This window comes from Amblyomma maculatum, unplaced genomic scaffold, assembly GCF_055883805.1.
Source record: "Amblyomma maculatum isolate TAMU_Amacu unplaced genomic scaffold, ASM5588380v1 scaffold_54, whole genome shotgun sequence".
Lineage (NCBI taxonomy): Eukaryota > Metazoa > Arthropoda > Arachnida > Ixodida > Ixodidae > Amblyomma > Amblyomma maculatum.
The window spans coordinates 202608-274696 of record NW_028146779.1 but is presented as its reverse complement, the minus strand read 5'-3'; the positions used below and the strand labels follow the sequence as shown (position 1 = coordinate 274696).

Genomic DNA, 72089 nt, shown 5'->3' with positions numbered 1-72089 from the left:
CCTATGGCTTCAAGACTGCCAGAACCGAGACCCCCGTAAGCTATAAGCAGATTAATTAAGAGGAAATGAGGGTGGTCGGTATAATACATGAAGGAAGAAGGCAACAGTCGGCGAGGCCAAGGAAAGCGTTGGGGACGGTAATTTATGTATTTTTTTAATGTTTACTTGGATAACCACAGAAATTAGCAATGTAATCTGTTTAGGGGAAAGATAATTAAACACAAAGTAGAAGAAAGAACAACGTGCTGATGGTGGGAGCCGAACCCACGACCTCCGATTATCGCGTCCGGTGCTCTTCCAACTGAGCTACATCGGCCGCTGTCCCCCCTGCTACTTGCTTGGGTATTTATGTTGTCTGTATACGAACCTTGAGAGTGTTCACCAGCGCCGCCCTCAACCATAGCGGCGGACGTGGAACGTCCTTTTTTACCGCCAGCGTCACGTAGAACGTGATCAAGAGCGAGGGCGAAAGCTGTGCTAGAACCCTCTTACGCTACCTATGGCTTCAAGACTGCCAGAACCGAGACCCCCGTAAGCTATAAGCAGATCAATTAAGAGGAAATTAGGGAGTTCGGTATAATACATGAAGAAAGAAGCCAATAGTCGGCGAGGCCAAGGAAAGCGTTGGGGATGGTACTTTATGTATTTTTTAAAGTTTACTTGGATAATCACAGAAATTAGCAATGTAATCTGTTTAGGGGAAAGAAAGTTAAACACAAAGTAGAAAAAAGAACAACGTGCCGATGGTGGGAACCGAACCCACGACCTCCGAATATCGCGTCCGGTGCTCTTCCAACTGAGCTACATCGGCCGCTGTCCCCCCTGCTACTTGCTAGGGTATTTGTGTTGTCTGTATACGAACCTTGAGAGTGTTCACCAGCGCCGCCCTCAACCATAGCGGCGGACGTGGAACGTCCTTTGTGACCGCCAGCGTCACGTAGAACGTTATCAAGAGCGAGGGCGAAAGCTGTGCTAGAACCCTCTTACGCTACCTGTGGCTTCAAGACTGCCAGAACCGAGCCCCCCGTAAGCTATAAGCAGATCAATTAAGAGGAAATGAGGGTGGTCGGTATAATACATGAAGGAAGAAGCCAACAGTCGGCGAGGCCAAGGAAAGCGTTGGGGATGGTACTTTATGTATTTTTTTAATGTTTACATGAATAATCACAAACATTAGCAATGTAATCTGTTTAGGGGGAAGATAATTAAACACAAAGTAGAAGAAAGAACAACGTGCCGATGGTGGGAACCGAACCCACGACCTCCGAATATCGCGTCCGGTGCTCTTCCAACTGAGCTACATCGGCCGCTGTCCCCCCTGCTACTTGCTAGGGTATTTGTGTTGTCTGTATACGAACCTTGAGAGTGTTCACCAGCGCCGCCCTCAACCATAGCGGCGGACGTGGAACGTCCTTTGTTACCGCCAGCGTCACGTAGAACGTTATCAAGAGCGAGGGCGAAAGCTGTGCTAGATCCCTCTTACGCTACCTATGGCTTCAAGACTGCCAGAACCGAGCCCCCCGTAAGCTATAAGCAGATCAATTAAGAGGAAATGAGGGTGGTCGGTATAATACATGAAGGAAGAAGCCAACAGTCGGCGAGGCCAAGGAAAGGGTTGGGGATGGTACTTTATGTATTTTTTAATGTTTACTTGGATAATCACAGACATTAGCAATGTAATCTGTTTAGGGGAAAGATAATTAAACACAAAGTAGAAGAAAGAACAACGTGCCGATGGTGGGAACCGAACCCGCGGACGTGGAACGTCCTTTGTTACCGCCAGCGTCACGTAGAACGTTATCAAGAGCGAGGGCGAAAGCTGTGCTAGAACCCTCTTACGCTACCTATGGCTTCAAGACTGCCAGAACCGAGCCCCCCGTAAGCTATAAGCAGATCAATTAAGAGGAAATGAGGGTGGTCGGTATAATACATGAAGGAAGAAGCCAACAGTCGGCGAGGCCAAGGAAAGGGTTGGGGATGGTACTTTATGTATTTTTTAATGTTTACTTGGATAATCACAGACATTAGCAATGTAATCTGTTTAGGGGAAAGATAATTAAACACAAAGTAGAAGAAAGAACAACGTGCCGATGGTGGGAACCGAACCCACGACCTCCGAATATCGCGTCCAGTGCTCTTCCAACTGAGCTACATCGGCCGCTGTCCCCCCTGCTACTTGCTTGGGTATTTATGTAGTCTGTATACGAACCTTGAGAGTGTTCACCAGCGCCGCCCTCAACCATAGCGGCGGACGTGGAACGTCCTTTGTTACCGCCAGCGTCACGTAGAACGTGATCAAGAGTGAGGGCGAAAGCTGTGCTAGAACCCTCTTACGCTACCTATGGCTTCAAGACTGCCAGAACCGAGACCCCCGTAAGCTATAAGCAGATCAATTAAGAGGAAATGAGGGTGGTCGGTATAATACATGAAGGAAGAAGCCAACAGTCGGCGCGGCCAAGGAAAGCATTGGGGATGGTACTTTATGTATTTTTTAATGTTTACTTGGATAATCACAGAAATTAGCAATGCAATCTGTTTAGGGGAAAGATAATTAAACACAAAGTAGAAGAAAGAACAACGTGCCGATGGTGGAAACCGAACCCACGACCTCCGAATATCGCGTCCGGTGCTCTTCCAACTGAGCTACATCGGCCGCTTTCCCCCCTTCTACTTGCTTGGGTATTTATGTTGTCTGTATACGAACCTTGAGAGTGTTCACCAGCGCCGCCCTCAACCATAGCGGCGGACGTAGAACGTCCTTTGTTACCGCCAGCTTCACGTAGAACGTTATCAAGAGCGAGGGCGAAAGCTGTGCTAGAACCCTCTTACGCTACCTATGGCTTCAAGACTGCCAGAACCGAGACCCCCGTAAGCTATAAGCAGATCAATTAAGAGGAAATGAGGGTGGTCGGTATAATACATGAAGGAAGAAGCCAACAGTCGGCGAGGCCAAGGAAAGCGTTGGGGATGGTACTTTATGTATTTTTTTAATGTTTACATGGATAATCACAGACATTAGCAATGTAATCTGTTTAGGGGGAAGATAATTAAACACAAAGTAGAAGAAAGAACAACGTGCCGATGGTGGGAACCCAACCCACGACCTCCGAATATCGCGTCCGGTGCTCTTCCAACTGAGCTACATCGGCCGCTGTCCCCCCTGCTACTTGCTAGGGTATTTGTGTTGTCTGTATAGGAACCTTGAGAGTGTTCACCAGCGCCGCCCTCAACCATAGCGGCGGACGTGGAACGTCCTTTGTTACCGCCAGCGTCACGTAGAACGTTATCAAGAGCGAGGGCGAAAGCTGTGCTAGAACCCTCTTACGCTACCTATGGCTTCAAGACTGCCAGAACCGAGCCCCCCGTAAGCTATAAGCAGATCAATTAAGAGGAAATGAGGGTGGTCGGTATAATACATGAAGGAAGAAGCCAACAGTCGGCGAGGCCAAGGAAAGGGTTGGGGATGGTACTTTATGTATTTTTTAATGTTTACTTGGATAATCACAGACATTAGCAATGTAATCTGTTTAGGGGAAAGATAATTAAACACAAAGTAGAAGAAAGAACAACGTGCCGATGGTGGGAACCGAACCCACGACCTCCGAATATCGCGTCCAGTGCTCTTCCAACTGAGCTACATCGGCCGCTGTCCCCCCTGCTACTTGCTTGGGTATTTATGTAGTCTGTATACGAACCTTGAGAGTGTTCACCAGCGCTGCCCTCAACCATAGCGGCGGACGTGGAACGTCCTTTGTTACCGCCAGCGTCACGTAGAACGTGATCAAGAGTGAGGGCGAAAGCTGTGCTAGAACCCTCTTACGCTACCTATGGCTTCAAGACTGCCAGAACCGAGACCCCCGTAAGCTATAAGCAGATCAATTAAGAGGAAATGAGGGTGGTCGGTATAATACATGAAGGAAGAAGCCAACAGTCGGCGCGGCCAAGGAAAGCATTGGGGATGGTACTTTATGTATTTTTTAATGTTTACTTGGATAATCACAGAAATTAGCAATGCAATCTGTTTAGGGGAAAGATAATTAAACACAAAGTAGAAGAAAGAACAACGTGCCGATGGTGGAAACCGAACCCACGACCTCCGAATATCGCGTCCGGTGCTCTTCCAACTGAGCTACATCGGCCGCTTTCCCCCCTTCTACTTGCTTGGGTATTTATGTTGTCTGTATACGAACCTTGAGAGTGTTCACCAGCGCCGCCCTCAACCATAGCGGCGGACGTAGAACGTCCTTTGTTACCGCCAGCTTCACGTAGAACGTTATCAAGAGCGAGGGCGAAAGCTGTGCTAGAACCCTCTTACGCTACCTATGGCTTCAAGACTGCCAGAACCGAGACCCCCGTAAGCTATAAGCAGATCAATTAAGAGGAAATGAGGGTGGTCGGTATAATACATGAAGGAAGAAGGCAACAGTCGGCGAGGCCAATTAAAGCGTTGGGGATGGTACTTTATGTATTTTTTTAATGTTTACTTGGATAACCACAGAAATTAGCAATGTAATCTGTTTAGGGGAAAGATAATTAAACACAAAGTAGAAGAAAGAACAACGTGCTGATGGTGGGAGCCGAACCCACGACCTCCGATTATCGCGTCCGGTGCTCTTCCAACTGAGCTACATCGGCCGCTGTCCCCCCTGCTACTTGCTTGGGTATTTATGTTGTCTGTATACGAACCTTGAGAGTGTTCACCAGCGCCGCCCTCAACCATAGCGGTGGACGTGGAACGTCCTTTTTTACCGCCAGCGTCACGTAGAACGTGATCAAGAGCGAGGGCGAAAGCTGTGCTAGAACCCTCTTACGCTACCTATGGCTTCAAGACTGCCAGAACCGAGACCCCCGTAAGCTATAAGCACATCATTTAAGAGGAAATTAGTGTGGTCGGTATAATACATGAAGGAAGAAGCCAATAGTCGGCGAGGCCAAGGAAAGCGTTGGGGATGGTACTTTATGTATTTTTTAAAGTTTACTTGGATAATCACAGAAATTAGCAATGTAATCTGTTTAGGGGAAAGAAAATTAAACACAAAGTAGAAAAAAGAACAACGTGCCGATGGTGGGAACCGAACCCACGACCTCCGAATATCGCGTCCGGTGCTCTTCCAACTGAGCTACATCGGCCGCTGTCCCCCCTGCTACTTGCTTGGGTGTTTATGTAGTCTGTATACGAACCTTGAGAGTGTTCACCAGCGCCGCCCTCAACCATAGCGGCGGACGTGGAACGTCCTTTGTTACCGCCAGCGTCACGTAGAACGTGATCAAGAGCGAGGGCGAAAGCTGTGCTAGAACCCTCTTACGCTACCTATGGCTTCAAGACTGCCAGAACCGAGACCCCCGTAAGCTATAAGCACATCAATTAAGAGGAAATTAGGGTGGTCGGTATAATACATGAAGGAAGAAGCCAATAGTCGGCGAGGCCAAGGAAAGCGTTGGGGATGGTATTTTATGTATTTTTTAAAGTTTACTTGGATAATCACAGAAATTAGCAATGTAATCTGTTTAGGGGAAAGATAATTAAACACAAAGTAGAAGAAAGAACAACGTGCCGATGGTGGAAACCGAACCCACGACCTCCGATTATCGCGTCCGGTGCTCTTCCAACTGAGCTACATCGGCCGCTGTCCCCCCTGCTACTTGCTTGGGTATTTATGTTGTCTGTATACGAACCTTGAGAGTGTTCACCAGCGCCGCCCTCAACCATAGCGGCGGACGTGGAACGTCCTTTTTTACCGCCAGCGTCACGTAGAACGTGATCAAGAGCGAGGGCGAAAGCTGTGCTAGAACCCTCTTACGCTACCTGTGGCTTCAAGACTGCCAGAACCGAGACCCCCGTAAGCTATAAGCAGATCAATTAAGAGGAAATGAGGGTGGTCGGTATAATACATGAAGGAAGAAGCCAATAGTCGGCGAGGCCAAGGAAAGCATTGGGGATGGTACTTTATGTATTTTTTAAAGTTTACTTGGATAATCACAGAAATTAGCAATGTAATCTGTTTAGGGGAAAGATAATTAAACACAAAGTAGAAGAAAGAACAACGTGCCGATGGTGGAAACCGAACCCACGACCTCCGATTATCGCGTCCGGTGCTCTTCCAACTGAGCTACATCGGCCGCTGTCCCCCCTGCTACTTGCTTGGGTATTTATGTTGTCTGTATACGAACCTTGAGAGTGTTCACCAGCGCCGCCCTCAACCATAGCGGCGGACGTGGAACGTCCTTTTTTACCGCCAGCGTCACGTAGAACGTGATCAAGAGCGAGGGCGAAAGCTGTGCTAGAACCCTCTTACGCTACCTATGGCTTCAAGACTGCCAGAACCGAGCCCCCCGTAAGCTATAAGCAGATCAATTAAGAGGAAATGAGGGTGGTCGGTATAATACATGAAGGAAGAAGCCAACAGTCGGCGAGGCCAAGGAAAGCATTGGGGATGGTACTTTATGTATTTTTTTAATGTTTACATGGATAATCACAGACATTAGCAATGTAATCTGTTTAGGGGGAAGATAATTAAACACAAAGTAGAAGAAAGAACAACGTGCCGATGGTGGGAACCGAACCCACGACCTCCGAATATCGCGTCCGGGGCTCTTCCAACTGAGCTACATCGGCCGCTGTCCCCCCTGCTACTTGCTAGGGTATTTGTGTTGTCTGTATACGAACCTTGAGAGTGTTCACCAGCGCCGCCCTCAACCATAGCGGCGGACGTGGAACGTCATTTGTTACCGCCAGCGTCACGTAGAACGTTATCAAGAGCGAGGGCGAAAGCTGTGCTAGAACCCTCTTACGCTACCTATGGCTTCAAGACTGCCAGAACCGAGCCCCCCGTAAGCTATAAGCAGATCAATTAAGAGGAAATGAGGGTGGTCGGTATAATACATGAAGGAAGAAGCCAACAGTCGGCGAGGCCAAGGAAAGGGTTGGGGATGGTACTTTATGTATTTTTTAATGTTTACTTGGATAATCACAGACATTAGCAATGTAATCTGTTTAGGGGAAAGATAATTAAACACAAAGTAGAAGAAAGAACAACGTGCCGATGGTGGGAACCGAACCCACGACCTCCGAATATCGCGTCCGGTGCTCTTCCAACTGAGCTACATCGGCCGCTGTCCCCCCTGCTACTTGCTTGGGTATTTATGTAGTCTGTATACGAACCTTGAGAGTGTTCACCAGCGCCGCCCTCAACCATAGCGGCGGACGTGGAACGTCCTTTGTTACCGCCAGCGTGACGTAGAACGTGATCAAGAGCGAGGGCGAAAGCTGTGCTAGAACCCTCTTACGCTACCTATGGCTTCAAGACTGCCAGAACCGAGACCCCCGAAAGCTATAAGCAGATCAATTAAGAGGGAATGAGGGTGGTCGGTATAATACATGAAGGAAGAAGCCTACAGTCGGCGGGGCCAAGGAAAGCGTTGGGGATGGTACTTTATGTATTTTTTTAATGTTTCCCTATTGAAAAATGCAGTGCCACTGGGAGACACTGGGCCAGTATCATACCTGATTATCGGACCAGTGTGGCACTGTATACTGGGATACTGGACACTGGCTGACACTGCGTACTGGTACACTGGTCACTGGCTAACACTGCACATTGGCCAACACTGGACACTGGCCAACACTGGACACTGGCCAACACTGGACACTGGCCAACACTGGACACTGGCCAACACTGTACTGTGCACTGGTTAACACTGCGCACTGGCACTCTGCGCGGGCGCACTGGGTGGCACTGTGCTCGCACAGCGGCACACTGGCAGCAGCTTGCCAGCATACTAGACCACACGCGATACTAGTGTGGAGGACAGGGTACACCCTGCAGAAAAGAAGCAGGTGATGCCCTGTCCGAATGAACTGCAACAAACAGCTTTGCACAATTTATGCAGCTTTATTTTCACACTTCCTTGTGACGGCCGACACGACCAACTTCTGCAAATATATCCCTAATGGCCTTTCGGCCCGCAGCCATCCTTTTGGCAGCTGGCACGTCGCTCGCATTTTCGCTGATGACCTTTTGTATTACATCTAAAAAACGGAAGATATATGTAAGCAATGGAAGAAAAATGGTGTTTAAGGTCAGGTTCAAAATTAGGCTGTTGATCTGCCACGACTAATTTTCAAGGATTTATTTCAGCAACAATCATAATAAAGCTTACTCATGACTGCCGTCACTTTCTCAGGTGTTGCTGGCATCTTCGAAGCACTGCCTGCGAACCGCCTGCACGGTTGGCCCGTGAGGCTCCTCTCCCTCAATTGTTCGGAGGTCCAGAAAAAACGCACCATCTCGCGTCCCACTTTTGCTTCATTTTTTGTGCTGGTTATGAAATGAAGTTTCCCCTCGTCGATGTAGAGGTCAGACCCTAAGTGAACCTGCAAACACAAAATTGGCACGCATATGTAACTTGTAAATACAGAGGATGGAAGAACGAGGCCCAGTCATCCACAAAAAAAAAAAGCAACACTAAGATGCTTTCAAAAGGTACTTTAGTAGTGTTTTATGGGGTTTAACGTCACAAAGCGACTCAAGGGCTGCAGAAATTTATACCACCTAGTGTTCTTTTACATGCATGGGTATCGCAGAGCACCTGGGCGCCTTGCTTTTTTTCCCCTCCAAAAAGTGTCCACTGCAGCCGGAATTCGATCCTGCATCTTTGGGCTCAGCAGTCGAGCACCCTAACCACCGAGTCACTGCAACGGGGCTACTTGAGCATTCAATGCCATTATTCTTCCAAAATACTTTCTTTAAGCGCTAACTGCGTGAATGGACAATTCGCAGTGGCATGCCGTGCGACAATATAGCGCGGGGGCCGCGAAAATAATGCCACTTGTTGCTGTCACTCAGGTTAGGGATTTTAGAAAATTTTGCGTGTCACCCAGAAGCAGCTCACGGCAGCCAATCGCAGAAGGCTTTGGGGTAATCAACTTCCATTCTGACTTTTTTTTGCAAGTGAAGTTTGTTTTCCTATAATCCGGAAAACTGCCGATGATCACTTCATCTAATCTATACATATACGAGCGCTATAGTCAGAAGATAAACATGCCGTGACATTATTGCTGCACAGCATCTCGGCACGCTGACTATAAATGACTTGTGGATGCAACAGCCAAAATGGAGGGACGTGCCACCAACACTTTTTTTTTCAAATGAAGGGCAGGTTTATTATGTAAGTGGGCTGATTACGCAAGAAATACAGTATAATTTTTCATTATCGCAAACGGCGTCTGCAGCCGGTTTTTGTATATCGAACTATTTCTCTATCCGCTTAGAGTTCAATATATCTGGGTTCGACTGTATCCATATTTGGAGGAGCTTCAAAAAAAAAAAAAACTTTGCAGCACGAATTAAATTTTGGAGCGGTTAAGCAAGAAGGGAACCTTGCTCTCAGCACAATAATTGGAGGTGTGAATATCAGACCGTATGAATGTGATCCAAAAGAAATTTATAAAGGGCCACCGATCACCGGTGCTTAGTATGTTTTCTCTAGGCATTTGGCACGTATCTGTTTTTGTAAATAAGCGTTTGGTATTGTAATGCATGCTATCACACTGAAATGAAAAAGCAAGTGAGCCACGAAACCGAGGAGATTAATTTTTCGAACTTCATGGATTGAATAAAAATGAAAAAGCTTCATTTTTTTGTGCATCTAGTGTGGTTTGACAATCTTGATCACAGGATCTTATCTTGTTTCGAATTGGCTCACAAAACAATGTTTTATTGTCTATGAAATCCACAGCTTGTGTCATGCAAGGGCAGCTCCAGAAAAGTCCAATTGGAAGACTGTGCCCAGAAGCGATCGCAGTGCGAAAAACAAAACAAAAAACAATGTTGATTTGAAAGTAAACACAGAAAAAAATACAAAACAAAAAGAAAAACAGCGACCAAATGGCAAGCAGATAAGCAAGTATTTCATAAGCAATAAAACCGACAAGCGAGCGTGTCTTCGACCTGTTACTGACTGTAGAGGCTGGCGATGACTCTGAGGATTTGACTGGATATATTTATTAAGGGAAGGAGGGTAATGACTCGGGATACTAGGCTATATACTTGACGCACAGAGTAGACCGCAGAAAAGGCTAACAGGCACAGAGTTCAAAGCCAATTGAGAGCACTAATTATGAAATTCATGACAAAATGTAGATTTCACTTTGAAGGCAAACAGCCACCTGTCATAAGGGCGATTCAGGCTTTCATGCATTTACATCACTGCGAGAGTTGAGCAGCTGAAATAAATCTGGTTCTTCCAAGTGAGAAGATTCATGCTTTCATTTAAGCAAAGTCAAATCTCTCTACTACAAACACCACATTAACAAATTTTTCGACCCAGTAGATTCCCAATGTTTACAATGTAAAAATATCTCAAAGCTGGGAATTTCAAGACAGCTCTAATTCCTTAGTGTTCGTACCCTCTCCCCCGTAATTTCACTAGGAAGGAGGAGGTATCTGTGCGCCGGATTCGGGCAGGAGCAGCTCTGACCCCTTCCCTGCATCATTGGTGGCATGACGAACGCTTACAAGTGACTGAAAAATGCCCTCATTGTGGCGCTTCACTGGAACTGTGCAATGTGAAGCATCTATTGTGGGCGTGCCTAACTACGGCATCCGTGAAACAGTGCTAACTATGGAAAGTAGGCCTGCGGTGGGACCATGAATGCGATTGCCGGAAGTGGACGCTGAACAATCAGTTTATCAGCAACCTATGTGATTATTTAAAGGAGACCTGTTTGCACTTTTTCTTCTAGCTTCCTCCTACTCCCCGCTCCCTTTTCACTATGCCTGATGGCAAACTCCTAAAAAAAAAAAAAAAGTGCGCATCCAATAAGGAGTTGCGCAAAGTGGAAGGTAGAGGTGTTTTTATTCAGCTGCATGCTGCATGTGGCAGAAGGAAATAACTGATTTCTTCAAATAAAGCAGCTTTGAGTTTAATTCAACATTTTCATTTGAGGTTCTGCTTGTCTGCCCACGCGTCTACTGTCAAGGTACTAACTACGTCAAGGTACTAGTGCCCTCAAAATAAAACTGAGCACACGAACAAAGAAGATTTCAGTTTTGTAGCGCGCATTACAAGCTGATGCGCATGTATATAGCTTGGGTACGTGTGGGACATCCAGGCGTTCACCTTGACACTCCTAGTATTCGCCTCATCAACAGCCTGGACGAAGAAGAGAACTATTTTCCACAATTCTGTGCTCAGTCTTATTTTGAGGGCACTAGTACATCATTTTTGACCACTCATCAGGTTTGTACACCATCAGGTTTGACCACTGGCTTAGTTATAATCAACAGTTTTTCATTATATGGCAATTCAAAATAATGAACAACTAGCAGCCCAGCATGATTCGTGATATCGAAGTTCGACTGTATGAAAATCCAGTGCCCATTAGAATTGAAGACATTCCAATTTTTTTTCTCATCATGATACATGGATGCATATTACAACTGTGTAAGCAGGATACTTCTAGATAGCTTCCTGCACGAATGCACTAATAGCCATGTAGCTGTCAAGATATATGAAGTCAGTGAAGTAAAACTTGTTGCTTGGCTATTCGGTTCATGATCGTACGGGAGAGATGTAAGTGCAAAGAAGATGAGCACAAGGGAGGAGGAGACAGGACAACGCGCTACTGGCAACTGACTCTTTTATTGCAATCTGCACACAATATATAGGGACATTGTCACACCATCTATCAATTCCGTACACATCAGAAGGCAATATAATTATCTAACAATAAATTCCACGTTCAACATAGGGTTACCTAAAACTAATAAAAACACCAGTCACTCTTTAAAAACAAAATGACGCGCTATAAAGGGCCAAAGTAACATAAAACAAATAATAAAACACATATTTAACATAGGGTGAACTAAAATCGATAAAAACACCGATAGCTTTAAGAACAAAATGACACGCGGTGTAAAGGGCCAAAGTAACATGTTGGAATGAATAAGAAGCGGGGGAACATAAAGGCATAAAAACCAACCCCGAAACACCGAAAAAATCATGTAACATCCTAAACCTTCTTGAATGTTTGAAGCACTAAGCACCTTGTGCCACCGCAAAACAGGCAAAGAGAACTTCTATTGTGATTAGGACCCAGTGATATGTTGAGAAGTGACGACCAGATAGAAAGCACGTGAAAACAAAATCCATAAGCACATGTAACCGCGTAAGCATTCACCAACGGTTTCGTCTTCTGAATACATATAGCAGCACAACTCATACTCTTGTTTTTTGTTCAGCCAAATTTTTCCAAAAACTTTCCTCACTCGGCATTGCTTACACAATTTTGGCCCTGTTTTTCTAATCCAAAAAGCTTCCCTCAGTTCACGGTCAACAGGTTCGCGGCTTCGGTCTAAAACCACCGTCCTTTCTAGAATGGGCTTGCACTGGCGGAGATCACAGTTTTTGCAGTGCTATTGAGCACTGGAATGGGGTCTAATCTGCCGCTGCAGCGCAAAAACTGTGATCTCCGCCAAACCAAACCAATTCTAGAAAGGACGGTGGTTTTGGACCGAAGCCGCGAACCTGTTGTCTGTGAACTAAAGGAAGCGTTTTGGATTAGAAAAAAGGGCCAAAATTGTGTAAGCGATGCCGAGTGATTGAAAAAATTTGGCTGAACAAAAAACAAGAGCATGAGTTGTGCTGCTATATACTGTGTGTATTCAGAAGACGAAACCGTTGGTGAATGCTTACGCTGTTACATGTGCTTGGTATGGTTTTATGTTTTCGCATGCTTTTTATCTGGTCGTCACTTCTCAACATATCACTGGGTCCCAATCACAATAGAAGTTTTCTATGCCTGTTTTGCGGTGGCACAAGGTGCTTGGTGCTTAAAACATTCAAGAACGTTTAGGATGTTGCACTATTTTTCGAGGTTTCGGGGTTAGTTTTATGCCTTTAAGTTCCGCTCTCTGCTTATTCATTCCAATATGTTACTTTAGCCCTTTACACCGCGTGTCATTTTGTTCTTAAAGTTATCGGTGTTTTTATCATTTTTAGTTCACCCTATGTTAAATATGTATTTTATTGTTTGTTTTATTTTGTTACTTTGGCCCTTTATAGCACGTCATTTTGTTTTTAAAAAGTGATCGGTGTTTTTATCGGTTTTAGGTAACCCTATGTTAAACATGGAATTTATTGTTAGATAACTACATTGCCTTCTGACATTTCCAGAGCTGATAGGTAGCGTGACGATGTCCCTATATATTGTGTGTGGAAGAATCAGTTGCCAGTAGTGTGTTTTCCTGTCTCCTCCTCCCTTGTGCTCATCTCCTTTGCGCTTACATCTCCCTCGTATGATATATGAAGTCTGTGCTAGCACTACACGGCATTAAAGTGCAGCTTTAGTTTTGCAGGCCATGTAACTGCAATAAGTAAGATAAATAAAACAGGTCACACCATTCAACATTAGCATGTTAAGAAATACTGCTCTTTAACTAATAAAAGTCACACCCTTTTAGCTTTGTTAGGGGCTTACGGCTTACGTTTCTCCCGACGACTTCAAACAGTTGAACACGGGAAACCTCTGCCCGACTTTCCTCATGGGCCATGTTGACTGAAAGGGAAAGTGAGAAACAGAGGTCCAAAATGAGATAACTTGTTTGGACTCCATTAGCAAGTGGTGCACAGAATATCTTTTGCGCTGACAAGAACATGCATGGCACCTGCTTCTAACAAGTAGCCAAGTATGTACTAAAGAAGACAAACAGGCGACAAGCGATATTTAAGTTCAAAAAGCATTATGAGGAGTAAGTAATGAGCAGTTATAATGCAACACTAGTAGCAGGTCTGGAAATATTACAGCCCTTGGTTAAGGACCATGGCAAATAATCCAGTAGATTAACTAATTTGCAAGCAAACAATGGTATTCCAAAAACTGATTTGCTGATTTGTAGCCTAAAGCAACACATTGGCTATGAAACACAGGAGTGAAACGCTCTGGCTTAGGACATTTAAAAAAGAAATAGTGACAATTCTAATGAAAAGTGTCTATTTTTCTTGCACAATTCACCTACCACTCTCGAGTAATTGTGATGTTTTCGTATAAATGTCGTCCTATGCAATTTGAGCCAAGGCTTTAACTGCCAGGCACTTCATATGAGATTGGAACCAGATAAATAATGTTGGTACTAAACTTGAGTTACTCTATTTTCTGTTTTCCTCTTGACTGACCGTGTATATTTATCAACCTTTAAAATATTATTGGCTGCAGACACCAAGTGTGATATGCAAGCTGCAGCATAGTCAGGAACATCTACATAAATTATATTCTGCAGATATATCACACATGGCGTTTTTATCATGTTCTGAAGAAAGCCCGCAAATTATGAAAGAAATGATATGTGAAGAGGAACTTCTGCACCCCTATTGTGCTGCTCTCAAACGTTCAATGGATGGAACAGTCAAATGGAGTATTACAGGCCACTGGAAAAAGAGAGCATTGTGCTAAGAGTCCTCTACTCATATTTCCTTGTATATGCTTTCATGCATTTCACTTCTCATTAATGTTTCTTCACTCAAACTTGCTGAAAAACTGCTGAGGAACTTGACTTGCTCTTCGCTGAGTCACCGTTATTTTCATTTTTACGCTCTTTCTGTGACAGCCACTGCATTGCCTTCCTCTCGTCTCCACTGCATGGGCCTGGGCCCAGACTTTTTGCTCTAATACGCAGAATGAAATGTGAACAAATGTTTTATCTCGTTGCCCATTTTATTTTCGCTGGTCCGCTTTGAATTTCATTGCAGTCCATGTTGAAATATGCGAAGTTAATCGTTACTCCTTCGTTCTATATGCCAAGCATACTTTTTTTCATTGAAAACAAAACAGGGAAGCCCAAGTGATCCAATGTCAAAACGTTCTGCTTTTTGCTCATAGTAGACGTGTACTCAGATTTACGTCACCTTTTATCACATGCTTGTCGCATCTTTCGCAGTAGATTAATGCGGTTACTTCTGTTTTGCATTTGGCACGATGGCAATGCACCATGCAAAGTATGATGTTCGCTTCAAAAGGAAAGCTATTCTGATACAGAAGAAATCGGAAATCCTACGGCAGCTCAATGGCATCTTTCAGTTTTGAAAATAACATAGATCTGTGATTATTAAATTAAAAAAGGCAGGAAATATGAAGACTTACCGCTGTTCTCTGTATTCCCTGCAGCAGGGGTTGAGACCTCTATGTCATTTGCACTTGCATCTATACATTAAGAAAACACAAAACTGTTAAGTGCTTGCATTAAAAAATTAAGACCATTGCAAATGGTTCTTGTCAGTTTTGTTGAGGCCATTCGATAATTTGAAAATCGTATAATTAACTTGTTCCCGGTCCCATCACGTTCGAATTAACTAGCTATAACTGTATTTCCAATTAAAACCTCTAAATGCCTGTATCAAACATCCAGAGACAGACTATGATACTGCGTATTTGGATAGCATTTTCTCACATCTCCAGTGACTGATTACGGGCACAGTGCAAAAGAGAAATGAGTATTAAAGTAGGAAATCCTGAGAAATCAAGCAACAGAAGAGGAAGAAACTTGCCTGCAAAAGGGGCTTCCGGAACAAGCAACTCAGCAATGACACCGTCCCTGTTAGTAACTGGCTCTGCTGCCTCACGGGCTATTTGTGCACAAATAAGACAGTACTAGATGAACAACTCAATTAAAACAAATCACAAGCTGCTTTATACAGCACTCAGAGGAAATATGTAATCCTTATATCTCTAGGAGTAGGTTGATTTGGGCTGGTTAATTCATAGCCATAATTGAAACAGAAAAACAGTGCAAATGGGACAAGGACAAGAAAGAATGTAAACCAACAGGACTGGAAAAGGACTGGTATTTTGCTCTTATCTAATTGGTGATCATATACAAGTTAAGCAATCCCAATACTTCTTTTTTTTTTTGCTACAGTTGTCGATCCATCTACCTATGAGTCATCAGTAAAAGCATGCGGTGAGCCCCAGTCATGATACTACCTTTTTGCACCGTGAGCTTGAAAAGACGTTTCCACTGTCATGCATTCTAACAACTGTGGCAGTGGACAGCACCCACCCGAAACGCGGCATGATAAAGCGAACATGGTGAAAACGAGGCTTGCACAACCAGACAAGCACTGGCACTCAACCAAGTTGCTCCCACCTCCCCCTCCTTCCCTCAAGAGCTAACGACAAAAGGTAAAGTACACAGTGCTATCTGGTGCTGGTGCTACGCAGCGCCTTTGCACACTGCCAAGTAATGCACTGTGGAATGCAACAGCACAAAACAAAACTGCATTAGAGACCAACACTTTCTACATTTCTTTTCTAGTTCTCAGCAAAAAAACTGGGGGTGGGTTCATAATGCGAGGGGTTCATTATGCGAGTAAATATTGGAAATTTGCCATTGCAAATGGTTCTTGTCAGTTTTGTCGAGGCTATTCAATATTCCTGGTTTACCCGGTTGCTAGGCACCCTGATTTAAGTAGCAAATCCTCAGAAATCAGAAAGCAGAAGGGGAAGGAACATGCCTGCAAAAGGGGCCTCCGGAACAAGCAACTCGGCAATGACACCGTCCCTGTTTGCGGCTGGCTCTGCTGCCTCACGGGCTATTTCTGCACAAATAAGACAGTACTAGATGAAGCACAAGAACGACTCAATGAAAACAAATCACAAGCTGCTTTACACAGCACTCAGAGGAAATATATAATCCTTATATCCCTAGGAGTAGGTTGATTTGGGCTAGTTAATTCGTAGCCATATTTGAAACAGAAAAACAGTGCAAATGGGACAAGGACAAGAAAGAATGTAAACCAACAGGACTGGAAAAGGACTTGTATTTTGCTCTTATCCAATTGGTAATCATATACAAGTTAAGCAATCTGAATACTTCTTTTCGTTTTTGCTACAGTCGACGATCCATCTACCCATGAGTCGTCAGTAAAAGCACGCGGTGAGCCAGTCATGACACCACCTTTTTGCACCGTGCGCTTGAAAAGGAGTGACTGGTGTACGCAGTGTTTTTTCTACCAGATTACACAACCTGCCTCTTCACAGAGTGCCATGTTAAAAAGCACATATGCAAATGGTCATGACTGTTACTAAAATGAATAGCCTGTGGATAAGCACATCACAATCTTTGCAGACATCCCTACTTTTACACAGTGCTTTTGCACTTGCAGTCTCGAAGTTGATATTTTTCGGTTATAGGATATAAGGGACAACAGAAAACATAAAACAGGTATGTTTGTTCGAGGCTAGTCATCAATTAGCCCTGTTGTACGAGCTACCCAGTGTGTAGCGCATACATGTCAAGGCAAAGGTCCCAGATGGGTGCATCTTGATATGACATCGCTAAACGCGCACTTCTCCACTTGAAATAATAGAGCGAAGAAAAGCAAACATATGTGCTAACTTGAGTATTCAACCAAGCAGCCACAATGAGTCCTGAACACATTCAGTGAAATTGCAAAAGCTGAGAACAGAGGATTCGTCACAGCTAAACAAATTACAAGGTGGCAATTAAAAGTAGCCAATCATCTTCACAGGAAGAATTAGCAAAATGCTGCAGACTACGATAAACGCACCATATTCATGCAAGTGTTCATGGAAATTAAGACTGGTATGCATTTTCTTTACGAAACAGATCCTCAAGTCTTGACACTCACCAATTTTATCAAGTAAGGCATCACACAGCCTCTTGTTTCGGCTCCTTTCTTCAAGGAGCTCTTTTTCAAGCTCTCCTATCTTGTCGAGGTAGCCCCGAACTTCTGCTTCACACACCTTTTGTGGACTTTCAGTTTTAACCTGAATTTCCTTGTCAAGCATGCGACGCATTGGCTCACAGGCACCTTCGTCTTCAAGCTGTGAATGAAGAATTAGGACATGTCATCCACCATAGGTATCGAGACCGTCGCAATGTGGTGCTGCTTTTGAAGGAAAGATATGTAGTGATACCAGCGGTAACTGAATCCATGACATAGATAAGGGTCACAGCAAGCATGTGAAAGGCATAGAGAGAAAGGCATAGACTGTTTTTTGTACAAACACTGCCCCTTACTGACTACCATGGAGACAAGACAAATTGTGAACATAACATACCTTCTCAGGAGTGTCCACATTTCTGAACGCCTTGAGAATATTTGCCATTTCAAGGCGACTTGCCTCCCGTTTGCGCTTCTTCCTCTCCTTTTCAGTGAGGCCCTGTGGGGCCTTGGAAGAAAGCAAATCACTCACAGATTAGTGTGCATTTGATTAGATGATGCCACACTTGATTAGCTACCGCATACGTTCTGCCACCACCGTTACAGTCTGTTGTCAGCCAATCTATCTGCCTTCTTTTCAATCAATTTTGCTCAGTAGCAATGCTGGTTATGCCTAAAGTAGCCAGGTTGCAATGACCCTACAGTGCAAAATCGTTAATCAGCAAGCACCTTTATGCATCTCAGGGAAGACACAACTAATTATACTACTATAATAAAATGAATCTCAAGAGATATTGCTCATGCACTTATACTTACTCATTAGACAGTCAAATGCATCTGAATACTGCACATGATGGCTTCATCTTGCTGAACCCTTTAATCATGTCCTGCATCCTCATAATCTGAGTGTTGCATGCATGTGCTGCTGCTTTAAAAAATACACTGTCCTATTGGCCCACATAACAAATAAAACTGCAATTAACAAATGCCCAAACTGTTATGTACTGCCTGAGTACAGTTCTGAGCAAATCTGGTCATATGATGTCAGAAAACGCCTTACCTCACTAGACTTCGTAACTTTGCCAAGTATCAGCCTTGGCACTGCGGCCCTTGAGGCCTTAAAGGAAGTCACCAGGTCTCTGAGACTCTCTGCATGACAACACACAAAAGGGACATTCACAGGGTGCCCGCATGATCAAGTACCCATAGCAGTTCAACTATCTGGTCAGGGGATGAATAGAATTGAGAATTTTGAAAGCAGGCGTGTGAATTCTGCCTCGTGAAAAATTGCGGAATACTGCTTTTGAATCACTGAAGATTAGTGCGGCAATAGTTAAGGAGATTGCCAAGGCAACTAGGGCTTCCTCTCCTAGCCTGCTTAAAAACAGGTGAGCTGGATGCCGCGATCACCTTCGCTTGCTTGAGAAAATGCGGAGCTCAAAGCCCAACTACAGAAACAAAACCTCGTGATCGCGGAGCACAAACAACACCTTAAAAAGCACTCAAAAATTATCTTCCTCCCCAAAGGCATGACTCCCTTGCATGCCCCACCCAGCTAGCAGGTTCTCACAAACACCTGTTCGACTGCTCTTCTTTCAATGCTTGCCTGAAGTGCAGACCTCACTTAAGAACAACAACGCCTGGTAACAGTGACGACAGCGCCTTGCACTCAGGCGAAGAGACGTTAGGAGACAAAGCGACTTGCAGCGAGAGAGCTCAACTTCAAGAATTGTTTTCTTGCTTTAAAGAAACAGTATCTCGATGAAAATTTCAGAAATGAAAGGCAATATACTGCTCTGCTTAACCTCCTATTGCTTGTACTAATACTTGGTTCATTTGTGAAAGCTAACAGGTGTTCAGCCCCTGTAGTAATTATATATAGCTAACAGCCAACAAAGGGAAGCAAACCGGCTATTTCCGGAACTACTGAAACAGGATTTAAAAAAAAATTACAGTTCCACATTTTCTTTCAATTCTTAAAAAAAAAAAATTCTGCCGTACAAAGCTGCATGATCTGACCCGCATCAAAAGCTAAAATATATGAAAATGTTTTTCAAGTCGGGTGTGTAGCGAAAAATCAACTGCATTTAGCAATTCCTGAGCAGTTCTTGGTTTCTCGCCTATCGCTCCTCGTGAATAAATATCTGTTAAACATGACATCGTTCTGCACTACCCGAGCATTTTTGCAAAACGAACGCAGAAATGAGGCAGGCGCATGTGCACTGAGTAAAACCAAAACTAGAGCGCGGTGCTCCTTCAACTGGCGCAGAACGCACAGCCAAATCGAGACCTCATGACCGCTGGTATTCTATGCTACAGCTGTAATAAAGCGAAGACACAATGCACCACAGTGCTGCAAACAAAAAGAATAAATGATGCCTCACCGGCGAGCGCTGTCACATTTGCGGGATAGAAGTTCTCGAACTCGCCATCTTCATCTATCCAATAGGCTTGAAATACCTTATGCTTGTCAAAGTCATCACAGTTCGTTGGTTTAAAATTCCGTATCAGGGACACGGGCAAAATTGCCCGCTGCTTGTCTTCGATATAATTAACGGACGCAAACATTGTTTTGTCAGCCACGAGAATGAGACCACGCTGGTACACGACTCGCAAACAAAGTGACAAAACATGTGCGCTGTAGCAAAGCTGGGAAGACTAGTAGGCCTTGTAAAGCATAAATTCACTCAAACTATAGGGTGCGTGTGATGGCGCTAGCAGTCAGCCCTGAAAATGGTGAAAGTGCATAAAAGCGCAAGTCCCGTCTATAGTCTTGATTTCCACTCCACTCTATTTTTTATTTTTATTTGTAGGCTGCCGGGTGGATAGAATTGTGTATTAGCTCTATGATGTGGAGCGATAACATGTCAATTACAAGCCCGTGCGCTTTGCTCTTCCTTTCCTTTCGTACGTCCATGATTCATGTCATTCCGAATCACGTACTCGCTTACAAAACACAAACAAGTGAAGGATGTTGGGCTTTCTTTTGTTTCTTGTTATTATATTTTGAGTTATTTAATATTATCCCTTATTTTGGTTCTATCGCGGCAGTATATGTATACTGACATCCATCATCATTTTGAATCTTTTTCTTTGTTTCTTGCCAGTAGCACTTCCATGCTAATGTCCCGTGAGCAAAAGTGGAGATACCATGCGAACCGCTGCAATTATTATTTTTTTCTGTATAAAACAATGCACCTGACAAATTACCCTATGCATAACTTCAAAATAGCAGCTTCACCGTCACAAAATGCTGCCATGCAGTTTTGTCAAAACGCGTAGTCTCTCCACTTTTGCGCACGGGATTTTTCCACTGGCGTCCCACCTTCATCCCTTCCCTTACGGCGCGGTTCAGGTGTCCACATAGCAAGTGTGACAGATACTGCGCCTTTCCCTTCCTGTGAACCAATTAAAAAAAAATTAAAAAAGAAACGGCAGCTGATTGCAAAGCGCATATTGCGGACAGTGGCGATTTGCAATCAGCTGCCGTTTCTTTTTTAATTTTTTTTTAATTGGTTCACAGGAAGGGAAAGGCGCAGTATCTGTCACACTTGCTATGTGGACACCTGAACCGCGCCGTAAGGGCGGCTGCGTTTCGATGGAGGCGAAACGAAGAGGCGTCGTGTGCTGTGCGATGTCAGCGCACGTTAAAGATCCCCAGGTGGTCGAAATTACTCCGTAGCCCTCCACTACGGCTCCTCTTTCTCTCTTTCCACTTTCATTCCCACCCTCCTCCCTTCCCCTACGGCGCGGTTCGGGTGTCCACAAAGCAAGTGTGACAGTTACTGCGCCTTTCCCTTCCTGTGAACCAATTTAACTTTTTAACAGTGGCGTCTCTAGTTCTCCGCTTAATTAATACTGTTGTTTAGCGTCTTTTTTTTTTGCCCTTTTTTATGTGGGTGTGCGTGTGTCGAGCATGCGCTAAACGAATATTTTCTGGTCAACGTTTTCAAATTGGCCCACATAGAATTAAAAAATTATTAACAGCGGTATTTGTCACACAACTACAGACAGCGCGGTCAGTCCGGCGCCTTGCAATCTGCTGCCGCTTTGCGGCAACGCAACGCTAGCAAGGCGGTATGAGTGCAAACAGTTTACGGAACCGCGGCGCCCTTTCTACATTGTTTCCACAGCGGCAGCAGCGTAACACCTCAAGTGGATTTCGAGGGCCATGCGCTCGCGTGTTCCTGCTCGTATTCCTCGAGTACGTACGATGTACCTACCAGCAACCCGATACCCATGGGAAACCCCGGCCTGCGCGGGATCGTGGTGGGAGCGGACGCCGTCGGCGGCCGCGCCGCCTCATCGCCTCTTTTTGTGTATGTGTAGTTCACTCTCCTTTCCCCAGCGAGGACCGCTGGCAGTATATCTCTCCGGCAGTCTTTTGTGTTGTTTATATTCGCCGCATCGCTTCTTTTTTGTGTGTTTAGTTCACTCTCCTTTCCCGCAAGCGCAGACCGCTGGCAGTATATCTGTCCGCGGCAGTCTTCTGTCCATTTATCTCCCGTCTTTCTCGCTCCTTGGCCCGATAACACATCCACCTCACATTTTCAAAACGCCGGCGGCTAATATGCCTATATCACATGTACACTTTTATTTCCTGCTAACGTTTCGAAGATTAAAAACAAAAACTGAAGCATAGTATTTGCTTCGGATAACCGTGCGGTGTCAGTGCGTGCACATTAAAGAACCCCAGGTAGTCCAAATTTTTGCGGCGTCTTCCATGGCATATATTGTACGTTGCTTGGGACGTTAAAACCCACAAACCAAACCAAACGTACAACAGAACAGTTTACGTCGCTAATTAAAAGACCAATGTACCGGATGGTGATCAAAACACCACTATTTGGATTGGAAAACATGTATTGTCAGCAATGAGCGATTTGTGGGCACTACTCTTAGATGGCCTCAAATCGGTTCTTTTCGGATGCACGGTACATGCAGACCGCACGCTTGCTGTATTCTGCTTCGGTTTTCCAACAGATTTGAAGTTCATGCTGTTATCCCCGAAGTATAATGATATTTTCGCTTGACTATTTTAACGTCTGCGCCACATTGATCTGCACTGAGTTCTCAGGTGCCGACTGAAATGCGGCCAAAAAGCCTCTATGATCGAGCTTCATTATAACTCATTTGAAGTTGGGTTTTTCATACCTTCGTCGATCTATCCTTAAAAAAAAATGCACATTAATGACGATCATGCATCATTAACTAGCACAACATCAATCGCCAAATACGCTACAAATTTAATTCATAAGAGCCAGTAGCAGGCCCGTGCATTTTCTTTTCTTTCTTCCGACAGCCACAGCAGCAACAGACCACCAGGCGGTCTCGTGTGTGCATCGACCGTCCGTCCATGATATGGTTCATTTTTGGTTCATGCGAGTTTCTTGCCCTGCAATAATCACCTTTCGGTTCTAATCGGTTTCATACCTCTTGCAAATGTTCATCATTACTCCCGATACAGGTGCAGTCTGATGGCAACTTTTCCAAAGAAGAGACTGCGCAAAGCGTACTTGCACAGCGGTAGTGATTTGCTCCTTCCGAAGTCCACTTTTTACGAAGGACGGGCAAGTAGACATCAGCAAACGCAAATAGCGCCTTGTTCCAGTGCGAGCGACGCCGGACAGACGTCCACGCCATCAGCTACTGATCAATCCTGCTCTCATGAGCTTAGTTCAGGCGCCGATTCAACTCTGCGAGTTCCGTCACCTGCCGCAGTGAACGCTAATGTGGTAGACCACAACTGTGGGGGAAACCCTCGGCAACCTGACTACTGGCAATGCAGCGACGATGGATTGGAGGATCAGCAGCATGGCGATGCTCAGGGCGGAACGGAAGATGAGCAGCCTGACGATGAAGGCGGGGAACCGCTGGATGAGCAGCTTGGAGATTCGCTGCTGCGCGATTCGTTTGAAGAGATAGCCGTGAATTCTTTCGCGAAGTTTAGTACTGAGAAAGTGCCGAACCTTGGCACGTCCGAAGCTGGTGCCATTGCGATGAGTTTGTCATTTGCCATAGCGCACGGGCTGACGTGGACAGCGCTAGGCGACCTTGCCACGCTCATAAACAATATTGCCGGGACGCAGGTGTTACCACGCAGTTCATATACGTTTCGAAAACTTTGGACGTCACATAAAAAGGAAATTGTGAAATTTTGGTACTTGTGCGAGGAGTGTGGACACCAGCTCACTGAAGCTAACGACCATGGTGTGTGCAGCATCTGTAACAGAAGTGAAAGCATGGCTAAACTTCGGGCTAAAGGCTCTTTCTTCGTTACCCTCAATGCTCAAAGGCAACTTCGTTCCTTGATTGAACGCAACAAGGACGCCCTGGAAGAAGGGTTGACGCAGCGAAGCCAAATGCACAGTGACATCAGTGACATTACTACAGCTGCACGTTTCCATGAAATGTTTGAAGATGCAGGGCTTTCCAGTGATTATCTGACTATAACTTTGAACACAGATGGGAGCCCTGTTTTCAAATCTTCAAAAACATCTGTGTGGCCACTGCAGTTCATTGTCAATGAACTACCGCCAGATGTTCGGTTCAGGCAGCCAGTTCTGGCAGGGCTCTGGTTTGGGCCACAACACCCAAAGATGCAGACCTTCCTTGGACGCTTTGTCACTGAAATAAATGCTATGCCACCAGTCGCTTGGAGGAATAGGGACACTGCGCATTGCTCAAGACTGTTTGTGCTCTGTTGTGCTGTTGATGCGCCTGCACGGGCGTCAATCCTGCACATGGTACAATTCAATGGCATATATGGATGTCCTTGGTGCCTAACTGAAGCAAAATATTTGGAAGGTAAGCGGGTGTTTGTGTGACATATTTGTATGTATCTGTTTTTATTTGCCACTAAAAATGATTCCAGTTAGGAGTTACCAACTAGCTCAACTTGAAGCTTTAGTGAGGTAAGCATTAGACAAACCCAGTCGTATATATTACACTATACTTCGCTGATGCATTATAAATTAATGTTCATGTCAGAAAGGCCTCTGACCTGTAAACATATTTCAGCTGATCGTGGTGATGAAGTTAGAGTAATGTAGTTTATACCTGCCTTGCAGCACTGCCTAGTTGTGTGCATGTGTGTGTGTGTGTGTGAATGAGAGAGAATATAGTATCTCAATAAAAAATGCTCAGAAATGTAATGCTAACCAATGAAGTCATGTTGTTAATGTGCCCTATGTTTCTGTGCAGAGTCCTTTGCACATAGGTGGCTTACATGCAATGCCATGTGCATTGTAATCGCCTGCATCATGACTTTTGAAGTGCTGGAGCAGGTTATACTAGAATAAAGGACTATAAGTGGTATGCCATGGCACATAGATGCTGGGCAGCACGGCAGAGCAATGATGCCAGGTGCCAAACTTGCACTTAGTTTTATCACGTGCGACATTAAGATTGCTGCTGAGAGAAGTAAAACGGACCCATTGCATGTGTGTACCATCTTATTTTTAGCCTCATTGAAACCAGACTGACCTTTGTTTATTTGTTTAAATATAGCCTTTTATGCAATTAAAATCCTATATCCAATGCCTATTCTAATTTTCAGGAAGTATGCGGTACATTGGTGATGCTGGACCACCAAGGACACACAATCAGGTTCTGCAAGGCATGCATACAGCCTTTGCCCATGAAGACAGCATAAATGGCATCAAGGGGCCATCAATATTAATGGCTCTTAAAGGTAAGTTATGCATCCCTGGTTTATAATGCAGTAGCCATTCATGTTAGAAGGTAGCTGGCCAAAGAGGCTGCAAATGACACCAGAGTGCGTTACTCTCAGCAAGGAAGCTAAAGAAGTGTGTTTGACAAAAAGCTAAGAGCCACTGCAACAACATATTTTTGAACAGGTAGAGGCTGCATTGGTGTTCACAGTGATACTATGCAGGCTGTCTGCTGATTGTATTGTGAGCAGCGATATTTGAAACAGATCACTGCGGCTCTAGATATTAATTTCGTACCCTTGCTGTTGTTGAAAATAGCGGTTGCAAGGTCAGTGTTATTCTTATTTGATCTAGGATCACTGGCTTGTTCATATATTTTCTGTCGCAGCCACTGAAAAAGTATGTACATAGCTTTGTAACCTTTGTGGCTGAGGTCTTCATGCGCGTGCCATGGCTGTCATTTATTATATCAAACGTGATAACCTTGTTTATTTGTAGCAGTGCTTACATGCTGACTTTTTATTTGTAGGTTTCAACCTGGTGTCTGGCATCAGCGTGGACTACATGCATTGTGTCCTGTTAGGAGTCACCAGACAAGTTACAGACACATTGTTCAGCTCCACAAACTCTTCAGAGAGATTCTATGTTGTTAGGTACCATGCCATTCAAGCGTGATGTATTAACGGTTAGGCACACATTGTACTAATTGTGTACTTCTGGTGTTTTGCACCAGCTACAACAGTGCTCTGAAGCAGTATTTTCAGTTTCTAGGCTTCTGAGTTTCCAAGAGATCAGCTGTGAGTGGCACTATACTCAGTTTCAAACATAGCAGTCAATGCTGCTAAAGGTATGGAAGTAGTCCACTACAAAGAACAAACAAACTGCATTACTACACCTTGCATCGTAGCTCAGTGGTATGAAATACGGGGATTCATTGTTCGATTTATGAGGGACCGTGGATCAAATCCTAGCATATCTATTCTTGTTTTAGGCTTTTTTAAAAATACGAAGTAGAAAGTCAATGTGATCTGTAGATAACAAGCCCATTTTTCATCAAAGTGGAATGACTGCTTTGAAAAACACAAAATAGCTTTTATTGTTCAAAGTAGAGATTCGGTGTTTGCCATACAATGATGTGAGTCATACAGTATTGAATGTGACACTGCCACGTTTTACACTGCGAGAACATCATATTCTCGCCTTCTGAAGTCTTTTTGTGGTGATTTTATTCTACTGGTGATTAATTTGTGGTGATTTTATTTCTTTGAACCTCACTACTATCCGAGCACATTCTTTCGAAATCTTCATAGACTTCAGCTTGGAAAAGAGGGGAGTGGGCATTGTTTCTGAAGCTGTGGTTAGCAAAAAACACTTTAGCAAAAGAAAAGAGAATAAGGAGACAGCGACATCATTTTCAAGACTCAATTTTTGCAAGTTGGATAGGGAGGATCGCGTGACAACAAGGATGGTGTAGAACCTATGCCACGGTTTCCTATAGACCTTATGCAAAATTTCTGCCATCTATCAGACATTCAGCGAACCGCACTATGCGACGCCATGTTGAAGGGTTGAGCGAGTCAGCTGCGCTTACGGCTGCTGCTGTCGTGCTAGCTGCGTCTGCTTTGTGCTGTGGTTTCTGTGCTATTTGTTCGCATTCAGAGCAAAAAATGATGGAATGATAGACGATTGACTTGTCCATGCTGCTATACATTTGAATTCACATCATGAAGCGATACTGACTGCCAAAACTTCTTGCGAATGGTGGCATCAGCGTAGCTGCAAACGGCAAAGCCTTCATTGCTCCCTCGGCCCATTCCTTAACACAGTGCTCAAATGCGCGTACATGAAAATGCAAAACATATTGGTATTGCTTCCGGGTATAAAGCACGTCTGCAATGTAAGTACGCTGCGTCAGCCGCAGCGGGATGTTTTCGAATCCAGCTCGGGCAAGGCTCAACTTGTCACTGCGTCCGGCGCTTGGCCGTCATCATTGTCGTTCCGTATAGTACAGTGTAAAATAGGCTTACATGAAGGAGCTTAATATTGTCTCTTTTATTTAAACATAGGACTGGTGCTTAATAAACACTGCGCTCCTATGGACCTTCACAATTCCCAGTACAGCGCGCGCACTACTGTTCCCATCCTGTTCCCATTTTCTGTCTGGACATTCAGCCTCTGATGTATCTCATTATTGTGTAAACAACCATATAGCAGATCCCATATTCTATATGTTATTGGCTAAAACCCCCAACCACGTGAATTTGCCGGGGAAACGTTACAGGTCAATGGCGTGATTCCGTGCTTGCTGATCCTCCTCAGATATGTAGCTCCTGTTGTTGTCACATCGTGGTTCTATTTCGTAAAAACTATACTACTGTCTGCGAAGTCACATCGCAGAGGTCTGCCTTATACCCAGACGCAATGTCAAGCTCCTTTGTGGACGCGTATTCGAGCAGTACTTTGAGCAATGCGCAGATTTCACACCAGTCATTCTCCTCTCTAATACAGCCTTTTTTTTTGTAATTCTTGACAGAATTGAAGTATTTTATTTTTATTTTTTCGTTGGCGATGTCATAGATGAGCTGAGTAATGAGACAGACACCAACTATCAGAGCCTATTCAGAGTTTGTACCAATTTATAGCATTTGAGACAAGCTGTTTTTGTTTTTTGTTTAGTTTTGAGGGGGGGGCGGCAAACAAGATTTTAGTACTTTCTTTGCTTATGAAGATTTTGAATGAAAATCTGATAGCACTGTATTCTCTTGCAATATTCGGCACTAGCGACATTCTTCACAAAATCATTTTGTAAAAATGTAGTGAACACATGAGGGCTGTCTAATGTTGAATGGCGGTTTTCTTTTTATAGCTGCCAAACATACTTTTTAAAACACGAATTTATGGGGAGGGCAGTCATTTGACACCTGAACAAACATAAGTGTCATCAGTAGGCAGCTATGATACATGGTATTTTTTTTGCCATATAGGAAAAACAACAAACATTAGCAATTCAGCGAAGTAGTACTGTACGAAGCAATGGGCATACAGAAAATGTGATGCATACATTTATAGAACTGGGTATTTTTAGTCAAAGTAAAGTTAGAAGACGTGTGCACTCATCCTCATTTTTATTGCGATAGCCGCAGTAGCAAACCTCACTGCTAAATGCGGTAAGGCTCGCTACAAACGATATTGCTCTGTGGATAGTGATAAATGGTTGACACTTTCAATCCCTACCTCATTACACTGTTTTGATGGCACACCATGAAGGTTAAACGAAAAGAAATGTGGCATTATTTAGCAATATGGATGGGAGAAAACAAACTTGGCATGGTCCAAATTGAGGCGTAACTTTTCAATGCACCTCACATAACTCGAAGAGAAAAAACCTTGCACTAATAAAACAAAATAGCAAACAGCGCAGTGACCGCCATCGCTATAGCAACAGCAATCATGCAAACTCGAGGTAGACGAGAGCAGCCAAATGGTTGAGGCAGTTGCTGCCACGTATATACTTTGCATCATACCTTTTGCAAGCAGTGTCCTGGAGACGCATCTCAGCAACTGAAGCCTAGATGTAGTCCACTATATTCGATTCATTGATGAATTGAATGCGTAAAGACGTTAGAATATCGGGCTAGAATTTAAGAGAACAGTCTGGCGCCTTTGAAGTGCCAAAACGTGTTCTATCTGGATACTTGGACATATATACATAGTAGAGGCACAATCTGTTGACAGCTTGTATGCATGAAACCGTAAAAGCTGGGATGAGACAGACAAATTTAACACACTGTAGGCGATATATTTCCTCTGCCTTAGCGACGAGTACGGATTTGAAACCTTCCAAAGCATATTAAATAAGATACCATTTTACAATTCGGGAGCACCGTTGATCGAAAGTGCACCTAGCACGACAACCACGCAAGTAGATTTATATAAGCCTCAAAAATCCTCAAGGGATATAACTTCTACTTCTTTTCTTCTACACCCTTATTTTAGTTTTGCATACAGTAAGGGACACAACAGTATGTCGGCATTATCAGAAACAAAAAGCATTAACGAAGTCGGCCACGCGACCCACTACTATGCCGCTTGCCACTGCTCAATTCAGCTACCCTTAAACATGGTGGAAACGCACACGGCAGCCGATAGATGGCAGCAATTTTGCATAAGGTCTATTGCCATTCTGATCCTCCTTGCCCGCTCAGCAGGCTTTTTTTTTTACTTTTTTCCCCCCTAGTCCTTCTGACGACCAGGTGATGTGAAAAGGGGGAGTGGGCCTCCGGCCTACAGGAGGTGTACGCGATGTCTGCGCGCACATTGCTCAAATGTATTTCTTCGTTTTTGTATGTGTGTGTGTGTGTATGTGTGTCTGGTTACCTGTGAGGAGGTTTTGGAGGCGCTGTGCACGCGCTGGAAAGCTCATTCCCTGTTGTTACTGTTAATTGCAAACCCTTATTTCACTGATTTCTGTCCGTGGAATGAGCGAGCTGTGCTCTCTTGCTCCCATCTCATCTTTACGCTTGCGGCTTAGCACATACTCGAGGAATAACTTGGTACTGGTTCATATACTATGCAAGATAAAACGACTCAAAGACGTTGACAAGCAGGAGACAGTTGCCTTTAGGGCAAAAGTTTAGTCCGCTTGCTCGAGATGTGAATTAAAGTTGGTGGTGAAAAAAAAAAAAAAGATACGGGAGCGGTGATAAGGCTTTCATGCATTTCATTTCTCATTATTGTTTCTTCGCTCAAACTTGCTGGAAAACCACTGAGGAACTTGACTTGCTCTGACAGCCACCGCATGGCCTGCCCCTCCTCTCCACTAACTGAGCCTGGTCCTAGACTTTTTGCTCTACGCGGGAGGAAGCGTGAACAAATATGTTATATCATGGTCTATTTTGTTTTTGCTTGTCCACTTTGAATTTCATTGGAGTCCAGTTTCACATATGCTTTAAAACAGGCCTGAGCAGACCTTACTCAGGCGTGCAGACATGGCATTCTTTCCGCAATTGCGAGGTGAAGCGCCATTGAGGAAGAGAGATTACGATGCGGATGAGGAGTGCAAAGAGGCACCTCTGCCTTGGCTGCATTGTGTGCTCTATATGAAATGGAGTATAATTGTGACTGAATTGTAATGAACCCTGCTTCACCATGATTGTTTCTATGCTTGTACTCATTATTGGAAAGCATCATGACTAGTAAACCTAGTGATAGGCTATGATAGAAATAGTTAGAATTTACATATTTGCCATAAATGTGGCTGTATAATACAGAACCTTTTTATTTATTGAGTGTTTTTATATTCCAATTGAAATGATTCAAGGTCCTTTCATAATAAATGATTCAGGTCCTTTATTGTTGTTTTTTTGTTTCATTTCTTTATAAAAACAAATGAAATTAGGTGTACAGAAAAACACTCAGGTCAGTTACCAAATCCAATTGAGGCCCATTGTTTAGTGCTGTCGCACCAAAGTAGCTTAGCTATTGGTGTCAAATAACATTCAATATAATTTAAAGCATCCCTTAACTTTGTAGAAGACAATTTGGCTACATCTTTCACTGATTAGGTTGATTACTACTGGCTGCACACATGCTAGTATGTCATGCAAATAAAGTGTACATTACACTATATACTAGTTGTATCTAGCTGCCTCTTAGTAATAGCACATGTGTGTTGGCTGATGCTGTAAATGACTTGTGCATGAAATGGTACTGCTGTAACACGCCATGCTGTTATTACTGTTGCGGTGTACAGAGAGGTTGTGTATCACAAGCATTTCTTCTTGGGGGGTTCTTGTTTCCCATTTAGTTGTACTAGTAATGGCACAATATTCAAGTGCCTTGAACCCCTCTGGGGTGGCACAGTGGTTACGGCGCTCGATTACTGTTCCCAAGTATGCGGGATTGAATCCCGGCCTCGGCGGCTGCTTTTCGATGGAGGCGAAAAGCAAGGCGCCCGTGTGCTGTGCGATGTCAGAGCACGTAAAGAACCCCAAATGGTTGGCATTTCCGGAGTCCTCCACTACGTCTTTTGTAGCCAGAGTTATTTTGGGATATTAAGCCTCAGAAACCAACGAAGTGCTTTGCATTACAATTTGCAGCCATCGAATGCTTTTTTTTTTCATATAAGGTGGCAGGACTTGGTCAGGGTTTATTTTCCACCTTTTTCCTGCTCCCTTTGGCTTCCACTTATGCTTTAAACCAGAACTAAGTCATAAAAACATATTTAAATGATGCAGCCATGGTGCTGGTTGTTGCTTAGAAGTGCTAAAATGTTTGAATACACTGTGGTACCTTGAGTGAAAATGTTACAAATGTTTCACCTCCGCAGGAGCTCCTTCTTTCTTGAGGAAAGTGAACAGCCGGCTGTTGAGCATACAGCCTCCTCATTGCATTACCCGTCTGCCTCGTCGCATTGAGGAAAGAACGCACTGGAAGGCACCAGAATGGAAGCAGTGGCTTCTTTTTTATGCTCTTCCATGTCTCGAAGACATCTTGCCCTTGCACTACTGGCGGCACCTTGCAAAGCTGTCAGAGGCGGTGCATATTCTGCTCAGAGATGTGGTGTCAGCGCAGGAAATTGATCGCGCAGGTACTTTGTCAATTGTATTTCATATTTTTGGAGATAGAATTGGATATTCAGTGCCTTCAAGCTGAATTTCTACACTCAAGGCTGGTTGTAAAAATTTTCCAAAATTTGTTGAGGCCATGGAATGCATTAGGTCATCTATTTACTACTATTTTTTTTACTGGATATTTAATATTTCTTTCTTAGATACTATGTAATTCAGAAAAAATGTGGAAAAAATAGAGCTATAGCTGTCTCGCACAAGGCAAAGTGGCTGTCACAATGTGCTAGCGTCATAGGTTCAGCTGTCACCATAAGCAAGCTGGGTGTACCTTGCACTCAGAAGAATCACATCACCTTTATGGTGGTATGGCCATCACTGAACAAACTGCCTACCGTCTAATTGTCCTGGCTTGAGGTTATTAGGCGTTTAGCAGTGTATATTTGCTAATACATGGATGTGGCTAGATTACATGAGTGCATTTTTTCGAATTACATTCCATTTACATTTGAAGCCTTATGTACACATTGTTGCAAATCTGCGCAGGAATCTGCAAGTAGAATGATGAGGAGAAGTAGGTTTTGGACTGGGCGCGTGTGCGAGGGAGACTCTGTGCCATGTTGCCGCATTGACAAATGTGGAGACAGCGGGGATTAAAAGCAGTCAAAGGCAGCCTAGTGTCTGCCCGCCTTCCTCTATACACATCACCTAACAGTTATACAAAAGGATTTACTCTGGGCACCAGTATTGTGTTCTGTAGTGTCTTATGGCACATAATCATCTCAGGCTATCTTGCACCAATCGCAGAGTAGAAATAATTAGCTTTATAAGAAATATTTAAAGCATGTTTAAAATGTCATAACTTGTAAAAAATCTTGTATTTTTTTTAAACATAAACACAATATGAATGTGCTCTATATAGACTTCATTGACGCTTGACATATGTAACATCCAGCATAAAACAACCCTATGGTAGTTTTACACAAGAGCGTAAGGGCTCCGTGTCGAAGACAAGCCGGTGTTGGTGTTGTTCACTGTAGCATAAACATATGCAATGTATGAAAAAAAAAATAAAAAGCATCCTCTGCGTGTTTAAAATGCTATTGCATAATTAATGCTTGAGTCCTCCCGGCGTTGCATCGAATGCAAACAAATGCAAGCAGTGCTTTCCGCTGGAAGCGCACTGGAACATTCGAGCTTGCCACTTAACCTATCGCTTGGCAGGCCTTAAGAGAAAATATATAAAAAAACGGTAAAAACTGAAAAAAATACTTTAGTGTGTGTGAAACGCTCTTGCATCTAACCCTTAATGACGGAGCTGAAGTGTCCTAAATTTCGAGATAGACATTTTAATACTGCTTTGCAGCATACACTGCAGCAAGTGTCAACAACATGGACTAGGGGACATTGATTTTCAAGTGTTAAGATTACATTTGTGCTTAATAGATTATTAATTTAAATTACTATATTTTTGCCAAAGTTGTCAGTTCTTGAACGTTTCTTTTTTTTTTTCCTTTCAGAGCTCCTGCTTCTTACATTTGTGAAACGATGCGAGTCATTGTACGGTGTGACAGCAGCAACCTTCAATGTCCACCAACTGCTGCATTTAGCAAACAATGTTCGCCAGTTAAGACCACTCTGGGCAAATTCTACCTTTCGATTTGAAGCCGGCAATGGTAGACTTGTGAAGTCTATCACTGCTGCCAATGGCTTGCCTTATCAGATTACTGAGCGTGTGATAATGGGGCAGCATTTGCAACACTTCCTGGCATCCGCAAAGCTAACGAAGGAGGAAAAAACTGTTTGTGATGACTTTTTGGGCCACAAACACATATCAGATGCAGTTCAAGAAGAAGGTGTGAGTCTCCTTGGACATGCTCGGCATGCTAGCCTCACTGATGCCGAAATCAAGGCTTTGAGCGGAAGCGGATTTGCTGGTGGGAAAGTAGAGTGTTTTGAGCGATTTGTGCTCAGAAAGCAAATCTATCACAGCACACTTTACTCGAAACCAAAAAAAAGTGACAGCACTTTTGTTGAAACTGCAGAAGGCTTCTTTCAGATTGAGAAGGTGCTTAGGGTTGTCCAGGGATCTGATCATGAATGTGTTCTGCTATGCAGAGAGGTTGTTTTTCTAGATTTAGAAAACCGGCCCTTTCCAGAGCACATAAAGCCATGTTTTTTGTCTGGACGAGGCATTCCAGTTCTCATCAGAGCAAGGGATGTAGACAGAAGTTGTGTTTTTTTAAACTTCTTAGAGGACCAAAAGTCTTTCCTTGGAGTCATTCCAAACATGGTAGAAAGAGATTAATAAGTTTAAAAAAAGTGGAACTCTTCGACATAGTGGTAGGCACCACTTTGGAAGAGGATATATAATCAGATAAAACTCGAGAGTATACTCACCAGCCAATAGCACGCAGACTGTCATGACATGGAAACCTTGTACCAATACGGACAAAAGTAAACGGAGCATGCTATTTCTTTCTAAAAATTTTCATGTGCTGCATAATTGAAATTGGAAGTCATTACACAATAGCACTATGGAATGTCTTGCCCAACACCACTGTATCATACAATGATCGCAAATCATTCTGGGAAAAACTTAACTACATTTTTTTGTAAGGGCAGTCCTCTCAATCATATGTAGTACTTTATACAGTCAGTTGTATTTGGTATTGTTTTCTGATGTCATGCCTTTTACTCTGCATTTACCCATGCGTTCTTTTTATTTTTTTAACCTTTTCACTAAGCTTTGTATAACCTTTTCGAGCCACTTACCTGATATATATTATTATTCCCTCTTATTGTTACTTTTTGTTTTTGCTAATTAAGTATTCTGTCTCTGTTCTGTAGTGTTCTTGTTCTCGCTGGCATAAAATCTTGACTTTGCTTCCCCCTTATGTAATGCCATCAGGGAAGGAAAAAATGAAATGAGAGACGCTGTAGTGGAGGAGTCTGGAAATTTCGACCATTTGGGGTTTTCTAGTGTGCACCGACATCGCATGTCACACTGGTGCCTTGTTTTTTGCTTCAGTTGAAAAGGGGCCGCTGTGGCCAGGATTTGATTCGGCATCCTTGGGCACAGAAGTCGAGCGAATTAAGTCCTGTACACAAGTATTCTTTTATTAGTCATGTGGTATGTTTCCGAGAGCTTCTTTATTTCGAAACAAAGAAGCTGTTCATGCTGTTGAACAAATTTGGGTGCATTTGATTTATACACAAAAAAAAAGTTTTGGTTTGAAACAGTTCATTGTAAAATTGTCAACATTTATAGGCCTTTATGCAATAGCCAACAAGCTGGAACTGAATCTACAATTGGCAGCTGTTGTAATTTTCATCTTAATGGCTGTTTCGAGTATCATTATGGTTCTCATGCTCCTGCTTTATCCATGTGGTGCATTACAAGAGGGAGGAGGTATTTCTGCATTGTACAATATTTCTATAGATTAGCAGGTGTAGTGCTACAAATCGAACCATCTTGAATAACAAAGTCGACATGTAGTGTAGCTCGGTTGTTGGCAAAAGATTTTTTTCTTTGCCATAAGTGAAAGGGATGAATGTTTGCTTTCTGACAAAATGCTAGTGTAATAATTGTGCACAGGAGATGCTGCCTGACAAAAGAATGGTGATCTTGAACGTTGAATGCAGCATTTACACGAAATGGAAGTATAAAATTTGATAGTGCAATATGTATATGTTGAATAACAAAGTCGACATGTAGTGTAGCTCGGTTGTTGGCAAAAGATTTTTTTTTTGCCATAAGTGAAAGGGATGTTTGCTTTCTAACAAAATGCTAGTGTAATAATTATGCACAGGAGATGCTGCCTGACAAAAGAATGGTGATCTTGAACGTTGAATGCAGCATTTACACGAAATGGAAGCATAAAATTTGATAGTGCAATATGTATATGTAGAAACTATTCTGTACTTGATTGTGCTTTTGGATACATCTGAAGCGGTGATTCCTTGATGTTTTCAATAAAATCTTTGAATGGTTTTCTTGCTCATACTTTCTCTTTTGAATAAAAGCCTAGCAGAACCCTCATAATTATCTCATGCATATTTGTGAAAGTCAGAAGTTTGCATGGAATAATAACTTGCTGTTTATACACATTGTATGCAGCAAGTGCCATGTAAAGATGTTGGTTGTGCCTTTGTACAGGCTTGTGCACAGCTGTAAGTTTGGAATCAAAAGTTATTCCAAAGAAACCCGTGTTGGCGATGATATAGAAGCCTCTGGCACTAAGAGGATTTATGCTGACACTTGAAAAAATAAGTATAACCCCATTATGCACACACCATGAACCGACACTGACTGCAAAACGGGTATATACCAGCACAGGCCTTTCAAGCAAATTCAATATCCATTCGGCCAATACAAAAATAAAATTGTGAAACCCTTTATGCACTGTTTGCACTTAAACGAAGAGCCGCGCGCTTTAAAATGCGTGCTTTCAATGCCCGCGGCACTCGATATCGATTTGAGGCGCAGCATATATACGTACTTCAGAAAGAAGTGAAGGCGGTCAATTATGCTGGTGGCTTCTTACCAAATGCGAGCAAATCGAGGTGGCGGATTTCGAGACCGTTTACTAAGCGCGACAGATGGCACGGAAGTACGTGCCAAACGATCGTGCACGTACTGACGTACGTACGTTGCATCGCTATGCCGCTATGCCGCCGCCGCGACGCTCGCTGCGCGCAAACAGTCGTGAAAACGCCGATCGGCGTCATGTGAGTATGCGGAGATGTAAAAATGGCTAAACTTTGCTTGTCGTGAATTGAGCGTCATTCCGAAAGAGCGCGCGTAACAAAATATACTCGTGCATGACGGGGTCGTGGGCTACATCGCCGTTCGTCGCATACGTCAATTCACTGCAGGACCGACTGCATATGGTTGCGCCAGACGCATATTTAGGCCCTTAAGATGCACGGTATGTTCTCCAGCAATTAAACGTTAGTGCATAAACACAAATTTTCCCAGTGACTGTGATGCGGGCACTGCCCCAGTGCGCAAACTGCGCGCAGTGAATCCAGTGACACTGGCACAGTTTTGCGCTGTACAGCACTGGGACCAGTGAGTTTGCAGTGAACATCCAGTAGACGCCAACGTGACACAGTGCGACCCAGTGTGAGAGGCGGAGCGTTGCGCTGTACAACGCTGGGACCAGTGAGTTTGCAGCGAATGTCCAGTAGATGCCAGTGTGACTCGGTGCGACCCAGCGCTAAACTGCCAGCGTCAGTGCAATACAAGTGTGGCCCAGTGAATCCAAGTGCGACGCCAGTGTGGCGCAGTATTGCCAGTGTAAAAAATATACTGCTTTACACTGGAAAACACTGCCCAGTGCCCCAGTGGCACTGCATTTCACTGCATTTTTTGATAGGGTTACATGGATAATCACAGACATTAGCAATGTAATCTGTTTAGGGGAAAGATAATTAAACACAAAGTAGAAGAAAGAACAACGTGGCGATGGTGGGAACCGAACCTACGACCTCCGAATATCGCGTCCGGTGCTCTTCCAACTGAGCTACATCGGCCGCTGTCCCCCCTGCTACTTGCTTGGGTATTTGTGTTGTCTGTATACGAACCTTGAGAGTGTTCACCAGCGCCGCCCTCAACCATAGCGGCGGACGTGGAACGTCCTTTGTTACCGCCAGCGTCACGTAGAACGTGATGAAGATCGAGGGCGAAAGCTGTGCTAGAACCCTCTTACGCTACCTATGGCTTCAAGACTGCCAGAACCGAGACCCCCGTAAGCTATAAGCAGATCAATTAGGAGGAAATGAGGGTGGTTGGTATAATACATGAAGGAAGAAGCCAACAGTCGGCGAGGCCAAGGAAAGCGTTGGGGATGGTACTTTATGTATTTTTTAATGTTTACTTGGATAATCACAGACATTAGCAATGTAATCTGTTTAGGAGAAAGATAATTAAACACAAAGTAGAAGAAAGAACAACGTGCCGATTGTGGGAACCGAACCCACGACCTCCGAATATCGCGTCCGGTGCTCTTCCAACTGAGCTACATCGGCCGCTGTCCCCCTTGCTACTTGCTTGGGTATTTGTGTTGTCTGTATACGAACCTTGAGAGTGTTCACCAGCGCCGCCCTCAACCATAGCGGCGGACGTGGAACGTCCATTGCTACCGCCAGCGTCACGTAGAACGTGATCAAGAGCGAGGGCGAAAGCTGTGCTAGAAGCCTCTTACGCTACCTGTGGCCTTAAGACTGCCAGAACCGAGACCCCCGTAAGCTATAAGCAGATCAATCAAGAGCAAATGAGGGTGGTCGGTATAATACATGAAGGAAGAAGCCAACAGTCGGCGAGGCCAAGGAAAGCGTTGGGGAGGGTACTTTTATGTATTTTTTATTGTTTACTTGGATAATCACAGAAATTAGCAATGTAATCTGTTTAGGGAAAAGATAATTAAACACAAAGTAGAAGAAAGAACAACGTGCCGATGGTGGGAACCGAACCCACGACCTCCGAATATCGCGTCCGGTGCTCTCCCAACTGAGCTACATCGGCCGCTGTCCCCCCTGCTACTTGCTTGGGTATTTATGTTGTCTGTATACGAACCTTGAGAGTGTTCACCAGCGCCGCCCTCAACCATAGCGGCGGACGTGGAACGTCCTTTGTTACCGCCAGCGTGACGTAGAACGTGATCAAGAGCGAGGGCGAAAGCTGTGCTAGAACCCTCTTACGCTACCTATGGCTTCAAGACTGCCAGAACCGAGACCCCCGAAAGCTATAAACAGATCAATTAAGAGGGAATGAGGGTGGTCGGTGTAATACATGAAAGAAGAAGCCAACAGTTTGCGAGGCCAAGGAAAGCATTGGGGATGGTACTTTATGTATTTTTTTAATGTTTACATCGATAATCACAGACATTAGCAATGTAATCTGTTTAGGGGAAAGATAATTAAACACAAAGTAGAAGAAAGAACAACGTGGCGATGGTGGGAACCGAACATACGACCTCCGAATATCGCGTCCGGTGCTCTTCCAACTGAGCTACATCGGCCGCTGTCCCCCCTGATACTTGCCTGGGTATTTATGTTGTCTGTATACGAACCTTGAGAGTGTTCACCAGCGCTGCCCTCAACAATAGCGGCGGACGTGGAACGTCGTTTGTTACCGCCAGCGTCACGTTGAACGTTATCAAGAGCGAGGGCGAAAGCTGTGCTAGAACCCTCTTACGCTACCTATGGCTTCAAGACAGCCAGAACCGAGACCCCCGTAAGCTATAAGCAGATCAATTAAGAGGAAATGAGGGTGGCCGGTATAATACATGAAGGAAGAAGCCAACAGTCGGCGAGGCCAAGGAAAGCGTTGGGGATGGCACTTTATGTATTTTTTAATGTTTACCAGGATAATCACAGAAATTAGCAATGTAATCTGTTTAGGGGAAAGATAATTAAACACAAAGTAGAAGAAAGAACAACTTGCCGATGGTGGGAACCGAACCCACGACCTCCGAATATCGCGTCCGGTGCTCTTCCAACTGAGCTACATCGACCGCTGTCCCCCCTGCTACTTGCTTGGGTATTTATGTTGTCTGTATACGAACCTTGAGAGTGTTCACCAGCGCCGCCCTCAACCATAGCGGCGGACGTGGAACGTCCTTTGTCACCGCCAGCGTCACGTAGAACGTTATCAAGAGCGAGGGCGAAAGCTGTGCTAGAACCCTCTTACGCTACCTATGGCTTCAAGACAGCCAGAACCGAGACCCCCGTAAGCTATAAGCAGATCAATTAAGAGGAAATGAGGGTGGTCGGTATAATACATGAAGGAAGAAGCCAACAGTCGGCGAGGCCAAGGAAAGCGTTGGGGATGGTACTTTATGTATTTTTTAATGTTTACATGGATAATCACAGACATTAGCAACGTAATCTGTTTAGGGGAAAGATAATTAAACACAAAGTAGAAGAAAGAACAACGTGGCGATGGTGGGAACCGAACCTACGACCTCCGAATATCGCGTCCGGTGCTCTTCCAACTGAGCTACATCGGCCGCTGTCCCCCCTGATACTTGCCTGGGCATTTATGTTGTCTGTATACGAACCTTGAGAGTGTTCACCAGCGCCGCCCTCAACCATAGCGGCGGACGTGGAACGTCGTTTGTTACCGCCAGCGTCACGTAGAACGTGATCAAGAGCGAGGGCGAAAGCTGTGCTAGAACCCTCTTACGCTACCTATGGCTTCAAGACTGCCAGAACCGAGACCCCCGTAAGCTATAAGCAGATCAATTAAGAGGAAATGAGGGTGGTTGGTATAATACATGAAGGAAGAAGCCAACAGTCGGCGAGGCCAAGGAAAGCGTTGGGGATGGTACTTTATGTATTTTTTAATGTTTACTTGGATAATTACAGAAATTAGCAATGTAATCTGTTTAGGGGAAAGATAATTAAACACAAAGTAGAAGAAAGAACAACGTGCCGATGGTGGGAACCGAACTCACGACCTTCGAATATCGCGTCCGGTGCTCTTCCAACTGAGCTACATCGGCCGCTGTCCCCCCTGCTACTTGCTTGGGTGTTTATGTCATCTGTATACGAACCTTGAGAGTGTTCACCAGCGCCGCCCTCAACCATAGCGGCGGACGTGGAACGTCCTTTGCTACCGCCAGCGTCACGTAGAACATGATCAAGAGCGAGGGCGAAAGCTGCGCTAGAACCCTCTTATGCTACCTATGGCTTCAAGACTGCCAGAACCGAGACCCCCGTAAGCTATAAGCAGATCAATTAAGAGGAAATGAGTGTGGTCGGTATAATACATGAAGGAAGACGCCAACAGTCGGCGAGGCCAAGGAAAGCGTTGGGGATGGTACTTTATGTATTTTTTAATGTTTACTTGGATAACCACAAAAATTAGCAATGTAATCTGTTTAGGGGAAAGATAATTAAACACAAAGTAGAAGAAAGAACAACGTGCTGATGGTGGGAACCGAACCCACGACCTCCGAATATCGCGTCCGGTGCTCTTCCAACTGAGCTACATCGGCCGCTGTCCCCCCTGCTACTTGCTTGGGTATTTATGTTGTCTGTATACGAACCTTGAGAGTGTTCACCAGCGCCGCCCTTAACCATAGCGGCGGACGTGGAACGTCCTTTGTTACCGCCAGCGTGACGTAGAACGTGATCAAGAGCGAGGGCGAAAGCTGTGCTAGAACCCTCTTACGCTACCTATGGCTTCAAGACTGCCAGAACCGAGACCCCCGAAAGCTATAAACAGATCAATTAAGAGGGAATGAGGGTGGTCGGTATAATACATGAAGGAAGAAGCCAACAGTCGGCGAGGCCAAGGAAAGCATTGGGGATGGTACTTTATGTATTTTTTAATGTTTACATGGATAATCACAGACATTAGCAACGTAATCTGTTTAGGGGAAAGATAATTAAACACAAAGTAGAAGAAAGAACAACGTGGCGATGGTGGGAACCGAACCTACGACCTCCGAATATCGCGTCCGGTGCTCTTCCAACTGAGCTACATCGGCCGCTGTCCCCCCTGATACTTGCCTGGGCATTTATGTTGTCTGTATACGAACCTTGAGAGTGTTCACCAGCGCCGCCCTCAACCATAGCGGCGGATGTGGAACGTCGTTTGTTACCGCCAGCGTCACGTAGAACGTGATCAAGAGCGAGGGCGAAAGCTGTGCTAGAACCCTCTTACGCTACCTATGGCTTCAAGACTGCCAGAACCGAGACCCCCGTAAGCTATAAGTAGATCAATTAAGAGGAAATGAGGGTGGTCGGTATAATACATGAAGGAAGAAGCCAACAGTAGGCGAGGCCAAGGAAAGCGTTGGGGATGGTACTTTATGTATTTTTTTAATGTTTACTTGGATAACCACAGAAATTAGCAATGTAATCTGTTTAGGGGAAAGATAATTAAACACAAAGTGGAAGAAAGAACAACGTGCTGATGGTGGGAACCGAACCCACGACCTCCGAATATCGCGTCCGGTGCTCTTCCAACTGAGCTACATCGGCCGCTGTCCCCCCTGCTACTTGCTTGGGTATTTATGTTGTCTGTATACGAACCTTGAGAGTGTTCACCAGCGCCGCCCTCAACCATAGCGGCGGACGTGGAACGTCTTTTGTTACCGCCAGCGTCACGTAGAACGTGATCAAGAGCGAGGGCGAAAGCTGTGCTAGAACCCTCTTATGCTACCTATGGCTTCAAGACTGCCAGAACCGAGACCCCCGTAAGCTATAAGCAGATCAATTAAGAGGAAATGAGGGTGGTTGGTATAATACATGAAGGAAGAAGCCAACAGTCGGCGAGGCCAAGGAAAGCGTTGGGGATGGTACTTTATGTATTTTTTAATGTTTACTTGGATAATCACAGAAATTAGCAATGTAATCTGTTTAGGGGAAAGATAAATAAACACAAAGTAGAAGAAAGAACAACGTGCCGATGGTGGGAACCGAACCCACGACCTCCGAATATCGCGTCCGGTGCTCTTCCAACTTAGCTACATCGGCCGCTGTCCCCCCTGCTACTTGCTTGGGTGTTTATGTAGTCTGTATACGAACCTTGAGAGTGTTCACCAGCGCCGCCCTCAACCATAGCGGCGGACGTGGAACGTCCTTTGCTACCGCCAGCGTCACGTAGAACGTGATCAAGAGCGAGGGCGAAAGCTGTGCTAGAAGCCTCTTATGCTACCTATGGCCTTAAGACTGCCAGAACCGAGACCCCCGTAAGCTATAAGCAGATCAATCAAGAGGAAATGAGGGTGGTCGGTATAATACATGAAGGAAGAAGCCAACAGTCGGCGAGGCTAAGGAAGCGTTGGGGATGGTACTTTATGTATTTTTTAATGTTTACTTGGATAATCACAGACATTAGCAATGTAATCTGTTTAGGGGAAAGATAATTAAACACAAAGTAGAAGAAAGAACAACGTGCCGATGGTGGGAACCGAACCCACGACCTCCGAATATCGCGTCCGGTGCTCTTCCAACTGAGCTACATCGGCCGCTGTCCCCCCTGCTACTTGCTTGGGTATTTATGTTGTCTGTATACGAACCTTGAGAGTGTTCACCATCGCCGCCCTCAACCATAGCGGCGGACGTGGAACGTCCTTTGTTACCGCCAGCGTCACGTAGAACGTGATCAAGAGCGAGGGCGAAAGCTGTGCTAGAACCATCTTACGCTATCTATGGCTTCAAGACTGCCAGAACCGAGACCACCGTAAGCTTTAAGCAGATCAATTAAGAGGAAATGAGGGTGGTCGGTATAATACATGAAGGAAGAAGCCAACAGTCGGCGAGGCCAAGGAAAGCGTTGGGGAGGGTACTTTTATGTATTTTTTATTGTTTACTTGGATAATCACAGAAATTAGCAATGTAATCTGTTTAGGGAAAAGATAATTAAACACAAAGTAGAAGAAAGAACAACGTGCCGATGGTGGGAACCGAACCCACGACCTCCGAATATCGCGTCCGGTGCTCTTCCAACTTAGCTACATCGGCCGCAGTCCCCCCTGCTACTTGCTTTGGTATTTATGTAGTCTGTATACGAACCTTGAGAGTGTTCACCAGCGCCGCCCTCAACCATAGCGGCGGACGTGGAACGTCCTTTGTTACCGCCAGCGTCACGTAGAACGTTATCAAGAGTGATGGCGAAAGCTGTGCTAGAACCCTCTTATGCTACCTATGGCTTCAAGACTGCCAGAACCGAGACCCCCGTAAGCTATAAGCAGATCAATTAAGAGGAAATGAGGGTGGTCGGTATAATACATGAAGGAAGAAGCCAACAGTCGGCGAGGCCAAGGAAAGCGTTGGGGATGGTACTTTATGTATTTTTTAATGTTTACTTGGATAATCACAGAAATTAGCAATGTAATCTGTTTAGGGGAAAGATAATTAAACACAAAGTAGAAGAAAGAACAACGTGCCGATGGTGCGAACCGAACCCACGTCCTCCGAATATCGCGTCCGGTGCTCTTCCAACTGAGCTACATCGGCCGCTGTCCCCCCTGCTACTTTCTTGGGTATTTGTGTTGTCTGTATACGAACCTTGAGAGTGTTCACCAGCGCCGCCCTCAACCATAGCGGCGGACGTGGAACGTCCTTTGCTACCGCCAGCATCACGTAGAACGTGATCAAGAGCGAGGGCGAAAGCTGTGCTAGAAGCCTCTTATGCTACCTATGGCCTTAAGACTGCCAGAACCGAGACCCCCGTAAGCTATAAGCAGATCAATCAAGAGGAAATGAGGGTGGTCGGTATAATACATGAAGGAAGAAGCCAACAGTCGGCGAGGCTAAGGAAGCGTTGGGGATGGTACTTTATGTATTTTTTAATGTTTACTTGGATAATCACAGACATTAGCAATGTAATCTGTTTAGGGGAAAGATAATTAAACACAAAGTAGAAAAAGAACAACGTGCCGATGGTGGGAACCGAACCCACGACCTCCGAATATCGCGTCCGGTGCTCTTCCAACTGAGCTACATCGGCCGCTGTCCCCCCTGCTACTTGCTTGGGTATTTATGTTGTCTGTATACGAACCTTGAGAGTGTTCACCATCGCCGCCCTCAACCATATCGGCGGACGTGGAACGTCCTTTGTTACCGCCAGCGTCACGTAGAACGTGATCAAGAGCGAGGGCGAAAGCTGTGCTAGAACCCTCTTACGCTATCTATGGCTTCAAGACTGCCAGAACCGAGACCACCGTAAGCTATAAGCAGATCAATTAAGAGGAAATGAGGGTGGTCGGTATAATACATGAAGGAAGAAGCCAACAGTCGGCGAGGCCAAGGAAAGCGTTGGGGAGGGTACTTTTATGTATTTTTTATTGTTTACTTGGATAATCACAGAAATTAGCAATGTAATCTGTTTAGGGAAAAGATAATTAAACACAAAGTAGAAGAAAGAACAACGTGCCGATGGTGGGAACCGAACCCACGACCTCCGAATATCGCGTCCGGTGCTCTTCCACCTGAGCTACATCGGCCGCTGTCCCCCCTGCTACTTGCTTGGGTATTTATGTTGTCTGTATACGAACCTTGAGAGTGTTCACCAGCGCCGCCCTCAACCATAGCGGCGGACGTGGAACGTCCTTTGTTACCGCCAGCGTCACGTAGAACGTTATCAAGAGTGATGGCGAAAGCTGTGCTAGAACCCTCTTATGCTACCTATGGCTTCAAGAGTGCCAGAACCGAGACCCCCGTAAGCTATAAGCAGATCAATTAAGAGGAAATGAGGGTGGTCGGTATAATACATGAAGGAAGAAGCCAACAGTAGGCGAGGCCAAGGAAAGCGTTGGGGATGGTACTTTATGTATTTTTTAATGTTTACTTGGATAATCACAGAAATTAGCAATGTAATCTGTTTAGGGGAAAGATAATTAAACACAAAGTAGAAGAAAGAACAACGTGCCGATGGTGGGAACCGAACCCACGTCCTCCGAATATCGCGTCCGGTGCTCTTCCAACTGAGCTACATCGGCCGCTGTCCCCCCTGCTACTTGCTTGGGTATTTGTGTTGTCTGTATACGAACCTTGAGAGTGTTCACCAGCGCCGCCCTCAACCATAGCGGCGGACGTGGAACGTCCTTTGTTACCGCCAGCGTCACGTAGAACGTGATCAAGAGCGAGGGCGAAAGCTGTGCTAGAACCCTCTTACGCTACCTATGGCTTCAAGACTGCCAGAACCGAGACCACCGTAAGCTATAAGCAGATCAATTAAGAGGTAATGAGGGTGGCCGGTATAATACATGAAGGAAGAAGCCAACAGTCGGCGAGGCCAAGGAAAGCGTTGGGGATGGTACTTTATGTATTTTTTAATGTTTACTTGGATAATCACAGAAATTAGTAATTTAATCTGTTTAGGGGAAAGATAATCAAAAACTATGTAGAAGAAAGAACAACTTGCCGATGGTGGGAACCGAACCCACGACCTCCGAATATCGCGTCCGGTGCTCTTCCAACTGATCTACATCGGCCGCTGACCCCCCTGCTACTTGCTTTGGTATTTATGTAGTCTGTATACGAACCTTGAGAGTGTTCACCAGCGCCGCCCTAAACCATAGCGGCGGACGTGGAACGTCCTTTGTTACCGCCAGCGTCACGTAGAACGTGATCAAGAGCGAGGGCGAAAGCTGTGCTAGAACCCTCTTATGCTACCTATGGCTTCAAGACTGCCAGAACCGAGACCCCCGTAAGCTATAAGCAGATCAATTAAGAGGAAATGAGGGTGGTCGGTATAATACATGAAGGAAGAAGCCAACAGTCGGCGAGGCCAAGGAAAGCGTTGGGGATGGTACTTTATGTATTTTTTAATGTTTACTTGGATAATCACAGAAATTAGCAATGTAATCTGTTTAGGGGAAAGATAATTAAACACAAAGTAGAAGAAAGAACAACGTGCCGATGGTGGGAACCGAACCCACGTCCTCCGAATATCGCGTCCGGTGCTCTTCCAACTGAGCTACATCGGCCGCTGTCCCCCCTGCTACTTGCTTCGGTATTTGTGTTGTCTGTATACGAACCTTGAGAGTGTTCACCAGCGCCGCCCTCAACCATAGCGGCGGACGTGGAACGTCCTTTGTTACCGCCAGCGTCACGTAGAACGTTATCAAGAGCGAGGGCGAAATCTGTGCTAGAACCCTCTTACGCTACCTATGGCTTCAAGACTGCCAGAACCGAGACCACCGTAAGCTATAAGCAGATCAATTAAGAGGTAATGAGGGTGGCCGGTATAATACATGAAGGAAGAAGCCAACAGTCGGCGAGGCCAAGGAAAGCGTTGGGGATGGTACTTTATGTATTTTTTAATGTTTACTTGGATAATCACAGAAATTAGTAATTTAATCTGTTTAGGGGAAAGATAATCAAAAACTATGTAGAAGAAAGAACAACTTGCCGATGGTGGGAACCGAACCCACGACCTCCGAATATCGCGTCCGGTGCTCTTCCAACTGATCTACATCGGCCGCTGACCCCCCTGCTACTTGCTTTGGTATTTATGTAGTCTGTATACGAACCTTGAGAGTGTTCACCAGCGCCGCCCTCAACCATAGCGGCGGACGTGGAACGTCCTTTGTTACCGCCAGCGTCACGTAGAACGTGATCAAGAGCGAGGGCGAAAGCTGTGCTAGAACCCTCTTATGCTACCTATGGCTTCAAGACTGCCAGAACCGAGACCCCCGTAAGCTATAAGCAGATCAATTAAGAGGAAATGAGGGTGGTCGGTATAATACATGAAGGAAGAAGCCAACAGTCGGCGAGGCCAAGGAAAGCGTTGGGGATGGTACTTTATGTATTTTTTAATGTTTACTTGGATAATCACAGAAATTAGCAATGTAATCTGTTTAGGGGAAAGATAATTAAACACAAAGTAGAAGAAAGAACAACGTGCCGATGGTGGGAACCGAACCCACGTCCTCCGAATATCGCGTCCGGTGCTCTTCCAACTGAGCTACATCGGCCGCTGTCCCCCCTGCTACTTGCTTGGGTATTTGTGTTGTCTGTATACGAACCTTGAGAGTGTTCACCAGCGCCGCCCTCAACCATAGCGGCGGACGTGGAACGTCCTTTGTTACCGCCAGCGTCACGTAGAACGTTATCAAGAGCGAGGGCGAAATCTGTGCTAGAACCCTCTTACGCTACCTATGGCTTCAAGACTGCCAGAACCGAGACCCCCGTAAGCTATAAGCAGATCATTAAGAGGAAATGAGGGTGGTCGGTATAATACATGAAGGAAGAAGCCAACAGTCGGCGAGGCCAAGGAAAGCGTTGGGGATGGTACTTTATGTATTTTTTTAATGTTTACATGGATAATCACAGACATTAGCAATGTAATCTGTTTAGGGGAAAGATAATTAAACACAAAATAGAAGAAAGAACAACGTGGCGATGGTGGGAACCGAACCTACGACCTCCGAATATCGCGTCCGGTGCTCTTCCAACTGAGCTACGTCGGCCGCTGTCCCCCCTGCTACTTGCCTGGGTATTTATGTTGTCTGTATACGAACCTTGAGAGTGTTCACCAGCGCCGCCCTCAACCATAGCGGCGGACGTGGAACGTCCTTTGTTACCGCCAGCGTCACGTAGAACGTGATCAAGAGCGAGGGCGAAAGCTGTGCTAGAACCCTCTTATGCTACCTATGGCTTCAAGACTGCCAGAACCGAGACCCCCGTAAGCTATAAGCAGATCAATTAAGAGGAAATGAGGGTGGTCGGTATAATACATGAAAGAAGAAGCCAACAGTCGGCGAGGCCAAGGAAAGCGTTGGGGATGGTACTTTATGTATTTTTTAATGTTTACTTGGATAATCACAGAAATTAGCAATGTAATCTGTTTAGGGGAAAGATAATTAAACACAAAGTAGAAGAAAGAACAACGTGCCGATGGTGGGAACCGAACCCACGTCCTCCGAATATCGCGTCCGGTGCTCTTCCAACTGAGCTACATCGGCCGCTGTCCCCCCTGCTACTTGCTTGGGTATTTGTGTTGTCTGTATACGAACCTTGAGAGTGTTCACCAGCGCCGCCCTCAACCATAGCGGCGGACGTGGAACGTCCTTTGTTACCGCCAGCGTCACGTAGAACGTGATCAAGAGCGAGGGCGAAAGCTGTGCTAGAACCCTCTTACGCTACCTATGGCTTCAAGACTGCCAGAACCGAGACCACCGTAAGCTATAAGCAGATCAATTAAGAGGTAATGAGGGTGGCCGGTATAATACATGAAGGAAGAAGCCAACAGTCGGCGAGGCCAAGGAAAGCGTTGGGGATGGTACTTTATGTATTTTTTAATGTTTACTTGGATAATCACAGAAATTAGTAATTTAATCTGTTTAGGGGAAAGATAATCAAAAACAATGTAGAAGAAAGAACAACTTGCCGATCGTGGGAACCGAACCCACGACCTCCGAATATCGCGTCCGGTGCTCTTCCAACTGATCTACATCGGCCGCTGACCCCCCTGCTACTTGCTTTGGTATTTATGTAGTCTGTATACGAACCTTGAGAGTGTTCACCAGCGCCGCCCTCAACCATAGCGGCGGACGTGGAACGTCGTTTGTTACCGCCAGCGTCACGTAGAACGTGATCAAGAGCGAGGGCGAAAGCTGTGCTAGAACCCTTTTATGCTACCTATGGCTTCAAGACTGCCAGAAACGAGACCCCCGTAAGCTATAAGCAGATCAATTAAGAGGAAATGAGGGTGGTCGGTATAATACATGAAGGAAGAAGCCAACAGTCGGCGAGGCCAAGGAAAGCATTGGGGATGGTACTTTATGTATTTTTTTAATGTTTACTTGGATAACCACAGAAATTAGCAATGTAATCTGTTTAGGGGAAAGATAATTAAACACAAAGTAGAAGAAAGAACAACGTGCTGATGGTGGGAGCCGAACCCACGACCTCCGAATATCGCGTCCGGTGCTCTTCCAACTGAGCTACATCGGCCGCTGTCCCCCCTGCTACTTGCTTGGGTATTTATGTTGTCTGTATACGAACCTTGAGAGTGTTCACCAGCGCCGCCCTCAACCATAGCGGCGGACGTGGAACGTCTTTTGTTACCGCCAGCGTCACGTAGAACGTGATCAAGAGCGAGGGCGAAAGCTGTGCTAGAACCCTCTTACGCTACCTATGGCTTCAAGACTGCCAGAACCGAGACCACCGTAAGCTATAAGCAGATCAATTAAGAGGAAATGAGGGTGGTCGGTATAATACATGAAGGAAGAAGCCAACAGTCGGCGAGGCCAAGGAAAGCGTTGGGGAGGGTACTTTTATGTATTTTTTATTGTTTACTTGGATAATCACAGAAATTAGCAATGTAATCTGTTTAGGGGAAAGATAATTAAACACAAAGTAGAAGAAAGAACAACGTGCCGATGGTGGAAACCGAACCCACGACCTCCGAATATCGCGTCCGGTGCTCTTCCTACTGAGCTACATCGGCCGCTTTCCCCCCTTCTACTTGCTTGGGTATTTATGTTGTCTGTATACGAACCTTGAGAGTGTTCACCAGCGCCGCCCTCAACCATAGCGGCGGACGTAGAACGTCCATTGTTACCGCCAGCTTCACGTAGAACGTTATCAAGAGCGAGGGCGAAAGCTGTGCTAGAACCCTCTTACGCTACCTATGGCTTCAAGACTTGCCAGAACCGAGACCCCCGTAAGCTATAAGCAGATCAATTAAGAGGAAATGAGGGTGGTCGGTATAATACATGAAGGAAGAAGCCAACAGTCGGCGAGGCCAAGGAAAGCGTTGGGGATGGTACTTCATGTATTTTTTAATGTTTACTTGGATAATCACAGAAATTAGCAATGTAATCTGTTTAGGGGAAAGATAATTAAACACAAAGTAGAAGAAAGAACAACGTGCCGATGGTGGGAACCGAACCCACGTCCTCCGAATATCGCGTCCGGTGCTCTTCCAACTGAGCTACATCGGCCGCTGTCCCCCCTGCTACTTGCTTGGGTATTTGTGTTGTCTGTATACGAACCTCGAGAGTGTTCACCAGCGCCGCCCTCAACCATAGCGGCGGACGTGGAACGTCCTTTGTTACCGCCAGCGTCACGTAGAACGTTATCAAGAGCGAGGGCGAAATCTGTGCTAGAACCCTCTTACGCTACCTATGGCTTCAAGACTGCCAGAACCGAGACCCCCGTAAGCTATAAGCAGATCATTAAGAGGAAATGAGGGTGGTCGGTATAATACATGAAGGAAGAAGCCAACAGTCGGCGAGGCCAAGGAAAGCGTTGGGGATGGTACTTTATGTATTTTTTTAATGTTTACATGGATAATCACAGACATTAGCAATGTAATCTGTTTAGGGGAAAGATAATTAAACACAAAATAGAAGAAAGAACAACGTGGCGATGGTGGGAACCGAACCTACGACCTCCGAATATCGCGTCCGGTGCTCTTTCAACTGAGCTACGTCGGCCGCTGTCCCCCCTGCTACTTGCCTGGGTATTTATGTTGTCTGTATACGAACCTTGAGAGTGTTCACCAGCGCCGCCCTCAACCATAGCGGCGGACGTGGAACGTCCTTTGTTACCGCCAGCGTCACGTAGAACGTGATCAAGAGCGAGGGCGAAAGCTGTGCTAGAACCCTCTTATGCTACCTATGGCTTCAAGACTGCCAGAACCGAGACCCCCGTAAGCTATAAGCAGATCAATTAAGAGGAAATGAGGGTGGTCGGTATAATACATGAAGGAAGAAGCCAACAGTCGGCGAGGCCAAGGAAAGCGTTGGGGATGGTACTTTATGTATTTTTTTAATGTTTACTTGGATAACCACAGAAATTAGCAATGTAATCTGTTTAGGGGAAAGATAATTAAACACAAAGTAGAAGAAAGAACAACGTGCTGATGGTGGGAGCCGAACCCACGACCTCCGAATATCGCGTCCGGTGCTCTTCCGACTGAGCTACATCGGCCGCTGTCCCCCCTGCTACTTGCTTGGGTATTTATGTTGTCTGTATACGAACCTTGAGAGTGTTCACCAGCGCCGCCCTCAACCATAGCGGCGGACGTGGAACGTCTTGTGTTACCGCCAGCGTCACGTAGAACGTGATCAAGAGCGAGGGCGAAAGCTGTGCTAGAACCCTCTTACGCTACCTATGGCTTCAAGACTGCCAGAACCGAGACCACCGTAAGCTATAAGCAGATCAATTAAGAGGAAATGAGGGTGGTCGGTATAATACATGAAGGAAGAAGCCAACAGTCGGCGAGGCCAAGGAAAGCTTTGGGGAGGGTACTTTTATGTATTTTTTATTGTTTACTTGGATAATCACAGAAATTAGCAATGTAATCTGTTTAGGGGAAAGATAATTAAACACAAAGTAGAAGAAAGAACAACGTGCCGATGGTGGAAACCGAACCCACGACCTCCGAATATCGCGTCCGGTGCTCTTCCTACTGAGCTACATCGGCCGCTTTCCCCCCTTCTACTTGCTTGGGTATTTATGTTGTCTGTATACGAACCTTGAGAGTGTTCACCAGCGCCGCCCTCAACCATAGCGGCGGACGTAGAACGTCCATTGTTACCGCCAGCTTCACGTAGAACGTTATCAAGAGCGAGGGCGAAAGCTGTGCTAGAACCCTCTTACGCTACCTATGGCTTCAAGACTTGCCAGAACCGAGACCCCCGTAAGCTATAAGCAGATCAATTAAGAGGAAATGAGGGTGGTCGGTATAATACATGAAGGAAGAAGCCAACAGTCGGCGAGGCCAAGGAAAGCGTTGGGGATGGTACTTTATGTATTTTTTAATGTTTACTTGGATAATCACAGAAATTAGCAATGTAATCTGTTTAGGGGAAAGATAATTAAACACAAAGTAGAAGAAAGAACAACGTGCCGATGGTGGGAACCGAACCCACGTCCTCCGAATATCGCGTCCGGTGCTCTTCCAACTGAGCTACATCGGCCGCTGTCCCCCCTGCTACTTGCTTGGGTATTTGTGTTGTCTGTATACGAACCTCGAGAGTGTTCACCAGCGCCGCCCTCAACCATAGCGGCGGACGTGGAACGTCCTTTGTTACCGCCAGCGTCACGTAGAACGTTATCAAGAGCGAGGGCGAAATCTGTGCTAGAACCCTCTTACGCTACCTATGGCTTCAAGACTGTCAGAACCGAGACCCCCGTAAGCTATAAGCAGATCATTAAGAGGAAATGAGGGTGGTCGGTATAATACATGAAGGAAGAAGCCAACAGTCGGCGAGGCCAAGGAAAGCGTTGGGGATGGTACTTTATGTATTTTTTTAATGTTTACATGGATAATCACAGACATTAGCAATGTAATCTGTTTAGGGGAAAGATAATTAAACACAAAATAGAAGAAAGAACAACGTGGCGATGGTGGGAACCGAACCTACGACCTCCGAATATCGCGTCCGGTGCTCTTCCAACTGAGCTACGTCGGCCGCTGTCCCCCCTGCTACTTGCCTGGGTATTTATGTTGTCTGTATACGAACCTTGAGAGTGTTCACCAGCGCCGCCCTCAACCATAGCGGCGGACGTGGAACGTCCTTTGTTACCGCCAGCGTCACGTAGAACGTGATCAAGAGCGAGGGCGAAAGCTGTGCTAGAACCCTCTTATGCTACCTATGGCTTCAAGACTGCCAGAACCGAGACCCCCGTAAGCTATAAGCAGATCAATTAAGAGGAAATGAGGGTGGTCGGTATAATACATGAAGGAAGAAGCCAACAGTCGGCGAGGCCAAGGAAAGCGTTGGGGATGGTACTTTATGTATTTTTTTAATGTTTACTTGGATAACCACAGAAATTAGCAATGTAATCTGTTTAGGGGAAAGATAATTAAACACAAAGTAGAAGAAAGAACAACGTGCTGATGGTGGGAGCCGAACCCACGACCTCCGAATATCGCGTCCGGTGCTCTTCCGACTGAGCTACATCGGCCGCTGTCCCCCCTGCTACTTGCTTGGGTATTTATGTTGTCTGTATACGAACCTTGAGAGTGTTCACCAGCGCCGCCCTCAACCATAGCGGCGGACGTGGAACGTCTTTTGTTACCGCCAGCGTCACGTAGAACGTGATCAAGAGCGAGGGCGAAAGCTGTGCTAGAACCCTCTTACGCTACCTATGGCTTCAAGACTGCCAGAACCGAGACCACCGTAAGCTATAAGCAGATCAATTAAGAGGAAATGAGGGTGGTCGGTATAATACATGAAGGAAGAAGCCAACAGTCGGCGAGGCCAAGGAAAGCTTTGGGGAGGGTACTTTTATGTATTTTTTATTGTTTACTTGGATAATCACAGAAATTAGCAATGTAATCTGTTTAGGGGAAAGATAATTAAACACAAAGTAGAAGAAAGAACAACGTGCCGATGGTGGAAACCGAACCCACGACCTCCGAATATCGCGTCCGGTGCTCTTCCTACTGAGCTACATCGGCCGCTTTCCCCCCTTCTACTTGCTTGGGTATTTATGTTGTCTGTATACGAACCTTGAGAGTGTTCACCAGCGCCGCCCTCAACCATAGCGGCGGACGTAGAACGTCCATTGTTACCGCCAGCTTCACGTAGAACGTTATCAAGAGCGAGGGCGAAAGCTGTGCTAGAACCCTCTTACGCTACCTATGGCTTCAAGACTTGCCAGAACCGAGACCCCCGTAAGCTATAAGCAGATCAATTAAGAGGAAATGAGGGTGGTCGGTATAATACATGAAGGAAGAAGCCAACAGTCGGCGAGGCCAAGGAAAGCGTTGGGGATGGTACTTTATGTATTTTTTAATGTTTACTTGGATAATCACAGAAATTAGCAATGTAATCTGTTTAGGGGAAAGATAATTAAACACAAAGTAGAAGAAAGAACAACGTGCCGATGGTGGGAACCGAACCCACGTCCTCCGAATATCGCGTCCGGTGCTCTTCCAACTGAGCTACATCGGCCGCTGTCCCCCCTGCTACTTGCTTGGGTATTTGTGTTGTCTGTATACGAACCTCGAGAGTGTTCACCAGCGCCGCCCTCAACCATAGCAGCGGACGTGGAACGTCCTTTGTTACCGCCAGCGTCACGTAGAACGTTATCAAGAGCGAGGGCGAAATCTGTGCTAGAACCCTCTTACGCTACCTATGGCTTCAAGACTGCCAGAACCGAGACCCCCGTAAGCTATAAGCAGATCATTAAGAGGAAATGAGGGTGGTCGGTATAATACATGAAGGAAGAAGCCAACAGTCGGCGAGGCCAAGGAAAGCGTTGGGGATGGTACTTTATGTATTTTTTTAATGTTTACATGGATAATCACAGACATTAGCAATGTAATCTGTTTAGGGGAAAGATAATTAAACACAAAATAGAAGAAAGAACAACGTGGCGATGGTGGGAACCGAACCTACGACCTCCGAATATCGCGTCCGGTGCTCTTCCAACTGAGCTACATCGGCCGCTGTCACCCCTGCTACTTGCCTGGGTATTTATGTTGTCTCTATACGAAACTTGAGAGTGTTCACCAGCGCCGCCCTCAACCATAGCGGCGGACGTGGAACGTCCTTTGTTACCGACAGCGTCACGTAGAACGTGATCAAGAGCGAGGGCGAAAGCTGTGCTAGAACCCTCTTACGCTACCTATGGCTTCAAGACTGCCAGAACCGAGACCACCGTAAGCTATAAGCAGATCAATTAAGAGGTAATGAGGGTGGTCGGTATAATACATGAAGGAAGAAGCCAACAGTCGGCGAGGCCAAGGAAAGCGTTGGGGATGGTACTTTATGTATTTTTTAATGTTTACTTGGATAATCACAGAAATTAGCAATGTAATCTGTTTAGGGAAAAGATAATTAAACACAAAGTAGAAGAAAGAACAACGTGCCGATGGTGGAAACCGAACCCACGACCTCCGAATATCGCGTCCGGTGCTCTTCCAACTGAGCTACATCGGCCGCTTTCCCCCCTTCTACTTGCTTGGGTATTTATGTTGTCTGTATACGAACCTTGAGAGTGTTCACCAGCGCCGCCGTCAACCATAGCGGCGGACATAGAACGTCCTTTGTTACCGCCAGCTTCACGTAGAACGTTATCAAGAGCGAGGGCGAAAGCTGTGCTAGAACCCTCTTATGCTACCTATGGCTTCAAGACTGCCAGAACCGAGACCCCCGTAAGCTATAAGCAGATCAATTAAGAGGAAATGAGGGTGGTCGGTATAATACATGAAGGAAGAAGCCAACAGTCGGCGAGGCCAAGGAAAGCGTTGGGGATGGTACTTTATGTATTTTTTAATGTTTACTTGGATAATCACAGAAATTAGCAATGTAATCTGTTTAGGGGAAAGATAATTAAACACAAAGTAGAAGAAAGAACAACGTGCCGATGGTGGGAACCGAAACCACGTCCTCCGAATATCGCGTCCGGTGCTCTTCCAACTGAGCTACATCGGCCGCTGTCCCCCCTGCTACTTGCTTGGGTATTTGTGTTGTCTGTATAGGAACATTGAGAGTGTTCACCAGCGCCGCCCTCAACCATAGCGGCGGACGTGGAACGTCCTTTGTTACCGCCAGCGTCACGTAGAACGTGATCAAGAGCGAGGGCGAAAGCTGTGCTAGAACCCTCTTACGCTACCTATGGCTTCAAGACTGCCAGAACCGAGACCCCCGTAAGCTATAAGCAGATAGATTAAGAGGGAATGAGGGTGGTCGGTATAATACATGAAGGAAGAAGCCAACAGTCGGCGAGGCCAAGGAAAGCGTTGGGGATGGTACTTTATGTATTTTTTAATGTTTGCTTGGATAATCACAGAAATTAGCAATGTAATCTGTTTAGGGAAAAGATAATTAAACACAAAGTAGAAGAAAGAACAACGTGCCGATGGTGGAAACCGAACCCACGACCTCCGAATATCGCGTCCGGTGCTCTTCCAACTGAGCTACATCGGCCGCTTTCCCCCCTTCTACTTGCTTGGGTATTTATGTTGTCTGTATACGAACCTTGAGAGTGTTCACCAGCGCCGCCCTCAACCATAGCGGCGGACGTAGAACGTCCTTTGTTACCGCCAGCTTCACGTAGAACGTTATCAAGAGCGAGGGCGAATGCTGCGCTAGAACCCTCTTATGCTACCTATGGCTTCAAGACTGCCAGAACCGAGACCCCCCGTAAGCTATAAGCAGATCAATTAAGAGGAAATGAGGGTGGTCGGTTTAATACATGAAGGAAGAAGCCAACAGTCGGCGAGGCCAAGGAAAGCGTTGGGGATGGTACTTTATGTATTTTTTAATGTTTACATGGATAATCACAGACATTAGCAATGTAATCTGTTTAGGGGAAAGATAATTAAACACAAAGTAGAAGAAAGAACAACGTGCCCATGGTGGGAACCGAACCCACGACGTCCGAATATCGCGTCCGGTGCTCTTCCAACTGAGCTACACGGCCGCTGTCCCCCCTGCTACTTGCTTGGGTATTTATGTTGTCTGTATACGAACCTTGAGAGTGTTCACCAGCGCCGCCCTCAACCATAGCGGCGGACGTGGAACGTCCTTTGTTACCGCCAGCGTCACGTAGAACGTGATCAAGAGCGAGGGCGAAAGCTGTGCTAGAACCCTCTTACGCTACCTATGGCTTCAAGACTGCCAGAACCGAGACCCCCGTAAGCTATAAGCAGATCAATTAAGAGGGAATGAGGGTGGTCGGTATAATACATGAAGGAAGAAGCCAACAGCCGGCGAGGCCAAGGAAGCGTTGGGGATTGTACTTTATGTATTTTTTTAATGTTTACTTGGATAATCACAGACATTAGCAATGTAATCTGTTTAGGGGAAAGATAATTAAACACAAAGTAGAAGAAAGAACAACGTGCCGATGGTGGAAACCGAACCCACGACCTCCGAATATCGCGTCCGGTGCTCTTCCTACTGAGCTACATCGGCCGCTTTCCCCCCTTCTACTTGCTTGGGTATTTATGTTGTCTGTATACGAACCTTGAGAGTGTTCACCAGCGCCGCCCTCAACCATAGCGGCGGACGTAGAACGTCCTTTGTTACCGCCAGCTTCACGTAGAACGTTATCAAGAGCGAGGGCGAAATCTGTGCTAGAACCCTCTTACGCTACCTATGGCTTCAAGACTGCCAGAACCGAGACCCCCGTAAGCTATAAGCAGATCATTAAGAGGAAATGAGGGTGGTCGGTATAATACATGAAGGAAGAAGCCAACAGTCGGCGAGGCCAAGGAAAGCGTTGGGGATGGTACTTTATGTATTTTTTTAATGTTTACATGGATAATCACAGACATTAGCAATGTAATCTGTTTAGGGGAAAGATAATTAAACACAAAATAGAAGAAAGAACAACGTGGCGATGGTGGGAACCGAACCTACGACCTCCGAATATCGCGTCCGGTGCTCTTCCAACTGAGCTACATCGGCCGCTGTCACCCCTGCTACTTGCCTGGGTATTTATGTTGTCTGTATACGAAACTTGAGAGTGTTCACCAGCGCCGCCCTCAACCATAGCGGCGGACGTGGAACGTCCTTTGTTACCGACAGCGTCACGTAGAACGTGATCAAGAGCGAGGGCGAAAGCTGTGCTAGAACCCTCTTACGCTACCTATGGCTTCAAGACTGCCAGAACCGAGACCACCGTAAGCTATAAGCAGATCAATTAAGAGGTAATGAGGGTGGTCGGTATAATACATGAAGGAAGAAGCCAACAGTCGGCGAGGCCAAGGAAAGCGTTGGGGATGGTACTTTATGTATTTTTTAATGTTTACTTGGATAATCACAGAAATTAGCAATGTAATCTGTTTAGGGAAAAGATAATTAAACACAAAGTAGAAGAAAGAACAACGTGCCGATGGTGGAAACCGAACCCACGACCTCCGAATATCGCGTCCGGTGCTCTTCCAACTGAGCTACATCGGCCGCTTTCCCCCCTTCTACTTGCTTGGGTATTTATGTTGTCTGTATACGAACCTTGAGAGTGTTCACCAGCGCCGCCGTCAACCATAGCGGCGGACATAGAACGTCCTTTGTTACCGCCAGCTTCACGTAGAACGTTATCAAGAGCGAGGGCGAAAGCTGTGCTAGAACCCTCTTATGCTACCTATGGCTTCAAGACTGCCAGAACCGAGACCACCGTAAGCTATAAGCAGATCAATTAAGAGGTAATGAGGGTGGTCGGTATAATACATGAAGGAAGAAGCCAACAGTCGGCGAGGCCAAGGAAAGCGTTGGGGATGGTACTTTATGTATTTTTTAATGTTTACTTGGATAATCACAGAAATTAGCAATGTAATCTGTTTAGGGAAAAGATAATTAAACACAAAGTAGAAGAAAGAACAACGTGCCGATGGTGGAAACCGAACCCACGACCTCCGAATATCGCGTCCGGTGCTCTTCCAACTGAGCTACATCGGCCGCTTTCCCCCCTTCTACTTGCTTGGGTATTTATGTTGTCTGTATACGAACCTTGAGAGTGTTCACCAGCGCCGCCGTCAACCATAGCGGCGGACATAGAACGTCCTTTGTTACCGCCAGCGTCACGTAGAACGTGATCAAGAGCGAGGGCGAAAGCTGTGCTAGAACCCTCTTACGCTACCTATGGCTTCAAGACTGCCAGAACCGAGACCCCCGTAAGCTATAAGCAGATCAATTAAGAGGGAATGAGGGTGGTCGGTATAATACATGAAGGAAGAAGCCAACAGCCGGCGAGGCCAAGGAAGCGTTGGGGATTGTACTTTATGTATTTTTTTAATGTTTACTTGGATAATCACAGACATTAGCAATGTAATCTGTTTAGGGGAAAGATAATTAAACACAAAGTAGAAGAAAGAACAACGTGCCGATGGTGGAAACCGAACCCACGACCTCCGAATATCGCGTCCGGTGCTCTTCCTACTGAGCTACATCGGCCGCTTTCCCCCCTTCTACTTGCTTGGGTATTTATGTTGTCTGTATACGAACCTTGAGAGTGTTCACCAGCGCCGCCCTCAACCATAGCGGCGGACGTAGAACGTCCTTTGTTACCGCCAGCTTCACGTAGAACGTTATCAAGAGCGAGGGCGAAATCTGTGCTAGAACCCTCTTACGCTACCTATGGCTTCAAGACTGCCAGAACCGAGACCCCCGTAAGCTATAAGCAGATCATTAAGAGGAAATGAGGGTGGTCGGTATAATACATGAAGGAAGAAGCCAACAGTCGGCGAGGCCAAGGAAAGCGTTGGGGATGGTACTTTATGTATTTTTTTAATGTTTACATGGATAATCACAGACATTAGCAATGTAATCTGTTTAGGGGAAAGATAATTAAACACAAAATAGAAGAAAGAACAACGTGGCGATGGTGGGAACCGAACCTACGACCTCCGAATATCGCGTCCGGTGCTCTTCCAACTGAGCTACATCGGCCGCTTTCCCCCCTTCTACTTGCTTGGGTATTTATGTTGTCTGTATACGAACCTTGAGAGTGTTCACCAGCGCCGCCGTCAACCATAGCGGCGGACATAGAACGTCCTTTGTTACCGCCAGCTTCACGTAGAACGTGATCAAGAGCGAGGGCGAAAGCTGTGCTAGAACCCTCTTACGCTACCTATGGCTTCAAGACTGCCAGAACCGAGACCCCCGTAAGCTATAAGCAGATAGATTAAGAGGGAATGAGGGTGGTCGGTATAATACATGAAGGAAGAAGCCAACAGTCGGCGAGGCCAAGGAAAGCGTTGGGGATGGTACTTTATGTATTTTTTAATGTTTGCTTGGATAATCACAGAAATTAGCAATGTAATCTGTTTAGGGAAAAGATAATTAAACACAAAGTAGAAGAAAGAACAACGTGCCGATGGTGGAAACCGAACCCACGACCTCCGAATATCGCGTCCGGTGCTCTTCCAACTGAGCTACATCGGCTGCTTTCCCCCCTTCTACTTGCTTGGGTATTTATGTTGTCTGTATACGAACCTTGAGAGTGTTCACCAGCGCCGCCCTCAACCATAGCGGCGGACGTAGAACTTCCTTTGTTACCGCCAGCTTCACGTAGAACGTTATCAAGAGCGAGGGCGAATGCTGTGCTAGAACCCTCTTATGCTACCTATGGCTTCAAGACTGCCAGAACCGAGACCCCCGTAAGCTATAAGCAGATCAATTAAGAGGAAATGAGGGTGGTCGGTTTAATACATGAAGGAAGAAGCCAACAGTCGGCGAGGCCAAGGAAAGCGTTGGGGATGGTACTTTATGTATTTTTTAATGTTTACATGGATAATCACAGACATTAGCAATGTAATCTGTTTAGGGGAAAGATAATTAAACACAAAGTAGAAGAAAGAACAACGTGCCCATGGTGGGAACCGAACCCACGACGTCCGAATATCGCGTCCGGTGCTCTTCCAACTGAGCTACACGGCCGCTGTCCCCCCTGCTACTTGCTTGGGTATTTATGTTGTCTGTATACGAACCTTGAGAGTGTTCACCAGCGCCGCCCTCAACCATAGCGGCGGACGTGGAACGTCCTTTGTTACCGCCAGCGTCACGTAGAACGTGATCAAGAGCGAGGGCGAAAGCTGTGCTAGAACCCTCTTACGCTACCTATGGCTTCAAGACTGCCAGAACCGAGACCCCCGTAAGCTATAAGCAGATCAATTAAGAGGGAATGAGGGTGGTCGGTATAATACATGAAGGAAGAAGCCAACAGCCGGCGAGGCCAAGGAAGCGTTGGGGATTGTACTTTATGTATTTTTTTAATGTTTACTTGGATAATCACAGACATTAGCAATGTAATCTGTTTAGGGGAAAGATAATTAAACACAAAGTAGAAGAAAGAACAACGTGCCGATGGTGGAAACCGAACCCACGACCTCCGAATATCGCGTCCGGTGCTCTTCCTACTGAGCTACATCGGCCGCTTTCCCCCCTTCTACTTGCTTGGGTATTTATGTTGTCTGTATACGAACCTTGAGAGTGTTCACCAGCGCCGCCCTCAACCATAGCGGCGGACGTAGAACGTCCTTTGTTACCGCCAGCTTCACGTAGAACGTTATCAAGAGCGAGGGCGAAAGCTGTGCTAGAACCCTCTTACGCTACCTATGGCTTCAAGACTTGCCAGAATCGATACCCCCGTAAGCTATAAGCAGATCAATTAAGAGGAAATGAGGGTGGTCGGTATAATACATGAAGGAAGAAGCCAACAGTCGGCGAGGCCAAGGAAAGCGTTGAGGATGGTACTTTATGTATTTTTTAATGTTTACTTGGATAATCACAGAAATTAGCAATGTAATCTGTTTAGGGGAAAGATAATTAAACACAAAGTAGAAGAAAGAACAACGTGCCGATGGTGGGAACCGAACCCACGTCCTCCGAATATCGCGTCCGGTGCTCTTCCAACTGAGCTACATCGGCCGCTGTCCCCCCTGCTACTTGCTTGGGTATTTGTGTTGTCTGTATACGAACCTTGAGAGTGTTCACCAGCGCCGCCCTGAACCATAGCGGCGGACGTGGAACGTCCTTTGTTACCGCCAGCGTCACGTAGAACGTTATCAAGAGCGAGGGCGAAAGCTGTGCTAGAACCCTCTTACGATACCTATGGCTTCAAGACTGCCAGAACCGAGACCACCGTAAGCTATAAGCAGATCAATTAAGTGGTAATGAGGGTGGTCGGTATAATACATGAAGGAGGAAGCCAACAGTCGGCGAGGCCAAGGAAAGCGTTGGGGATGGTACTTTATGTATTTTTTAATGTTTACTTGGATAATCACAGAAATTAGCAATGTAATCTGTTTAGGGGAAAGATAATTAAACACAAAGTAGAAGAAAGAACAACGTGCCCATGGTGGGAACCGAACCCACGACCTCCGAATATCGCGTCCGGTGCTCTTCCAACTGAGCTACACGGCCGCTGTCCCCCCTGCTACTTGCTTGGGTATTTATGTTGTCTGTATACGAACCTTGAGAGTGTTCACCAGCGCCGCCCTCAACCATAGCGGCGGACGTGGAACGTCCTTTGTTACCGCCAGCGTCACGTAGAACGTGATCAAGAGCGAGGGCGAAAGCTGTGCTAGAACCCTCTTACGCTACCTATGGCTTCAAGACTGCCAGAACCGAGACCCCCGTAAGCTATAAGCAGATCAATTAAGAGGGAATGAGGGTGGTCGGTATAATACATGAAGGAAGAAGCCAACAGTCGGCGAGGCCAAGGAAGCGTTGGGGATGGTACTTTATGTATTTTTTTAATGTTTACTTGGATAATCACAGACATTAGCAATGTAATCTGTTTAGGGGAAAGATAATTAAATACAAAGTAGAAGAAAGAACAACGTGCCGATGGTGGGAACCGAACCCACGACCTCCGAATATCGCGTCCGGTGCTCTTCCAACTGAGCTACATCGGCCGCTGTCCCCCCTGCTACTTGCCTGGGTATTTATGTTGTCTGTATACGAACCTTGAGAGTGTTCACCAGCGCCGCCTTCAACCATAGCGGCGGACGTGGAACGTCCTTTGTTACCGCCAGCGTCACGTAGAACGTGATCAAGAGCGAGGGCGAAAGCTGTGCTAGAATCCTCTTACGCTACCTATGGCTTCAAGACTGCCAGAACCGAGACCACCGTAAGCTATAAGCAGATCAATTAAGAGGAAATGAGGGTGGTCGGTATAATACATGAAGGAAGAAGCCAACAGTCGGCGAGGCCAAGGAAAGCGTTGGGGATGGTACTTTATGTATTTTTTAATGTTTACTTGGATAATCACAGAAATTAGCAATGTAATCTGTTTAGGGAAAAGATAATTAAACACAAAGTAGAAGAAAGAACAACGTGCCGATGGTGGGAACCGAACCCACGACCTCCGAATATCGCGTCCGGTGCTCTTCCAACTGAGCTACATCGGCCGCTGTCCCCCCTGCTACTTGCTTGGGTATTTATGTTGTCTGTATACGAACCTTGAGAGTGTTCACCAGCGCCGCCCTCAATCATAGCGGCGGACGTGGAACGTCCTATGTTACCGCCAGCGTCACGTAGAACGTTATCAAGAGCGAGGGCGAAAGCTGTGCTAGAACCCTCTTACGCTACCTATGGCTTCAAGACTGCCAGAACCGAGACCCCCGTGAGCTATAAGCAGATCAATTAAGAGGAAATGAGGGTGGTCGGTACAATATATGAAGGAAGAAGCCAACAGTCGGCGAGGCCAAGGAAAGCATTGGGGATGGTACTTTATGTATTTTTAATGTTTACTTGGATAATCACAGAAATTAGCAATGTAATCTGTTTAGGGGAAAGATAATTAAACACAAAGTAGAAGAAAGAACAACGTGCCGATGGTGGAAACCGAACCCACGACCTCCGAATATCGCGTCCGGTGCTCTTCCAACTGAGCTACATCGGCCGCTTTCCCCCCTTCTACTTGCTTGGGTATTTATGTTGTCTGTATACGAACCTTGAGAGTGTTCACCAGCGCCGCCCTCAACCACAGCGGCGGACGTAGAACGTCCTTTGTTACCGCCAGCTTCACGTAGAACGTTATCAAGAGCGAGGGCGAAAGCTGTGCTAGAACCCTCTTACGCTACCTATGGCTTCAAGACTGCCAGAACCGAGACCCCCGTAAGCTATAAGCAGATCAATTAAGAGGAAATGAGGGTGGTCGGTACAATACATGAAGGAAGAAGCCAACAGTCGGCGAGGCCAAGGAAAGCGTTGGGGATGGTACTTTATGTATTTTTTAATGTTTACTTGGATAATCTCAGAAATTAGCAATGTAATCTGTTTAGGGGAAAGATAATTAAACACAAAGTAGTAGAAAGAACAACGTGCCGATGGTGGGAACCGAACCCACGACCTCTGAATATCGCGTCCGGTGCTCTTCCAACTGAGCTACATCGGCCGCTGTCCCCCCTGCTACTTGCTAGGGTATTTGTGTTGTCTGTATACGAACCTTGAGATTGTTCACCAGCGCCGCCCTCAACCATAGCGGCGGACGTGGAACGTCCTTTGTTACCGCCAGCGTCACGTAGAACGTTATCAAGAGCGAGGGCGAAAGCTGTGCTATAACCCTCTTACGCTACCTATGGCTTCAAGACTGCCAGAACCGAGACCCCCGTAAGCTATAAGCAGATCAATTAGGAGGAAATGAGGGTGGTCGGTATAATACATGAAGGAAGAAGCCAACAGTCGGCGAGGCCAGGAAAGCGTTGGGGATGGTACTTTATGTATTTTTTTTAATGTTTACATGGATAATCACAGACATTAGCAATGTAATCTGTTTAGGGGAAAGATAATTAAACACAAAGTAGAAGAAAGAACAACGTGGCGATGGTGGGAACCGAACCTACGACCTCCGAATATCGCGTCCGGTTCTCTTCAAACTGAGCTACATCGGTCGCTGTCCCCCCTGCTACTTGCCTGGGTATTTATGTTGTCTGTATACGAACCTTGAGAGTGTTCACCAGCGCCGCCCTCAACCATAGCGGCGGACGTGGAACGTCCTTTGTTACCGCCAGCGTCACGTAGAACGTGATCAAGAGCGAGGGCGAAAGCTGTGCTAGAACCCTCTTACGCTACCTATGGCTTCAAGACTGCCAGAACCGAGACCCCCGTAAGCTATAAGCAGATCAATTAAGAGGGAATGAGGGTGGTCGGTATAATACATGAAGGAAGAAGCCAACAGTCGTAGAGGCCAAGGAAAGCGTTGGGGATGGTACTTTATGTATTTTTTAATGTTTACTTGGATAATCACAGACATTAGCAATGTAATCTGTTTAGGGGAAAGATAATTAAACACAAAGTAGAAGAAAGAACAACGTGCCGATGGTGGGAACCGAACCCACGACCTCCGAATATCGCGTCCGGAGCTCTTCCAACTGAGCTACATCGGCCGCTGTCCCCCCTGCTACTTGCTTGGGTATTTATGTTGTCTGTATACGAACCTTGAGAGTGTTCACCAGCGCCGCCCTCAACCATAGCGGCGGACGTGGAACGTCCTTTGTTACCGCCAGCGTCACGTAGAACGTGATCAAGAGCGAGGGCGAAAGCTGTGCTAGAACCCTCTTACGCTACCTATGGCTTCAAGACGGCCAGAACCGAGACCCCCGTAAGCTATAAGCAGATCAATTAATAGGGAATGAGGGTGGTCGGTATAATAAGGAAGAAGCCAACAGTCGGCGAAGCCAAGGAAGCATTGGGGATGGTACTTTATGTATTTTTTTAATGTTTACTTGGATAATCACAGACATTAGCAATGTAATCTGTTTAGGGAAAGATAATTAAACACAAAGTAGAAGAAAGAACAACGTGCCGATGGTGGAAACCGAACCCACGACCTCCGAAATTCGCGTCCGGTGCTCTTCCAACTGAGCTACATCGGCCGCTTTTCCCCCTTCTACTTGCTTGGGTATTTATGTTGTCTGTATGCGAACCTTGAAGGTGTGCACCAGCGCCGCCCTCAACCATAGCGGCGGACGTAGAACGTCCTTTGTTACCGCCAGCTTCACGTAGAACGTTATCAAGAGCGAGGGCGAAAGCTGTGCTAGAACCCTCATACGCTACCTATGGCTTCAAGACTGCCAGAACCGAGACCCCCGTAAGCTATAAGCAGATCAATTAAGAGGAAATGAGGGTGGTCGGTATAATACATGAAGGAAGAAGCCAACAGTCGGCGAGGCCAAGGAAAGCGTTGGGGATGGTACTTTATGTATTTTTTTAATGTTTACTTGGATAACCACAGAAATTAGCAATGTAATCTGTTTAGGGGAAAGATAATTAAACACAAAGTAGAAGAAAGAACAACGTGCTGATGGTGGGAGCCGAACCCACGACCTCCGAATATCGCGTCCGGTGCTCTTCCAACTGAGCTACATCGGCCGCTGTCCCCCCTGCTACTTGCTTGGGTATTTATGTTGTCTGTATACGAACCTTGAGAGTGTTCACCAGCGCCGCCCTCAACCATAGCGGCGGACGTGGAACGTCCTTTTTTACCGCCAGCGTCACGTAGAACGTGATCAAGAGCGAGGGCGAAAGCTGTGCTAGAACCCTCTTACGCTACCTATGGCTTCAAGACTTCCAGAATCGAGACCCCCGTAAGCTATAAGCAGATCAATTAAGAGGAAATTAGGGTGGTCGGTATAATACATGAAGGAAGAAGCCAATAGTCGGCGAGGCCAAGGAAAGCGTTGGGGATGGTACTTTATGTATTTTTTAATGTTTACTTGATAATCACGGAAATTAGCAATGTAATCTGTTTAGGGGAAAGATAATTAAACACAAAGTCGAAGAAAGAGCAACGTGCCGATGGTGGGAACCGAACCCACGACCTCCGAATATCGCGTCCGGTGCTCTTCCAACTGAGCTACATCGGCCGCTGTCCCCCCTGCTACTTGCTAGGGTATTTGTGTTGTCTGTATACGAACCTTGAGAGTGTTCACCAGCGCCGCCCTCAACCATAGCGGCGGACGTGGAACGTCCTTTGTTACCGCCAGCGTCACGTAGAACGTTATCAAGAGCGAGGGCGAAAGCTGTGCTAGAACCCTCTTACGCTACCTATGGCTTCAAGACTGCCAGAACCGAGCCCCCCGTAAGCTATAAGCAGATCAATTAAGAGGAAATGAGGGTGGTCGGTATAATACATGAAGGAAGAAGCCAACAGTCGGCGAGGCCAAGGAAAGCGTTGGGGATGGTACTTTATGTATTTTTTTTAATGTTTACATGGATAATCACAGACATTAGCAATGTAATCTGTTTAGGGGGAAGATAATTAAACACAAAGTAGAAGAAAGAACAACGTGCCGATGGTGGGAACCGAACCCACGACCTCCGCATATCGCGTCCGGTGCTCTTCCAACTGAGCTACATCGGCCGCTGTCCCCCCTGCTACTTGCTAGGGTATTTGTGTTGTCTGTATACGAACCTTGAGAGTGTTCACCAGCGCCGCCCTCAACCATAGCGGCGGACGTGGAACGTCCTTTGTTACCGCCAGCGTCACGTAGAACGTTATCAAGAGCGAGGGCGAAAGCTGTGCTAGAACCCTCTTACGCTACCTATGGCTTCAAGACTGCCAGAACCAAGCCCCCCGTAAGCTATAAGCAGATCAATTAAGAGGAAATGAGGGTGGTCGGTATAATACATGAAGGAAGAAGCCAACAGTCGGCGAGGCCAAGGAAAGCGTTGGGGATGGTACTTTATGTATTTTTTAATGTTTACATGGATAATCACAGACATTAGCAATGTAATCTGTTTAGGGGAAAGATAATTAAACACAAAGTGGAAGAAAGAACAACGTGCCGATGCTGGGAACCGAACCCACGACCTCCGAATATCGCGTCCGGTGCTCTTCCAACTGAGCTACATCGGCCGCTGTCCCCCCTGCTACTTGCTTGGGTATTTATGTTGTCTGTATACGAACCTTGAGAGTGTTCACCAGCGCCGCCCTCAACCATAGCGGCGGACGTGGAACGTCCTTTTTTACCGCCAGCGTCACGTAGAACGTGATCAAGAGCGAGGCCGAAAGCTGTGCTAGAACCCTCTTACGCTACCTATGGCTTCAAGACTGCAAGAACCGAGACCCCCGTAAGCTATAAGCAGATCAATTAATAGGGAATGAGGGTGGTCGGTATAATAAGGAAGAAGCCAACAGTCGGCGAAGCCAAGGAAGCGTTGGGGATGGTACTTTATGTATTTTTTTAATGTTTACTTGGATAATCACAGACAGTAGCAATGTAATCTGTTTAGGGGAAAGATAATTAAACACAAAGTAGAAGAAAGAACAACCTGCCGATGGTGGGAACCGAACCCACGACCTCCGGATATCGCGTCTGGTGCTCTTCCAACTGAGCTACATCGGCCGCTGTCCCCCCTGCTACTTGCTTGGGTATTTATGTAGTCTTGTATACGAACCTTGAGAGTGTTCACCAGCGCCGCCCTCAACCATAGCGGCGGACGTGGAACGTCCTTTGTTACCGCCAGCGTCACGTAGAACGTGATCAAGAGCGAGGGCGAAAGCTGTGCTAGAACCCTCTTACGCTACCTATGGCTTCAAGACTGCCAGAACCGAGACCCCCGTAAGCTATAAGCAGATCAATTAAGAGGAAATGAGGGTGGTCGGTATAATACATTAAGGAAGAAGCCAACAGTCGGCGAGGCCAAGGAAAGCGTTGGGGATGGTACTTTATGTATTTTTTAATGTTTACTTGGATAATCACAGAAATTAGCAATGTAATCTGTTTAGGGGAAAGATAAATAAACACAAAGTAGAAGAAAGAACAACGTGCCGATGGTGGGAACCGAACCCACGACCTCCGAATATCGCGTCCGGTGCTCTTCCAACTTAGCTACATCGGCCGCTGTCCCCCCTGCTACTTGCTTCGGTATTTATGTTGTCTGTATACGAACCTTGAGAGTGTTCACCAGCGCCGCCCTCAACCATAGCGGCGGACGTGGAACGTCCTTTGTTACCGCCAGCGTCACGTAGAACGTGATCAAGAGCGGGGCGAAAGCTGTGCTAGAACCCTCTTACGCTACCTATGGCTTCAAGACTGCCAGAACCGATGCACCCGTAAGCTATAAGCAGATCAATTAAGAGGAAATGAGGGTGGTCGGTATAATACATGAAGGAAGAAGCCAACAGTCGGCGAAGCCAAGGAAAGCGTTGGGGATGGTACTTTATGTATTTTTTAATGTTTACTTGGATAATCACAGAAATTAGCAATGTAATCTGTTTAGGGAAAAGATAATTAAACACAAAGTAGAAGAAAGAACAACGTGCCGATGGTGGGAACTGAACCCACGACCTCCGAATATCGCGTCCGGTGCTCTTCCAACAGAGCTACATCGGCCGCTGTCCCCCCTGCTATTTGCTTGGGTATTTATGTTGTCTGTATACGAACCTTGAGAGTGTTCACCATCGCCGCCCTCAACCATAGCGGCGGACGTGGAACGTCCTTTGTTACCGCCAGCGTCACGTAGAACGTGATCAAGAGCGAGGGCGAAAGCTGTGCTAGAACCCTCTTACGCTACCTGTGGCTTCAAGACTGCCAGAACCGAGACTCCCGTAAGCTATAAGCAGATCAATTAAGAGGAAATGAGGGTGGTCGGTATGATACATGAAGGAAGAAGCCAACAGTCGGCGAGGCCAAGGAAAGCGTTGGGGATGGTACTTTATGTATTTTTTAATGTTTACTTGGATAATCACAGAAAATAGCAATGTAATCTGTTTAGGGGAATGATAATTAAACACAAAGTAGAAGAAAGAACAACGTGCCGATGGTGGGAACCGAACCCACGACCTCCGAATATCGCGTCCGGTGCTCTTCCAACTGAGCTACATCGGCCGCTGTCCCCCCTGCTACTTGCTTGGGTATTTATGTTGTCTGTATACGAACCTTGAGAGTGTTCACCAGCGCCGCCCTCAACCATAGCGGCGGACGTGGAACGTCCTTTTTTACCGCCAGCGTCACGTAGAACGTGATCAAGAGCGAGGGCGAAAGCTGTGCTAGAACCCTCTTACGCTACCTATGGCTTCAAGACTGCCAGAACCGAGACCCCCGTAAGCTATAAGCAGATCAATTAAGAGGAAATTAGGGTGGTCGGTATAATACATGAAGGAAGAAGCCAATAGTCGGCGAGGCCAAGGAAAGCGTTGGGGATGGTACTTTATGTATTTTTTAATGTTTACTTGATAATCACAGAAATTAGCAATGTAATCTGTTTAGGGGAAAGATAATTAAACACAAAGTCGAAGAAAGAGCAACGTGCCGATGGTGGGAACCGAACCCACGACCTCCGAATATCGCGTCCGGTGCTCTTCCAACTGAGCTACATCGGCCGCTGTCCCCCCTGCTACTTGCTAGGGTATTTGTGTTGTCTGTATACGAACCTTGAGAGTGTTCACCAGCGCCGCCCTCAACCATAGCGGCGGACGTGGAACGTCCTTTGTTACCGCCAGCGTCACGTAGAACGTTATCAAGAGCGAGGGCGAAAGCTGTGCTAGAACCCTCTTACGCTACCTATGGCTTCAAGACTGCCAGAACCGAGCCCCCCGTAAGCTATAAGCAGATCAATTAAGAGGAAATGAGGGTGGTCGGTATAATACATGAAGGAAGAAGCCAACAGTCGGCGAGGCCAAGGAAAGCGTTGGGGATGGTACTTTATGTATTTTTTTAATGTTTACATGGATAATCACAGACATTAGCAATGTAATCTGTTTAGGGGAATGATAAATAAACACAAAGTAGAAGAAAGAACAACGTGCCGATGGTGGGAACAGAACCCACGACCTCCGAATATCGCGTCCGGTGCTCTTCCAACTGAGCTACATCGGCCGCTGTCCCCCCTGCTACTTCCTTGGGTATTTATGTTGTCTGTATACGAACCTTGAGAGTGTTCACCAGCGCCGCCCTCAACCATAGCGGCGGACGTGGAACGTCCTTTGTTACCGCCAGCGTCACGTAGAACGTGATCAAGAGCGAGGGCGAAAGCTGTGCTAGAGCCCTCATACGCTACCTATGGCTTCAAGACTGCCAGAACCGAGACCCCCGTAAGCTATAAGCAGATCAATTAAGAGGAAATGAGGGTGGTCGGTATAATACATGAAGGAAGAAGCCAACAGTCGGCGAGGCCAAGGAAAGCGTTGGGGATGGTACTTTATGTATTTTTTAATGTTTACTTGGATAATCACAGAAATTAGCAATGTAATCTGTTTAGGGGAAAGATAATTAAACACAAAGTAGAAGAAAGAACAACGTGCCGATGGTGGGAACCGAACCCACGACCTCCGAATATCGCGTCCGGTGCTCTTCCAACTGAGCTACATCGGCCGCAGTCCCCCCTGCTACTTGCTTTGGTATTTATGTAGTCTGTATACGAACCTTGAGAGTGTTCACCAGCGCCGCCCTCAACCATAGCGGCGGACGTGGAACGTCCTTTGTTACCGCCAGCGTCACGTAGAACGTGATCAAGAGCGAGGGCGAAAGCTGTGCTAGAACCCTCTTATGCTACCTATGGCTTCAAGACTGCCAGAACCGAGACCCCCGTAAGCTATAAGCAGATCAATTAAGAGGAAATCAGGGTGGTCGGTATAATACATGAAGGAAGAAGCCAACAGTCGGCGAGGCCAAGGAAAGGGTTGGGGATGGTACTTTATGTATTTTTTAATGTTTACTTGGATAATCACAGACATTAGCAATGTAATCTGTTTAGGGGAAAGATAATTAAACACAAAGTAGAAGCAAGAACAACGTGCCGATGCTGGGAACCGAACCCACGACCTCCGAATATCGCGTCCGGTGCTCTTCCAACTTAGCTACATCGGCCGCTGTCCCCCCTGCTACTTGCTTGGGTATTTATGTTGTCTGTATGCGAACCTTGAGAGTGTTCACCAGCGCCGTCCTCAACCATAGCGGCGGACGTGGAACGTCCTTTGTTACCGCCAGCATCACGTAGAACGTGATCAAGAGCGAGGGCGAAAGCTGTGCTAGAACCCTCTTACGCTACCTATGGCTTCAAGACTGCCAGAACCGAGACCCCCGTAAGCTATAAGCAGATCAATTAAGAGGAAATGAGGGTGGTCGGTATAATACATTAAGGAAGAAGCCAACAGTCGGCGAGGCCAAGGAAAGCGTTGGGGATGGTACTTTATGTATTTTTTAATGTTTACTTGGATAATCACAGAAATTAGCAATGTAATCTGTTTAGGGGAAAGATAAATAAACACAAAGTAGAAGAAAGAACAACGTGCCGATGGTGGGAACCGAACCCACGACCTCCGAATATCGCGTCCGGTGCTC

The 72089-nt window shown here is 45.9% G+C and overlaps 2 protein-coding genes across 2 annotated transcripts; one reads left to right on the top strand and one right to left on the bottom strand.

Annotated features, from left to right (window-relative positions):
- Window positions 1–16474: 16474 nt before the first annotated feature.
- Window positions 16475–20250, bottom strand: LOC146170756 (BEN domain-containing protein 5-like). Its single transcript, XM_084586799.1, has 5 exons — window positions 20067–20250; window positions 18743–18831; window positions 18080–18190; window positions 17647–17842; window positions 16475–16593 (listed from the first exon to the last, which is right to left on the bottom strand). The coding sequence occupies exons 1-5, from the start codon at window positions 20248–20250 to the stop codon at window positions 16475–16477; spliced, it is 699 nt and encodes a 232-aa protein (XP_084442925.1).
- A 4994-nt stretch (window positions 20251–25244) lies between these two features.
- LOC146170755 (uncharacterized) lies at window positions 25245–34686 on the top strand. Its single transcript, XM_084586797.1, has 5 exons — window positions 25245–25375; window positions 25885–26003; window position 26922; window positions 31684–31944; window positions 33442–34686. The coding sequence occupies exons 1-5, from the start codon at window positions 25246–25248 to the stop codon at window positions 34227–34229; spliced, it is 1299 nt and encodes a 432-aa protein (XP_084442923.1). The 5' UTR covers window position 25245; the 3' UTR covers window positions 34230–34686.
- The last annotated feature ends 37403 nt before the right edge of the window (window positions 34687–72089 follow it).

Coding starts and splice junctions, on each gene's coding strand:
- LOC146170756 (XM_084586799.1), bottom strand. CDS start 20,250: ATGTTTGCGTCCGTTAATTATATCGAAGACAAGCAGCGGGCAATTTTG. Junction 18,832..20,066: donor AAATGTGACAGCGCTCGCCG/GTGAGGCATCAT, acceptor GTTGTCATGCAG/AGAGTCTCAGAGACCTGGTG. Junction 17,843..18,079: donor ATGTGGACACTCCTGAGAAG/GTATGTTATGTT, acceptor CTTCATTCACAG/CTTGAAGACGAAGGTGCCTG.
- LOC146170755 (XM_084586797.1), top strand. CDS start 25,246: ATGCGGTACATTGGTGATGCTGGACCACCAAGGACACACAATCAGGTT. Junction 25,376..25,884: donor AATATTAATGGCTCTTAAAG/GTAAGTTATGCA, acceptor TTTTATTTGTAG/GTTTCAACCTGGTGTCTGGC. Junction 31,945..33,441: donor GCAGGAAATTGATCGCGCAG/GTACTTTGTCAA, acceptor TTTTCCTTTCAG/AGCTCCTGCTTCTTACATTT.